This window comes from Hyperolius riggenbachi, chromosome 1, assembly GCF_040937935.1.
Source record: "Hyperolius riggenbachi isolate aHypRig1 chromosome 1, aHypRig1.pri, whole genome shotgun sequence".
NCBI lineage: Eukaryota > Metazoa > Chordata > Amphibia > Anura > Hyperoliidae > Hyperolius > Hyperolius riggenbachi.
This window is the reverse complement of record NC_090646.1, coordinates 376,619,445-376,691,533: the sequence shown is the minus strand read 5'-3', so window position 1 is coordinate 376,691,533 and position 72,089 is coordinate 376,619,445. Positions and strand designations below refer to the sequence as shown.

The following is a 72,089-nucleotide window of genomic DNA, read 5'->3' as shown; positions in this document are numbered from 1 at the left end:
AATGCCTACATTATTCTTTTATCTCTGAATGCAGGAAACAATGGTTTGAGAGGCGCTCTGAGTGAAAGACAGAGAGATAGGAAGCTGTACAGTAGTTGTGCAGTATATAGATACTTACAGATTGATCAAGACATAACATTACTATGCAAGATGACAGCTTCCATTATGTGTATTGTGACCAGGTAGGTAATTAAGCTTTGATGACATTACATTTTTAGGCAGCTTGTACTTGAAAGAGTTAAACAAAGTTGTAATTTTGCCATGGTTGCAAATGTAACTCCCCCCTTTCACCCATGTACCACATCTCAATAAACTAACCTTACTCCAACATCAATTAATTGTAAACACACTTTACTTATGCCTACCTTATAGTCTTCTCTTTATTATTCACCAGGGGCTGGGAAATCAAGAGTTCCATATCCAAGCAATTTTTTGAGGGGACAACCCCTGTTATAATGACTTGTTTTACACTAGGGCAGTATCTGGTTAATTCCTTAACCTCTCTGGCTTTCAATTTCCCAGGATTTCTGTGCAAAAAGTGATCCAATTATTTTTTTTTAATTATAATTGTCGTAACCTTTTTTTTTCTGTAACTTGCCAAAATGTGTCACGCAAGGGTCTAGTACACAGTGCAGGAGAGTATTGACATGTATGCATGTCAATACAGCTCAAAGCAAATTTTGTATGGACGTTAAATGCCGGTGGTTATCTTGGAGTGCTTTGGAAAAATCCATTTACAAGCAGTTTTTTTCTACCATAAAATAAATCATGCCTTAAAGCGGTTTAAAACTCTGACAACATTTTCAATAAAAATGTGTTTTTTACTACTTTTTATAACCCATACAATTATCATATTTGCTTTTGTGCACAAGTATTATTATTCATTTAGACATTATAACTTACCAAAGTTCAGTTAATGTATTTTTTAAAGCTGCTGGTGCATTTTATTCATAACTGTTGTAATTCTGTTGTGAATGCAACCACCAGTTATTTCTGACCTGTGTTTCACCCCAGGACTCATCAGCTGAAGTCCTGCCCAGCCAAAGAATGTTTACATAAATGTATCAAGTAAAGAATGTGTACACAAGATAAGCTTAACAGCAGTTCAGATGCGGGTTCTCCCTGTTGAAGAAAGAATCAGCCCTGTGATGTAACCCTTTGAATGCTGTTTTACAAAAAAAAAAAAAAAAAAACATTGTGTTAGTATATTATATGCTGTAAATAATCTTTTACAGCAAAGAAGAAATTGTGGGTTATATTCCGCTTTAAGTAAGTTTATTTATACTTTATAGCCATCTTGCTGTTTATAACAGTGAGCCGTTTCTGCCCAAACTGATAAACCTTGTCACACTTACATTTAGGGTATGTGACACTTAACTTACTTTTTTAGTGTAATTGGAGTAATAAAATGTTTGGTGAATAAAATTGGGTTGAATTACTGTTTTTGTTCTCTGACTGACAACTGATTAAGATGCTTAAATCATACCTGAAGTGACATGATGAGATGAGCTTATTTGCATCTAGTACCAATTCTACCTAGAACTAGTGTTATATCGTGTATTTCTTTTTATTGTTTCTGCCAAAGAATGCATAAGGATGTATATCATCAAAATTCAATAGGCATTTCTGATAATATTTATCTGTGCAGGAACTGAATGATTCAGACTTACTGACATGGCTGCTGTTTTCAGTTCAGACTTAGATTTCCAGCACTTTTCTTAACCTGAAGTGGCATGTGACATGATGAGATAAACATAGATACATTTAAAACTTGTCCTAGTAAGAGAATCTCTGAAATACGTTTCGGTTTTTAAGTACAGCAAGAGTTAAAAAACTTGAGTTGTTATCTATGCAAAGGAGTTTGTCAACAGCTTGTCAAATTCAGTCCAGTTTCCTGAAAAGTAAAGCTGAAACTGCTGAGAAACAGTGAAAAACAGGCTTTCAATATGGCTTAAGTGCAGGAAAGTTCAAAGGGTTGTTACTTCTCGTTCTCTTCAGTTTAACAAAGCAGAGTGTGCATTCTAAACAGGAACTGGAATCTGATGCAATCTTTAAAATTAAGCCAATAAACTCCAAATAAAAGACTCATTTCCATGTTACTAATGTTCTATTTAACATCTGTACTAAGCATAGAATTAATCTCATAAGTTTATTTTCACTTTAGTTTCAATGTAAAATAAGGAATAAGAATGTAAGACTCCAGGAAAGATCTACTTGCTTCTAGAACTACAGATACACGTATTTATCTCCTAAGCTTAATTTTACTTCAGGCTTAGTTTAAAGAAAAACCTGAGATGAGTAAAATCAATACATTTATACTTACCTGGTGCTTTCTTTGAGTGCCCTCTCTGTCTCCCCAGGCTGCTCCGATCATCCACTTGTGGTCACACTTAACTTATCCAGATGCTCTCTGTCATGCATGCATGGCAATGCTCCCCCTCCATGCTGTGTCTAGGAGCATTCTGTGCCTGTGTCATAAGATGCGCACACAGTAGTAGACTTGAAATAACAGCATTATGCAACCTTCTGCGTGAACAGCGAATAGAGTGTAACTGAAAGGAAGCTCTGCAGCACCATAAAAAGTTTGAAAGGGCAGCCCTCCCTGACTATTGAGCCTTGTAGTTGCTCTAAAGTGATACAAGGATTATTTTTCTCTACCTAGTCAAAGACAATAGTCCTTATTTAATTCCTTTTTTCTCCTAAATGTAATTCCAGGAGACGAAAGGGTCCGATCTAATTCACTTTTTCTCCTAAGTGATAATTTTAATCTTCTGTTTAAAATAACTTTTTATCACTCTGCAATTGAAAATGTACCAAAAAGTAGATGAAAGCGCACTATCAAAATTATTCTGAGTATTTTCTTGCTAGCTGATGGGTAGAAGGCATTTTATTGGTAAGGTGTGAAATAGCAACTAGGAGACAATTCAGAAAAACAAGTAAATTGGATCAGGCCCATCATTTCACCTTATTTTTAAAATATGTTGTCAACACAACAATTAAAAAAGTACCAAAAAGAAGGTGATCTCAAAAGTGCTATCAACATTATTCTAAGTATTTTCTTGCTTGCTGATGGGTTAAAGGGCATTTTATTGATATGGTGTGAAAACATTACCTAGGAGAAAACGTGAATTGAATAAGCATTCAGATTCTGCTGGATTTCTATGCAAAAAGTAATCCAATTAACCGGTTCACCCCCAAATGGTTTTTTCCCTAACGGACCAGAGCTCCTCCCTTTAATTACCTAATAACTTTATTACTATTTATCACAAAAAAATTATCTATACCTTGTTTTTTTCACCCCCAATTAGGCTTTCTGTGGGTAGTACATTTTGCTAAGAATTTTTTTATTCTAAATGCGTAAAAACAGGAAAAATAGGAAAATAATGGAAACAATTCATTATTTCTCAGTTTTCAGCCATTATAGTTTGAAAATTAAACGTTCTCCTGTGGTTAAAACCAGCACATTTTGTTTTCCCAGTTGTCCAGATTATTAAACCATTTAAATTATGTCCCTGTTAGTGTTGGGCGAACACCTACACCGAACAGGCCGAACATGGCCGCGATGTTCGGGTGTTCGAGCCGAACTCCGAACATAATGGAAGTCAATGGGGACCCGAACTTTTGTGCTTTGTAAAGCCTCCTTACATGCTACATACCCCAAATTTACAGGGTATGTGCACCGTGGGAGTGGGTACAAGAGGAAAAAAAAATTACCAAAAAGAGCTTATAGTTTTTGAGAAAATCGATTTTAAAGTTTCAAAGGGAAAACTGTCTTTTAAATGCGGGAAATGTCTGTTTTCTTTGCACAGGTAACATGCTTTTTGTCGGCATGCAGTCATAAATGTAATACATATAAGAGGTTCCAGGAAAAGGGACCGGTAACGCTAACCCAGCAGCAGCACACGTGATGGAACAGGAGGAGGGTGGCGCAGGAGGAGAAGGCCACGCTTTGAGACACAACAACCCAGGCCTTGCATGAGGACAAGAAGCGTGCGGATAGCAATTTGCGTTTTGTCGGCATGCAGTCATAAATTTAATACAGATGAGAGGTTCAATAAACAGGGACCGGAAACGCTAACCCATCACAGATGTTCATTGTTCATGTTACTTGGTTGGGGTCCGGGAGTGTTGCGTAGTCGTTTCCAATCCAGGATTGATTCATTTTAATTTGAGTCAGACGGTCTGCATTTTCTGTGGAAAGGGCGGATACGCCGATCTGTGACGATGCCTCCGGCAGCACTAAAACAGCGTTCCGACATAACGCTGGCTGCCGGGCAAGCCAGCACCTCTATTGCGTACATTGCTAGTTTGTGCCAGGTGTCTAGCTTCGATACCCAATAGTTGAAGGGTGCAGATGGATTGTTCAACACAGCTATGCCATCTGACATGTAGTCCTTGACCATCTTCTCCAGGCGATCGGTGTTGGAGGTGGATCTGCACGCTTGCTGTTCTGTGTGCTGCTGCATGGGTGTCAGAAAATTTTCCCACTCCAAGGACACTGCCGATACCATTCCCTTTTAGGTACTAGCTGCGGCTTGTGTTGTTTGCTGCCCTCCTGGTCGTCCTGGGTTTGCGGAAGTCAGTCTGTCAGCGTACAACTGGCTAGAGGAGGGGGAGGATGTCAATCTCCTCTTTAAAGTCTCCACAAGGGCCTGCTGGTATTCTTCCATTTTGACCTGTCGGACTCTTTCTTCAAGCAGTTTTGGAACATTGTGTTTGTACCGTGGATCCAGAAGGGTATAAACCCAGTAATTGGTGTTGTCCAGAATGCGCACAATGCCTGGGTCGCGTTCAATGCAGTCCTAGGCCGAAGAGGTCATAGCCTAGGGTCACAAAAACCTGTTTATTTGGGCTATTTCAATGGTAGTGATGGTGACGTACATAAATCTCAGCCATGGCCGTTAGCAACGTCTGAATTTCACGAAATGTCTCATGCAGGTAGAAGACATATTGTTAGACTTGGATTCCAAAGATGGGGTCCCTACATCTCTGCAAACCAGAGTTACAGGGGTCCAAAATCGGTAAAATCCCCCATAGACTTTCATTGCCTCCCTATTTCACTTTCCAAAATCTCACATCTTTTCAAAGGGCAATGGCTCAGCAGTACCAAATTTTCTAGCATTGTAGGGACCCTTAGGGGGAACATGACTGGTGAGTTTCGGGCCCCTAGGCCAAAGAGGTCATAGCCTATGGTCACAAAAACCTGTTTATTTGGGCTATTTCAATGGTAGTGATGGTGACGTACATAAATCTCAGCTATGGCCGTTAGCAACGTCTGAATTTCACGAAATGTCTCATGCAGGTAGAAGACATATTGTTAGACTTGGATTCCAAAGATGGGGTCCCTACATCTCTGCAAACTAGAGTTACAGGGGTCCAAAATTGGTAAAATCCCCCATAGACTTTCATTGCCTCCCTATTTCACTTTCCAAAATCTCACATCTTTTCAAAGGGCAATGGCTCAGCAGTACCAAATTTTCTAGCATTGTAGGGACCCTTAGGGGGAACATGACTGGTGAGTTTCGGGCCCCTAGGCCAAAGAGGTCATAGCCTAGGGTCACAAAAACCTGTTTATTTGGGCTATTTCAATGGTAGTGATGGTGACGTACATAAATCTCAGCTATGGCCGTTAGCAACGTCTGAATTTCAAGAAATGTCTCATGCAGGTAGAAGACATATTGTTAGACTTGGATTCCAAAGATGGGGTCCCTACATCTCTGCAAACCAGAGTTACAGGGATCCAAAATTGGTAAAATCCCCCATAGGCTTTCATTGGGCCTACTATTTACCGTTCCAAAATCTCACACCATTTCAAAGGGCAATGGCTCAGCAGTGGCAAAACTCACCAGTCATGATCCCCCTAAGGGTCCCTACAATGCTAGAAAATTTGGTACTGCTGAGCCATTGCCCTTTGAAAAGATGTGAGATTTTGGAAAGTGAAATAGGGAGGCAATGAAAGTCTATGGGGGATTTTACCAATTTTGGACCCCTGTAACTCTGGTTTGCAGAGATGTAGGGACCCCATCTTTGGAATCCAAGTCTAACAATATGTCTTCTACCTGCATGAGACATTTCTTGAAATTCAGACGTTGCTAACGGCCATAGCTGAGATTTATGTACGTCACCATCACTACCATTGAAATAGCCCAAATAAAAAGGTTTTTGTGACCCTAGGCTATGACCTCTTTGGCCTAGGGGCCCGAAACTCACCAGTCATGTTCCCCCTAAGGGTCCCTACAATGCTAGAAAATTTGGTACTGCTGAGCCATTGCCCTTTGAAAAGATGTGAGATTTTGGAAAGTGAAATAGGGAGGCAATGAAAGTCTATGGGGGATTTTACCAATTTTGGACCCCTGTAACTCTGGTTTGCAGAGATGTAGGGACCCCATCTTTGGAATCCAAGTCTAACAATATGTCTTCTACCTGCATGAGACATTTCGTGAAATTCAGACGTTGCTAACGGCCATAGCTGAGATTTATGTACGTCACCATCACTACCATTGAAATAGCCCAAATAAACAGGTTTTTGTGACCCTAGGCTATGACCTCTTTGGCCTAGGGGCCCGAAACTCACCAGTCATATTCCCCCTAAGGGTCCCTACAATGCTAGAAAATTTGGTATTGCTGAGCCATTGCCCTTTGAAATGATGTGAGATTTTGGAAAGTGAAATAGGGAGGCAATGAAAGTCTGGGGGGATTTTACCAATTTTGGACCCCTGTAACTCTGGTTTGCAGAGATGTAGGGACCCCATCTTTGGAATCCAAGTCTAACAATATGTCTTCTACCTGCATGAGACATTTCGTGAAATTCAGACGTTGCTAACGGCCATAGCTGAGATTTATGTACGTCACCATCACTACCATTGAAATAGCCCAAATAAACAGGTTTTTGTGACCCTAGGCTATGACCTCTTTGGCCTAGGGGCCCGAAACTCACCAGTCATGTTCCCCCTAAGGGTCCCTACAATGCTAGAAAATTTGGTACTGCTGAGCCATTGCCCTTTGAAAAGATGTGAGATTTTGGAAAGTGAAATAGGGAGGCAATGAAAGTCTATGGGGGATTATACCGATTTTGGACCCCTGTAACTCTGGTTTGCAGAGATGTAGGGACCCCATCTTTGGAATCCAAGTCTAACAATATGTCTTCTACCTGCATGAGACATTTCGTGAAATTCAGACGTTGCTAACGGCCATGGCTGAGATTTATGTACGTCACCATCACTACCATTGAAATAACCCAAATAAACAGGTTTTTGGGACCCTAGGCTATGACCTCTTTGGCCTAGGGGCCCGAAACTCACCAGTCATGTTCCCCCTTAAGGGTCCCTACAATGCTAGAAAATTTGCCACTGCTGATCAATTGCCCTTTGAAAAGATGTGAGATTTTGGAACTGTAAATAGGAGGCCCAATGAAAGCCTATGGGGGATTTTACCAATTTTGGACCCCTGTAACTCTGGTTTGCAGAGATGTAGGGACCCCATCTTTGGAATCCAAGTCTAACAATATGTCTTCTACCTGCATGAGACATTTCGTGAAATTCAGACGTTGCTAACGGCCATGGCTGAGATTTATGTACGTCACCATCACTACCATTGAAATAGCCCAAATAAACAGGTTTTTGTGACCCTAGGCTATGACCTCTTCGGCCTAGGACTGCATTGAACGCGACCCAGGCATTGTGCGCATTCTGGACAACACCAATTACTGGGTTTATACCCTTCTGGATCCACGGTACAAACACAATGTTCCAAAACTGCTTGAAGAAAGAGTCCGACAGGTCAAAATGGAAGAATACCAGCAGGCCCTTGTTGAGACTTTAAAGAGGAGATTGACATCCTCCCCCTCCTCTAGCCAGTTGTTCGCCGACAGACTGACTTCCGCAAACCCAGGACGACCAGGAGGGCAGCAAACAACACAAGCCGCAGCTAGTGCCCAAAAGGGAATGGTATCGGCAGTGTCCTTGGAGTGGGAAAATTTTCTGACACCCATGCAGCAGCACACAGAACAGCAAGCGTGCAGATCCACCTCCAACACCGATCGCCTGGAGAAGATGGTCAAGGACTACATGTCAGATGGCATAGCTGTGTTGAACAATCCATCTGCACCCTTCAACTATTGGGTATCGAAGCTAGACACCTGGCACAAACTGGCAATGTACGCAATAGAGGTGCTGGCTTGCCCGGCAGCCAGCGTTATGTCGGAACGCTGTTTCAGTGCTGCCGGAGGCATTGTCACAGATCAGCGTATCCGCCTCTCCACAGAAAATGCAGACCGTCTGACTCAAATTAAAATGAATCAATCCTGGATTGGAAACGAATACGCAACACTCCCGGACCCCAACCAAGTAACATGAACAATGAACATCTGTGATGGGTTAGCGTTTCTGGTCCCTGTTTATTGAACCTCTCATCTGTATTACATTTATGACTGCATGGCGACAAAATGCAAATTGCTATCCGCACGCTTCTTGTCCTCATGCAAGGCCTGGGTTGTTGTGTCTCAAAGCGTGGCCTTCTCCTCCTGCGCCACCCTCCTCCTGTTCCATCACGTGTGCTGCTGCTGGGTTAGCGTTACCGGTCCCTTTTCCTGGAACCTCTTATATGTATTACATTTATGACTGCATGCCGACAAAAAGCATGTTACCTGTGCAAAGAAAACAGACATTTCCCGCATTTAAAAGACAGTTTTCCCTTTGAAACTTTAAAATCGATTTTCTCAAAAACTATAAGCTCTTTTTGCTAATTTTTTTTACTCTTGTACCCACTCCCAAGGTGCATATACCCTGTAAATTTGGGGTATGTAGCATATAAGGAGGCTTTACAAAGCACGAAAGTTCGGGTCCCCATTGACTTCCATTATGTTCGGAGTTCGGCTCGAACACCCGAACATCGCGGCCATGTTCGGCCCGAACCCGAACATCTAGATGTTCGCCCAACACTACACGTGACCCGTTCGGCCAATCACAGCGCTAGCCGAACGTTCGGGTAACGTTCGGCCATGCGCTCTTAGTTCGGCCATATGGCCGAACAGTTTGGCCGAACACCATCAGGTGTTCGGCTGAACCCGAACATCACCCGAACAGGGTGATGTTCTGCAGAACCCGAACAGTGGCGAACACTGTTCGCCCAACACTAGTCCCTGTCACAATGTATGACGACAATATATTATTTAGAAATATAGGTGTCATTTTTCTGTTTTTGTCCGGTCCATAATTACAAGCCCCTATGTAGGAAAGTAAAAGTAATTTTCCCTCATAAAATATAAAAGCTGAGACCCTAAAGCAACTATTTATGTATTTTTTTTAAACTGATTTTTTTTAACAAACTTTTTTTTTTGGGGGGGGGGCGGGGGTTGGAAGTGTAAGTTATTAATTTTATCAATATTGTGTATAAGTGTATGTGTATGTATGTGCCTGTATGTGTACTTTTACTTTTTGGCTACAAGATGGTGCTAGTGAACACTCTCCTGTTTAGGGAGTGTTCACTTTTTTTTTTACATTTTACTGAACAGTGACAGCTTCCTGTTTTATGAATGGACGCGGCCGCTGATCGCAGTCACGCCCATTCATTCCAGGCATTGCAATTGGGTAGAGGACTGCTTGGTCCTCTTCCCCAATCAAGGAAAACGGAGACCCGATGGGTAACTGCGGAGGGAGTGGCGCGCACACGTGCGGAGCGGCGGCGGGAGCGAGCGACTTATTAAAACGTCCTGTTGCCGTTAACAGGGTGAAACAGGACATTTTAATAAGTCAGATTGCCGTTAATAGGTTAATTTTCATTACCTTTTTTATCCTGTAACCTAACAAAATGTGTCAAGCAGCGGTCTAGGGTACATTTTTAGTCCAATAAGAGCTTCAAACACCAAATCTAAACTAAATTTCAACATTATTCCCCAAAATCTCTGATCATTTATACTTCCAAGCTGCAGCTGCTCAACCTGCACTAATACAAAATGTAAAGGTGGCCATACATCTAGAGATGATGGACAGATTCAACCAAAAGACAAATCTTTCTCTAATCAAATCTGATTAGAGAGAGATTGGTCGGCTACCCATACTCTGCAGGTCAATTCCCGATTAATTTCAACATGAAATCACTCGGGAATCGGCCGCACCTGTTGCTTCATCGCTGCCTCCTCAATGAAAAAATTTACTCCCGTGTGTGCATTTATACATTACCTGTCCTGTGTTGCCCACCGCTTGGTGCCCATCTGTCTTTGGAATCCCCCGCAGATTATTGTAGGTAGGTAGCCAGGTCTAGGTGCCCACAGTACAGGATAGCTAGGTACAGGTGTCCCCCCAGTACAGACTAAGCAAATACAGGTGTCGCTCAGTATAGGCTAGGTAGGTACAAGTGTCCCCTAGTATAGGCATATGTACATACAGGTGTCACTCAGTATAGGCTAAGTAGGTGCAGGTATCCCCCAGGATAGGCTAGGAAGGTGGAAGTGTCCCCCAGGATAGGTTAGGTAAGTGTCGACACTGTGTTGGGCATACCACTTTCAGCAAAAATTCCTTGCCCGACACAGTGTCGGGCTTACCGCTCAGGAGGTTAAAGTGGAACTAAGCATGATAACCTTTATGGAAACAAAAAATCTTCAATACAGCTTGTGGAATTCTTAAAAGAAAACTGAAGTTAACTTGGATTCCCAGTTCCTGGCAGAGCTAGTTCACAGCTAAGACAGTTTGATCTGGCTAAACTAACACAGAACACAGTGCAGCAATTTTTTTAGAGTAACTCTAAGTGGAATAAAGACTTTTCATTGTGTTATCTGCAAGCATTTGGGCCTTTTTTAAATTAAGCATCCACTGTACAATCTATGAGTAGTTCAAAGTGAATAGCTGGCACACCATTAAATTAGTGTTACATGGTGCATGACAAGGCAATTGGCAAATCACCAAGCCATCCAAAAGACCAAGGGCTTGATTCACAAAAGAGTGCTAACTGTTAGCACGGCCGTCTTTGTGCAAAAATTCGTGTTTGCATGCGAAAACTATATCGATTTCATGCGAAAATTAGCATTAGCGCACAAAACCATTTAATTGCGCATGAAAATTCGTGAGCGCGCGCAAACGCGAAAATTCACGCAAAAACGGCCGTGCTAACAGTTAGCACTCTTTTGTGAATCAAGCCCCAAGAATGTTTGCACACCAAACTTTAGAAAAAACACATGTTTATTGTGCCATTATCCGTGTGTAATCCAACAATTGTTTTTAGGGTCTCAAATGACCCCCATATAAAGGCCTGACAAAAGGGGGATCCTGTGAGGCCTCAAAAACAAATGTTGGATTACATGTGGATAATGGTACAAAAAATGTGTGGTTTCTCTTTTGGTGTGCTAACATTCTTGGACTTTTGCATTGTACAAACTAGAAAGTAAATGTTATTTTTTGGTTAAATTTCGAATATTAATTTTACTATACAGCTGCCTCACGGATAGGTGCAGGCAGGAAGAAAGACAGGTGGCAGGCACACTGAGCTGCAGGATTAATATGGCAAATATATTTGTCACTATGCCATTAGGTGGAAGGGTAGCAAATGACTCCCCTTGCGCCTACTTTCAGACAGGAATAGTGGAACAAAGCACAATCTAACTGTGCAGCAGACAATTTCATTACTTCAAACCAATGAACTCTTAACTGAAGTAGAAGTTTTGGCTGAACTGCCCCATCAAGATTTAGTTCTGTTGTCTTTTACACTTTTATTTCTGTTTGTATATTTGAAAGGTCTTCTAAAGTACAAATGCTCTTTGTCAGATGGTGCAAATAACCCTTGTATTGGAAATCCTGTGAAAAGCTTTATAGAGTCATTTACTTTTAATATCAGAAAATCTACTGTCTCAAACTTCTAAGCTTGTTTTCTCCTAGGTATAATGTTTTCAAGTTTTAACTGAAAATTCTACAGCTTTATGTTATCTGATCACAAATCACTTTGACATGTTTGCGAAATCTTTACTGCAGCCTAGCTTTGGACCTTTGTATCATTTTGTCATACAGGACAGCTTTGTGGAGTCATAAGGAGGACTTTGGGGAATCCTCCTTGCTTATGGTGTTGTAATGAACTTTAAACTGATCCCGGGCTCTCACCCATGAGATATTTCAAAATAAATAATTAAATAAATAAAAGTGAAAAGAAAGAAAGTTTCTGAAAAGAAATCATGTGATTGCTTCTGCTTAAAGAGGAATTCTGCCATTTAAAGATTGCTATGCACGTACAGTGGACTGGTTCTCTGAAGTCCTCTTATAGTTTAACGTTATGAAAATCTTCTATAGAAGATTTTTGATCTTTCCATTTCAATTTCTAAAACTAGCAGTGTACCAAAATGTCACTTTTTGCAACTGGGACAACAATTATAATCTGACTTACAGACCACACAGAAATTGAAGTCTTTCTGCATAAGTACTCTCTTTGTAGGTTCAGTGTAAACTGTCGCCAATGTGAGCATGTGTAATAGAAGCACTTTGGAATAGTTGTGTTTCATGAACATAGAAAGTTTAAGTAGTGTTTGCTATTAACCTTTGAAGAGCTGCTGATAGAGAATCACAGGGGGAGACTTGTATGGAGCCCCAGGGATTCTGGGGCCCAGCCAGGGGGACCTTACCATGAAACAAAGTGAAGCACATGAAGACACTTATCAGACATTCTGCCAGAACTGCAAGTTCTTAGTGGGATGCTTGCTGGTATAATGAAGAACACAGACCTTTTCCTGCTGTGCTGTCTCTCACAAAGACCCCCTAACCCCCAAGCAAGGTGATGCTTGTTCTTTATTCCCCCTAACATTTCTAGTAAATGCCCACCCTGTGACCAGGGCCAGGGCTTCCAATTGGACAATCCATAGGATGCATCCTCACTTTGAATCTGCCTGGGCACAGCAATTGTAGTATGTTTGCTAAATACCCCTTAAAGGGATCAGTGCTTACTCATATTGCAGTGCATCACAATTTTTCTTTCTTGACATATTTTTTGCATGGTTGTTTTTATGCTTAAAACAAAATGAATACAACAATCCCTCACTCAGATATAAGGGATACAGAACATCCTACAGAAAAATAGGTCTTCGAAAGGCCTTGATGACCATATAATAAGAGTGAAAGTAGATTGTAATTGTTACAAGACTTGTAGGTCAGATGCACTGTCCTCCAGTCAAAATCTAATAGATTGTCTCCAAATAATTTAAATTCAATATATGCATATCAAATAGCAGCAGAGAGCACCCTATACCAAAACTTTAGGCTTTATTATATCTTCTTTACAAATAATTCAGAATAACACCCTGGTCCTTATTCAATTCACAATTTCTGTTAGGATATTATTCCTCATTTTCTGTTTAAAATATTTTTTCAGTACTCTCCAACTGAAAAAAGTAGCAAAATATAAATGAAAAAGTATTGGTAAAATTGTTCCGCGTATTTCCCTGCTTGTTGGTGGATTAACCCCATTAACCCCTTGGATATCACAGGATACTCACATCCTGAGCAGCTTTCAGTAAAGCCGCATGTACGTGAGCATTACGTCCTTGTAGTTTTCCAGACTCTGTAAGAGATTAAACGTGTCCTGCAGGTCCTCGCATGCATGCATGCGCACTTGTGTTGGTGCATGCTCCCCTTACCGCTAAAGTGAGCAAGATTGGTGCATGTGTCCCCTGAGCTAATCTTATTTTTTTTGTAAATTATTACTTTTACAACCGGTAACATTGATCATTCTCTACTTCGGCAGAGAACCCACTTGCAGGGGTGCTTTTTCCCACGATTCTCGGGTCTACATCGTATTGTGTTCGCGATTGCGGTTTCCAGCCATATTTTTTTTTTACATTCATTCAGCAATTTATTGGATGGGGTGAAATACATTGCAATTGCGATCGCGATCGCACATGTCCTGCATAAAAATCAGAAAGCTATGCAATTTAAAAATGCCCTAAAAATGCGACTGCAAAACGCAAACGAGCTGTAACAATGTTTGTTTCCTGAGGTTGAATGGCCAGTGCAGCTGTGCATGTTCTGCATACCATTCTAACAAGTGTGTACCTATCCTAAGGCCTCATGATGTTTTTTGACTTTCGGATGTCCCTGCAGATGGCAGTGTGTTGTGTTTCCTAAAACGCATCTGGAATTGCATGGATGAAATAGAGGCCTAAAGGTTGCCACACACCATACGATTTTTTAAATATCTGTTCAATTTAAGAATTGCAATTAATTTTTCTGACTGATTGTAACATTTCAAAAATCTGACCAATGTACCACACACCTATGTTCAATCTTTCCCCAATTATGATAAAAATGATTGGAAACTCTGAGAAAATTGCTAGGGTGAGTATATTAATAAACTGACACTCTAACACACACCATACAATCTTTAAAAAAATTGAAAAGAAATATCTGGCATTCCGGATCGATTTAAATTGAAAAAAACGGGAAATCCGATCGTATTTTTCAGTCGAATGAAAAAAAAGCTTTCGATATTTTCGGGAGATACTATAGTTTTTATCGAATTGCTGTAAAATCTGATCATTTTATTGTATGGTGTGTGGCCACCTTAAGGCAGGGAACACACTTGCCAGCATGTGTGTTTCTCCATGTGATTCCCAGGTGTCTATTCTGTGTTCACATTTGGGAATCACAATCGCAAAGAAAGAAAGCTGTACCGCAAAAAATTCAACCAACACTACTAATTATATAGAAGCAAAAATGTACATATATGGTCACATAATTAATATGCAAATATTTTATTATCAAGACATGAAATATGAAGACTCAGATTCAGCTTCTACAGAAAAATATTCTTCAGGTAAAAGTTCACTTCAGACCAAATTCAAACAAAAGCACAATTTAAAGAGAAACTGTAACCAAGGATTGAACTTCATCCCAATCAGTAGCTGATACCCCCTTTCCCATGAGAAATCTATTCCTTTTCTCAAAAGGATCATCAGGGGGCTCTGTATGGCTGATATTGTGGTGAAACCCCTCCCACAGTGTGATGTCAGCGCCTCACAGCTCTGAGGTCCTTGCATCACACTGTGGGAGCATTGTTGCACTGACAAAAAAGCAAGGCACATCTCCTTCTATTGACATCACCTGCCAGCAGTAGAAATGTCACCATGTGATAAATGTCAGAATTAGTGTTGGGCGAACATCTAGATGTTCGGGTTCGGGCCGAACAGGCCGAACATGGCCGCGATGTTCGGGTGTTCGACCCGAACTCCGAACATAATGGAAGTCAATGGGGACCCGAACTTTTGTGGTTTGTAAAGCCTCCTTACATGCTACATACCCCAAATTTACAGGGTATGTGCACCTTGGGAGTGGGTACAAGAGGAAAAAAAATTAGCAAAAAGAGCTTATAGTTTTTGAGAAAATCGATTTTAAAGTTTCAAAGGGAAAACTGTCTTTTAAATGCGGGAAATGTCTGTTTTCTTTGCACAGGTAACATGTTTTTTGTCGGCATGCAGTCATAAATGTAATACATATAAGAGGTTCCAGGAAAAGGGACCGGTAACGCTAACCCAGCAGCAGCACACGTGATGGAACAGGAGGAGGCGCAGGAGGAGAAGGCCACGCTTTGTGAGACACAACAACCCAGGCCTTGCATGAGGGCAAGAAGCGTGCGGATAGCATGCTTTGTACCGCCATGCAGTCATAAATGTAATAAAGATAAGTGGTTCAATAAACAGGGACCACGCGGCAACGCTAACCCAGCAGCAGCAGACGTGATGGAACAGGAGCAGGCGCAGGAGGAGAAGGCCACGCTTTGTGAGACACAACAACCCAGGCCTTGCATGAGGGCAAGAAGCGTGCGGATAGCATGCTTTGTACCGCCATGCAGTCATAAATGTAATAAAGATAAGTGGTTCAATAAACAGGGACCACGCGGCAACGCTAACCCAGCAGCAGCAGACGTGATGGAACAGGAGCAGGCGCAGGAGGAGAAGGCCACGGTTTTTGAGACACAACAACCTAGGCCTTGCATGAGGACAAAAAGCGTGCGGATATAGCAGCAATGCTTTTTGCCGCCATGCAGTCATAAATGTAATACAGATGAGAGGTTCAATAAACAGGGACCGGAAATGCTACACCATCCCAGATGTTCATTGGTCATGTTACTTGGTTGGGGTCCTGGAGTGTTGCGTAGTCATTTCCAATCCAGGATTGATTCATTTTAATTTGAGTCAGACGGTCTGCATTTTCTGTGGAGAGGCGGATACGCCGATCTGTGATGATGCCTCCGGCAGCACTGAAACAACGTTCCGACATAACGCTGGCTGCCGGGCAAGCCAGCACCTCTATTGCGTACATTGCCAGTTCGTGCCAGGTGTCTAGCTTCGATACCCAATAGTTGAAGGGTGCAGATGGATTGTTCGACACAGCTACGTCATCTGACATGTAGTCCTTGACCATCTTCTCCAGGCGATTGGTGTTGGAGGTGGATCTGCACGCTTGCTGTTCAGTGGGCTGCTGCTGCATGGGTGTCAGAAAATTTTCCCACTCCAAGGACACTGCCGATACCATTCCCTTTTGGGCACTAGCTGCGGCTTGCGTTGTTTGCTGCCCTCCTGGTCGTCCTGGGTTTGCGGAAGTCAGTCTGTCTGCGTACAACTGGCTAGAGGAGGGGGAGGATGTCAATCTCCTCTCTAAAGTCTCCACAAGGGCCTGCTGGTATTCTTCCATTTTGACCTGTCTGACTCTTTCTTCAAGCAGTTTTGGAACATTGTGTTTGTACCGTGGATCCAGAAGGGTATAAACCCAGTAATTGGTGTTGTCCAGAATGCGCACAATGCGTGGGTCACGTTCAATGCAGTCTAGCATGAATTGAGCCATGTGTGCCAGAGTCCTACCAGAATCCTCATCATCCTCTTGTGAGCGTTGTGATAGTTGTTGTGATGCATCATAGTCGTCACCTTCCTCCTGGTCTGCTTCTGCTGACCATTCGCGTTGAATTGTGGAAGTCCAACGTGCACCGCTCTGGCCCTCGTCAGTGGTGGCATGAAATTCCTGCTCCAACTCCAGCTGTTCCTCCTCCTCTTCTTCGTCATAGCTGCTGGGGCCAGCGTTCCCTGAGGCGGATGGCCTGATGTTGGTACCATCACGCTGATCGTTTTCTCCTTCAGATTCCCCCAGTTGCATCATGACAGCTGTTTCCTTGATTTTCAACATTGACCTCTTCAGTAAACACAGCAGTGGTATGGTAATGCTGACTGAAGAGTTATCACTGCTCACAAGCAACGTGGATTGCTCAAAATTTTGGAGGACTTGGCAGAGGTCCAACATGTTGGCCCAATCGGATCCACAGAAGCTTGGCAGCTGTCCGGATGCGCCTCGGTACTGCGCTGTCATGTACTGGACCACTGCACTCTTCTGCTCACAAAAGCGTGCTAGCATGTGCAGCGTAGAATTCCAGCGCGTAGGGACATCACACAGCAAGCAATGGTGGGGGAGATTGAAGCGCTCCTGCATCTTGGCGAGTGCCCCCGAAGCAGTACTGGAATTTCTACAATGTTTGGCCACTCGACGCACCTTCAACAGAAGATCGGCCACGCCTGGGTATGTCCTCAGGAACCGCTGAACTACTAGGTTCATCACGTGCGCCAGGCAAGGGATGTGTGTCAGCTTAGCCAACCTTAAAGCGCGAATGAGATTACTCCCATTATCACACACAATCATGCCCGGTTTCAAGTCCAGCGGTGCCAGCCACAAATCCGTCTGTTCCTTTATTCCCTTCCAAATTTCCTCCCCTGTGTGCTGCTTATCCCCAAGGCAGATCAGCTTCAGCAACGCTTGCTGACGCATGCCAACAGCTGTGCTGCACTGCTTCCACGATCCTACTGCTGCTGGGTTAGCGTTTCCGGATGAGGTACAGCTTTGAGATGCGTTGGAGGAGAAGGAGTCAGAGAGGTAGGTGCTGCTGTTGTTATCCAGTGGGAGGGACGGCGGTGCAGCTGTTTGCGGCGTGGGCAACACCCGCGCCGTAGCAGGTGAGGAATCGCTGCCAGGCTCCACAAGGTTCACCCAGTGCGCGGTAAGGGAGATGTATCGACCCTGGCCGAACGCACTCGTCCAAGTGTCAGTGGTGAGGTGAACCTTGCAGGCAACGGCATTCTTCAAGCTTCGGGTTATTTTGCTGACCACGTGCTCATGCAACCCAGGCACTGCAGAGCGCGCAAAGTGGTAGCGGCTGGGAACCACGTAACGTGGGATGGCCACTGACATCATGCCCTTGAAGCTGTTTGTCTCCACCACTCGATATGGCAGCATTTCGCAGGCCAGAAGCTTGGCTATGCTGGCTGTTACTGCCACGGCCCGGGGGTCATTTGCTGGCAATTTCCTCTTGCGCTCAAACATCTCCGACACAGACAACTGAATCGTAGCGCTGCACACGGAAGGGCTGTTGGTTGTTGTGTTTGATGAACACTGGGAGACCTCAAGAGCACTACTCCGGAAAGTGACAGTGTCAGCGTCGTCTGATGTTTGTGAATGTTGTGAACCACGCAATGGCTGGGCTACTGCTGCTGCTGAGGCGGGTCTGGTGGTGAGTCTGGTGAACCCAAGGGAGGCAGTGTTGCTGGTACCCTGTCCTGCCGCGTTTGCCCACAGAGTGGGATGTTTGGATAGCATGTGGCGGCTCATGCTGGTGGTGGAGAGGTTGTTAATACTTTTCCCCCTGCTCAGGCGAGTCTTGCACACCTTGCAAATCGCCATGGTAACATCCTCAGTGCAGTCTTCAAAGAAAGCCCAGACTTTGGAGCACCTGCCTCCTTGCTGGCGATTTCTGTTTCCTCCTCTTTTGCCTCTCACTCTAACTTCCACGCTTGTGGTGCCTGAAATTGCGCGCCGCCTACCTTGTGGCACAAGGCGAACTCGTGCAGCAGTGGGTTCTTCAACAGACTCATCTGTGCTGCTGCTACGACGGCGATGTTCTCGTTCACAAATAAAATCTGGGTCTCTGTCCACATTGTCCATACCCTCCTCTTCCATCTCCTCAAACTCGTCATATGTCATTGTGGGGGGCCGCCGCCGTGGAGTAGAGCTCCCCAGAACAACCTCTGCGCAGCTCACTCCAACGTCGTCTTCTAGATCTTGTCGGCCGACCTCCTGCAATTGCAACCCCTCCTGCCCAACTTGCTCTGGGATTTGGGTTTCCGAGTCCTCCTCGGACTCGCCTTGTATTTCAGTGCGCGGTGCATTTCCCACAGTTAATGGTTGTGAATCCGGGCACAACATTTCTGGCTGTTCCTCCATTGACCTTTCATAGGTGGAAGTTTGTTGGGCTGGGAATAGCTCCTGCGAATACCCCATTGTGTCCTGAGGTAATTCATAGGACTGGTTATCTGGCAGTTGTGTGCGTGGTGTCGCTGCCGGTTGTGTCAGCTTTGTGCCCACTGGCTCCTTGTAACTGGCTGAGGACTCGGACCTCGTGCGTGATGTGCTGGTGCTGCTTAACCCACTGCTGGACGCTTGAGAGGTCATCCAAGTAATTATCTGGTCCTGTTCTTTTGGATTTGTGAGGGTTGTTGTCCTGGACAACATGGGCGGTATTGAGTGGGTTTTCTTGGGTGCTCCCCTGTGGCCTGTACGTGAACCGTCAGGGGAAACACCTCTTCCCTTGCCCCTTCCACTTTCACCGGATTTCTTCCTCATTTCACTTATCCTTACAGTACACGCTGACTGGCAGCAGTACAGTGGCAGTACAGAAATGCTATACAGTACCACTATTCCCAGCAGCGACACAGAGCACAATGCTATACAGTGGCGGGTGAGCGGTGTACTACTGTTCCCAGGCCCAGCAGACACAGAGTGGAAGTAAACACAATGCTATATAGTCTGGCTGAGCGGTGTACACAGAGTGGCAGTACACACAATGCTATATAGTCTGGCTAAGCCGTGTACACAGAGTGTCAGAAAACACAATGCTATATATAGCGTGGCTGAGCGAGGTGCACAGTGGCAGTACACACAATGCTATATTAGTCAGGCTAAGCCGTGTACACAGAGTGTCAGTAAACAATGGTATATAGTCTGGCTGAGCGGTGTACACAGAGTGTCAGTAAACAACGGTATATATTCTGGCTGAGCGGTGTACACAGAGTGGCAGTAAACACAATGCTATATATAGCGTGGCTGAGCGAGGTGCACAGTGGCAGTACACACAATGCTGTAGAGCCAGGCTAAGCCGTGTACACAGAGTGTCAGAAAACACAATGCTATATATAGCGTGGCTGAGCGAGGTGCACAGTGGCAGTACACACAATGCTATATTAGTCAGGCTAAGCCGTGTACACAGAGTGTCAGAAAACACAATGCTATATATAGCGTGGCTGAGCGAGGTGCACAGTGGCAGTACACACAATGCTATATATAGCGTGGCTGAGCGAGGTGCACAGTGGCAGTACACACAATGCTATATATAGCGTGGCTGAGCGAGGTGCACAGTGGCAGTACACACAATGCTATATTAGTCAGGCTAAGCCGTGTACACAGAGTGTCAGAAAACACAATGCTATATATATAGCGTGGCTGAGCGAGGTGCACAGCGGCAGTACACACAATGCTATATATAGCGTGGCTGAGCGAGGTGCACAGTGGCAGTACACACAATGCTATATATAGCGTGGCTGAGCGAGGTGCACAGTGGCAGTACACACAATGCTATATTAGTCAGGCTAAGCCGTGTACACAGAGTGTCAGAAAACACAATGCTATATATATAGCGTGGCTGAGCGAGGTACACAGTGGCAGTAAACAATGCTATATATAGTGTGGCTGAGCGAGCGGTGTACTACTGTTCCCAGCAGCGACACACAATGACTGGGGGGGACCCTGGCTAGCGAATTACCCTGCCTGCCTACCCAAAGCTAAACCCACAGACAAATGGCGGAGATATGACATGGTTCGGGTATTTATTTACCCGAACCACGTAACCGTTCGGCCAATCAGAGCGCGTTCGGGCCCGAACCACGTGACCCGTTCGGCCAATCACAGCGCTAGCCGAACGTTCGGGGAACGTTCGGCCATGCGCTCTTAGTTCGGCCATGTGGCCGAACGGTTTGGCCGAGCACCGTCAGGTGTTCGGCCGAACTCGAACATCACCCGAACAGGGTGATGTTCTGCAGAACCCGAAAAGTGGCGAACACTGTTCGCCCAACACTAGTCAGAATGTAAATCAGGAATTTACAAATTTTTGCAATGAGCAATTTAAACACTGACTTAATCATTTATACATAATTATTGTAAAAATTAAGCACTTTTTTATTACATTATTTTCACTGGAGTTCCTCTTTAAGTGGGCCAGGTACTGGCCACTGGGACCTTCATTGTGCTGTCACTTATACTTATTACTAGCTACTACTTGCAGTGCTGATTGGTGTGATGTTCTGGCAAAAGGGCAACTTCCCGAATTGAACTGGAGGTATTGATATATGGTGCATACATGATTGTGATGCCTTCATGTAGTGGAAATTGTTACTTCAGTAATAAGAATTTCAGCTATATGAAACTTCACCCAATTTTAAAGGAGTTATCCGGGCTTTCAAAAGAAACTAAAGGCTACTTACCGGGAGCTTCCTCCAGCCCCAAGCTCCCAGGACCTCCCTCGCCGCACCTCTGCGCGCAGCCGTTCGCCGGAGCTCCGTCCCGGTCCCCGACGATGATGTCAGAGCAACCTCCAGGTCGCTCTGTACTGCTCCTGCACGAGCGGCGCTGTCAATCACCGCCACGTGGGCCGGAGCGGACTGCGCAGGTGCAGAACTGGAGGTCGCTCTGACGTCATCGGCGGGGACCGGGACGGACCTCCGGCGAACGGCTGCGCGCAGAGGTGCGGTGAGGGAGGTCCTGGGAGCTTGGGGCTGGAGGAAGCTCCCGGTAAGTAGCCTTTAGTTTCTTTTGAAAGCCCGGATAACTCCTTTAAGTTTTGTTTGTGTCTGGTAAAGATTTAGAGACTACAAGTTCCTTTACGCTGATACACAGATATTCAAGGATGTTCATAAATGCATAATAAACACAGAAACAAAACATATACATAGGAAGAGTATAAATAAAACATCCATGTCGCCTTCCACTAATCTAGCACCCAAATGTAATTATAATGACTTTCTGAAGAAACATACAGTAGGTGCAACAATGTTCTGGCAATGCATTACTTTTCCATAGATTTGCATTTGTGTCCTTTTCATATACCTGTTGTAAAAAAATTCACAGTGTTGCATTGTAGTGCAACTCACAGAACCACAGTGGACAGGTTTAAAAAGGTCAATGAAAAATCATTTATCTGTGCCCTTGTCTATTGCATGTCCGTTGTCTGCAACCCTACGCTTACATCTGAAAATGGCGCCTGAGAATAATGGCGCACGGTATTGCCGCTAATCCATTTGCCGCTTATCGCTATTTAACATTAAAGCCTTATTGTTATTTAACGTTAAAGCCTTATCGTTATTTAGCGTTAACACACAGAACCCTCTCTGTACCTACCCCTAACCCATAAACCCCCCTGGTGGTGCCTAACCCTAACCACCCCCCTGGTGGTGCCTAACCCTAACCACTCCACTGGTGGTGCCTAACCCTAACCACCCCCCTGGTGGTGCCTAACCCTAACCACCCCCCTTGGTGGTGCCTAACCCTAACCACCTCCCTGGTGGTGCCTAACCCTAACCACCTCCCTGGTGAAGCCTAATCCTAACCACCCCCCTGGTGGTGCCTAACCCTAACCACCCACCTTGGTGGTGCCTAACCCTAACCACCCCCCTGGTGGTGCCTAACCCTAACCACCCCCCTGGTGGTGTCTAACTCTAACCACCCATCTTGGTGGTGCCTAACCCTAACCACCCCCCTGGTGGTGCCTAACCCTACCCACCCCCCTGGTGGTGTATAGTGTACTGTAACTATACCTAACCCTACTCTCACACAGAACCCTCCCTTTACCTATCCCCAACCCTAAGACCCCCCTTGTGGTGCCTAACCCTAAGACCCCCCTGGTGGTGCCTAACCCTAAGACCCCCCTGGTGGTGCCTAAGCCTAAGACCCCCCTGGTGGTGTCTAACCCTAACCACCCCCCTGATGATGCCGAACCCTAAGACCCCCCCCTGGTGGTGCCTAACCCTAACCTTGACAGTGTTACATTAAATCCATTCACCGTTTTGCAGTTAAATACGGTCTGCAGTTTGGCTTATGTAGGGGGCTATTGATAAATAACGTTAGTGTGTGCCACTATTGATAAATAACGTTAGTGTGTGCCACTATTGATAAATAACGTTAGTGTGTGCCGTTTTTCTTCTTTTTTCCCCGTATGCCATTATTATGCAGTACTAACGATAAATAGAGATAAGCGTATCTTTTTAATGTGGTGCCATTTTTATGCATAGGCGCTGTGCGCAGGGCCGGGCCAAGGCAGAGGCTGAAGAGGCTCCAGCCTCAGGGCGCAGTGTAGGAGGGGCGCACAATTCATTCAGCTGTCATTCCCAATTGTGTTTGAAGCACAAATAAATAAGAAAAGGGCATATATAGCAGTGACTGCAAGCCAGATAACTAGAGATGAAGGTGGTGGGGATGTTTGGGCCCTGGGGCGCCTTTTAGTGTAATAGCAATCAGTGTGTGACGGCTGGGGTGGGAGGGATGGAGGGGCGCACTTTGCTGTCTTAGCCTTGGGTGCTGAAGGACCTTGTCCCGGCTCTGGCTGTGCGCCATTATTTACTGATCCGAACCCTACAGTGAAATTGATGCTGACAGAATCAAACCTTTTCATACATTCTGGTTCTTTTCAATACTCATTACAGTGGCATATTTGGGACCAGAGAAGAGCTTTCATAAACTGTAGCTCATCTCAAAATAGAGAAAATGTAATTTCCCTTCTGCTACTGCAGAAACAGGTTTTGTTTTTGTTTGTTTTGGGTTTTTTTTTTTGTTTCTGGACAGTCTTAAATATTTTCCTAGCAAAATTATAATTGTATTTTAGATTTTTTTTTTCTCATTATAAGCTTAATTGAAGCAAAAAAGACATGAACAACAATTGTATGTTAGAGTTAACATTTGACTACAGGTCTGCTTGACGGACAAAGTTTAATTGATCAACAGGTATAATTACAAATTGTCATATAATAAAATTCTTAGAGAACCTCTAGCCCTGGGCTTACTCTCCCCTTCCCATCCCCAATACAAAGGAGAAGATATAGCTTTTATAGTACCCTGTACTAGTACCCTGGCAATGTATAATTACCACCACTACAAAAAATGTAATACATGAAAAGGGATGTGAATACTATGTTAGGTGAAAACTGCCCATCTACCCTTGAGCCTCATTGTAGCTGTCATGGTTACTATGACTGTCACTGCAGCCTTGTATTGATCCTAGACAGTACATTTAATTAAAATGAGAAACTTTATCAGATTGGATTTATACTTCTTGACTTCCTCAGTCTATTATCCTTCCACCCTTTAATGTGGAGAATACCTCATCTTTTAGATGTGGTGGTTTCCAATCCTATATAATAAAAACCCCTGTGTCTCTGCGTCCTGTCCCTGTGTATGACCCTGCTTCCAGACCTGACAGTTTGCGGTCTGTGAACCTCATTGCATTGTGGGAAACAACAGCTTTTTCCAACTGCCAAGCAAGTAACATCTGCCTGTGTGCATATACTGCAGACAGCGGTGGAGGACGGGCGAGCATCTGTGCTCACGTTGCTGGGGGGAAGGGGGTGCGCCCATAGCCTAGAGCCCATTTTTAAATGGATGTGCTTTTTTACTAGTTCTTATTATAATTTCCATTTGATCTGCATCTTTCATCTTTCATTCATGCACAGCAGCAAATAACACCCACCACCACCATGTCATGTATGTTATATTATACCTGCAGCTGCTATTTATGAACTGCAACCCCCTTATTTCACCTCCCATGTGCAGCATCTTGTCCAAGTCACAATCTATGTGCCCTTTGCAGAAATGCATTTCAACTAATGGTGTAGTGATAGGGGATGCAGAGGTTGCAACCATCCTGGGACCCTGGACCAGAGGGGCCCTCCTTCATCCATCTTATTAGCTTTTCATTGGTGCTGTGCTGGTAATGAACACCTTTAGGTGCATTGAATAGTGGTAATCCTTAAAGGGGCACTACAGAGAAAAACTGTAAAATTTTAAATATGTACAAACATATAAAAATAAGAAGTACATCTTTTCCAGAGTAAAATGAGCCATACATTACTTTTCTCCTATGTTTCTGTCACTTACAGTAGGTAGTAGAAATGACAGAAGTGACAGGTTTTGGACTAGTCCTTGGGCTCGATTCACAAAGCGGTGCTAACCCAGTTAGAGACTTTAGGCATGATAATCATTGCACCATGCTGGTGAAAAGCCAGTTTAGGCGTGATAAGTTTAGGTGTGATAAGTTTAGGTGTGATAAGGGGAGCTCAGCAGGCCATCAACTCAGGATTCAGGAAATTAGAGTGATTATATGAACGCAAATCTAGATTATGGTGCAACATTAAATATAACAATATTTATAAGGACGATCACTTGGCACCAGCGTGGCTAAGAACTCAAATTTTTCCTCATCGCAAAAATATAACCTCTGATTTTAAGAAACGATGGGAGGCGAATTTTGATAATTGCGCCCAAGTCTGTCTGTCTTTACTCAGTGAGTTGGACGAGTCCGAACTAGCGGAGGTAGAGGTGGAGATCAAAAAGATCACAGCCGAACTGAATGAGTTTTCAAGTGATCCTCTTTATAAGAAAAGAAATGAGTCCTTGACTGTTCATATTAAGAAATACAACCGCAATTTGATTTTTGTGAAAGATCGCAAGATCGCAAGCGACAAATTGACATATAAAATTGGTACAGCATATCGTTGGGAAAATAAACCTAAACAACCTTGCCCTAGAGGTAGACCACCAAAACCTATACCCAGACAAGGACCCACCAGTGGTGAGTCTGATTCGGTGGGCGCGAGTGAGGACTCGCAACCACCGTCAGCAGGTGAAACCTCTAAGACAAGTGGGCAGAAAAAAATCCCGTTATCCACTGAGAACGTTAAATCCCAATAATAAAGATACGAAAAATAATAAAAAGCCCAGTAGGAGAGAGAAATCTGACACCGAGGACTCCGATACAGGAAGCATATCAGGAGCAGGATGTGCATCGGCCAACAATACAGGAGGCAATGCCTCCTGTTCACCCTCAGCCTGTGGTGGTTTTTTAGACCACAGGGGCTTCTGAATTGTGATGTGGTGAACCCGGAGGAGGCCGGTAATTCCGCCATGGACGGTCTACAGGTAATTAACCTCACAGGGTGTCATATACCCCCAGCAGTTGAATCCTTGCTGAGCAAGGGTCTGGGATTCTGCCCTGTACAGAATCTTGACAAATTTGAGTTTATTGTCGATTTACAGTTGTTTTGTCGCAGACTATTGTTTGCGTCTTTCCATGGCGGTTTACGACCAACCCCCTGAAGAAACCACTCCCTCAGAGTTTACTGAGGAAGATTTGGTCGCACTTAGAGATCTAGAGGAGCTATATACGGAGGGTTGCACATCCGATCCACCTACACAAGAGGCAGATATGTGTGTATTGCCTTTTGTACCTCCGTATACTTACCTTAATTCACAATTTAGAAATAAGTCCCAAAAATTTCCACCACTAACCATGAATGTCGGTCTGAGATCGTTCATTAGAGCAGTGGAGCGTGACATTGTGCAGTTTGGCGCGTGTGGGGAGACTCATTCCAATCTAACCAGTGAGGAGAGCGAAGCCCTTGGATGGCTACAGGACCATACTGAATGGATCATTAAGCCATCAGATAAGGGTGGGAATGTGGTCCTTATGACCACATTCAATTAGCGCAAAATGTGCCTTGATCTCCTCGGTCGCCCGGGGTGCTATCGGAGGGTCTCCCTGTCCGGGCTCACACGTGCCATGGCCGAACTGGGGGTGCTTGTTGATGGAGCTCTGAGAGCCGGTGTGATTGATGAGAAGGTTGGTCTGTTCCTGTTCCGGCCTACCGGGTGGATCAGGGCAGTAGCGACTTTTTTGCGCGAACGAGCCTGTAACGAGATTTTGCATAATACCTTTTTGCTGGACCTTTTGAGACTACTGCTCACTAACAACATCTTCGTATTCGATGGGGCCCACTACCTCCAGGTGCAGGGGGCGGCGATGGGCACAACTTGTGCCCCGTCGTACGCTAACCTGTACCTGGGGGAGTGGGAGCGGTCCATCTTCGCAGACGAGGGACTTGCGATGTACCTGTGCCACGTATTATCGTGGCACAGGTACATTGATGACATCCTCGTACTGTGGACGGGTACTTACCAGGAATTATTGACATTTGTCACAAGGCTCAACGATAATGGTTGGAATTTAATCTTTACGATGTCGTGCGACTATCGATCGACCCCTTTTCTGGTCATTAAAGTTTTGATTGATACGAATGGTCAGATTTCTACTGACTTATATAGAAAAGAGACAGCCACGAACGCTCTATTACACGCAACTAGCTTTCATCCCTTTCATACCATAAGAGGCATCCCTACGGGACAGTATATGAGAGTCAGAAGGAATTGTTCCTCTGAGACTGACTTCCGTATACAGGCCGATATTTTACGTACACGTTTTTTGAAGAGGGGCTATCCCGATGTTGTTCTTCGACGTGCGTTCAATAGGGTCAGGAAAAGGGACCGGTCGAGTCTTCTGAGACAGCGACATCATAATCAGAACACTTCTGAGTTGCGCTTCGTGACTAAATATTGTGCTGAACATTCCTTTTTGAAACACACTTTACAAAAGCACTGGTACTTACTTCAAAATGACCCAGCTATTGGACATGTGGTTCCAGAACAACCACGTGTTACATTTAAAAGGACCAAGTCGTTGCGTGACAGTTTAGTGCATAGTCACTTTAATCGGGTCAACCCAAGGCGCCACTGCATAGTGTTTGGCACCTACACATGTGGGGGCTGCCCCTACTGTAGATACATACATGTAGGTAGATCCGTCCTTCTCCCCAATGGTAATACCTTTCAATTAAAACATTACGCAAATTGTCAGACCGAATTAGTGGTTTATTTGTTATTATGTCCCTGCGGGTCTTTTTATATAGGGAAAACTAAGAGACCGTTATGGAGGCGAATATCTGAACATATACAAAATGTGAACAATGATGAGTCCCTCACTCCTATAGCTCGACATGTAAGACAATGCCCGAAATGCACTACCAATAGATTGCGGTTTGTAGGTCTTGATAGAATTCATGGAACGATACGGGGGGGGGGGGTAACTTTGATCGTCTACTCCTACAAAGAGAAACCAGATGGATCTATAATCTAAAAGCATGCCAATCCCCGGGTTTGAATGAGACCTTCAGTTTTGTTCATTTTCTACCTCACTGAGTCCGTGTTGATGGTCTGCTGACTTCACCAGTCTCCTCCCCTTTTACCTACAATTGGCCCCCCGTGGGCTGCTTGAGCTTTTTTACAGTGGACAGTGACGTTTCCTACTGTACAGCATATGATGGGCTTTCTCTATGCTAATTCACATGCAGGTCTGGAGGCTATGGTGCCTTGGACAGGCATGGATTCCTCTTCCAGTCCCACCAGTTATTGGTTGGGCTGGTTAAAGAGTTTATAACGTGTGCCCATTTAGACCTCAAGTTACTAGTTAAGCATATATACGTATATACATAATTTTTGATGCTTCTTGAGCCTTTTGTAGATAATTAATATGTACACTAGTCGCTGTGGGTGACTGGTATGTTTGTATGGTGTTGGTGTACCTGTCCGTGTGGAGCCATCGGGGCGCTGCTGAGTGACGTCAGTGGGAGCTGGGACGCGGCGTTGAGAGGTATTCCACACTTCCTCCCTTTTGGTCTGCACGCGTAACTTCCGCCCATGACGCGTACTTCCGCCGGGCTCCGATTGGCTGCCACAAGGGATTTGAATGGCCGCGCAGTACGGCAAGACACGCCTTCTGATGACGCCGTGAGAACGGCGAAACATGTAAAGGACGTGCTTGCATGAGACGCCATCCCCTCCCGCAGCACCTGCCGCTACCTTCCTGTTTGGGACGTGCATGCCCTGCTTTCAGCCTGGCCACGCAGTGACGCCTGCCTCTACAGGCCATCTACACCTTCTTGAGCCAGTTCTTTTTCCATATGGACTCACAACGTCATCTTCCATATAGCCAGCCAATGGTGGACCGAGAGACTGTTGTTCCGATCGGTCAGTTGTGACAGCGGTACACAGCACAGCGTACCCAGGGTGATTCTTCACTACAAGTGACCCACTCAAGCTCCTATCCCAAGACGGTGGAGTGGTGAGATAATACTGTTGCAAGTTTTGATCATGACGGGAAGCACTGTCTAGTTACTGCATCTAACCTGAACCCTGCTTGTGCTGCTTTGCTTTCTAACCCATACCCATTGCGGCTGCTGGATTGAACTGTACACTGCATTTAATATACAGAATTGGAGTAGGACGTAGCAAGACACTCCATGCCGTTACCTACTTTACCCACACTATCCTATCCTGGCCAGGAATATGTTTGTTGGTATGCGTCACAGTGTTAGCGTGAGGGGATGGCCATCTCATGGGGTTTTAACATATTTTTCTAATATTCATGGTTTTCAATAAATGTTACTATTTTTATAAACTACTTTGAGGTTTTTTTCAGATTATTTTGTAGATTGGTGAGCACCTGTAGTCCAATTATCGCCCTATTTACGTGTATATTGTATGTGATAAGTTTAGGCATGCTAAGTTTAGATAAGTGTAGATAGCGTGCAAAGTCCTGCACGCAAAGCAGCACCATTAAACTCTATGCAAAGTGCACCAGACTTTGCTAGCGCAAAACTTTTGATCAGCTGTGCACTGCGGTGCTAACCCAGTTGGTGCTTAAACTTATCATGCCTAAACTTATCACACCTAAACTTATCATGCCTAAACTTATCACACCTAAACTTATCACACTTAAACTTATCATGCCTAAACTAAGTTTAGGCGTGATAAAGGGCTTTTCACCAGCGTGCTAACTGTTAGCACCGCTTTGTGAATCAGGCCCCATGTCATCATAGGGGATTCTCAGGGATTTATTTACTTTCAAAAGCACTTAGTGAATGGCAGTTGCTCTGTCCAACTGCCAAACAACTGTGTAGCGAGCAGGGAAGCTGGCCAGCATCATTGTTTAAATCCTCTTTAGAGAATATCTTTATAAAGAATAAAAGCCTTGCTGAGTATCCCCTATGAAGAGATGGACTAGTCCAAAACCTGTCACTTCTGTCAGATTTCTACTGCCTACTGTAAGTGGTAGCAACATAGGAGAAAAGTAATTTATGGCTCATTTTACTCTGGAAAAAACGTACTTCTTATTTGTTTAGGTTTGAACATATTTAAATTTTAAAAACTTTCACCACAGTGCCCCTTTAACAAACTGTTTCCTTGCTCTGTTTACACTTTTTAGCACTGCAACTGTCCTTGGTTGGTTTTGGGGCGCCATATCAATACAATGTTTAGGGCTACATGTAAAACTCAAATTGCGGCCCCAAGCTCCATAGTTATGCCACTGCATTTCAAAACACAATTCTATCTCTCTTTTAATCGCAAAGTTTCCTCTAAATTTTTGAAATGTGTTACTTTTTTAAGTGAACTGTATACTCCATTAGTGCTGGAAGATGGAATAGTGCAACCCTAAATAACTGTGGTAACATTTGCTTGAGTTTCCTTTTAGCTGGAGGTACACAAAGCTAATGTGTAGCCTTAAATGTTTAAAAACGGAAACTTTGTAGAACATATATATTTATAAATGTCTTGCTGTGGCAGGATAAATGGACTTAATTATAGTTGCTTTAATAGTTTAATCAGTGGAAATGTACCAGTTACTGCTATTTCCTATAAGCGTCCGTAGATAAGGTAAATGCATTAGCATGTGCTTCATTTTGTGTTTTTTGTTCAGCAGAGAGGCATTTAATTATGATTAATACTGTCAATTACAGTCATCTATCTATTTAAATGAAATATTAAATAAATAACGCAAGCCATAATATATGTACCCATCTCATTTTACAGGAAGAGTCTAAGGTTTGCCTTAAATCATTTTTTTATCTGCAGTTATGTCAGATGTGAATTTCAATTGTATGCCCAGCTTCTGAATCATCTATTTTTCATTTTACCTCAGCATGCATATAAATGGTAAAAGTTATTTTATTTTTTAATAACATGCAAGTGCTGCTAAGGGTCTGCTGTATGAAATACAATATTACACTAATACCATTGCTTTTCTAGTAAAAAAAAAAAATACATTTAGAAGTTTTTATGCTATGTTATTTATTTAATCACTGACAAATGGGTTTCACTAATTGTAATTCTCTTCCGAATTTTAAATCCATGGTTTTAAATCACCTAATATAGATTTTCTTGCATTTGTTTCTCTGTTTTTGAAACAGCAATGTTCTTAGCTTACCTTAGTGTCAAGAGTTATTTTTCAAGATAAATGATCTAAAATGCAAAGCATATTGAACTGAAAGAGATTATAGCGGGTTTCATAGATTATTTATTTATTCACTTTGACAATAGATTTTTTTTTTAATTTAAGTTATGGGCAACATAGTGGTATAGAGGCTGGCTAGCCATCTTACCTTGGAGCACTATGATTTCAGGTCCAAATACTTGCTGGCATGCTATTTGCATCAATACATTACATAAACCTTATAGTAATATAACCAATCCACAACTCTGAATACCAACAAAGGATCCACAACTATCCCAGAACAAGCAAGAAGAGACAAAGGGGATTTTCTTCAAAGCAGGTAGAAAGGGTGCTGGAGGTACCCTGTTAACCACTTCCCGACCGCCTAACGCACAGCAGCGGCCGGGAAGTGGAGCCCGCAAGGACCAGCTCACCCACAGAGGCGGCGGTCCTTGTAAGGGTATGGGCGGAGTGATCGCGTCATCCGTGACGCGATCCTCCGCCGGCGCTTGTCTCCGCTCACCCGCCGCAACATCCCGCCGGCCATACGGAAGCGCCGGCGGGATGTTAACCCAACGATCGCCACATACAAAGTGTATAATACACTTTGTAATGTTTACAAAGTGTATTATACAGGCTGCCTCCTGCCCTGGTCGTCCCAGTGTCCAAGGGACCACCAGGGCAGGCTGCAGCCACCCTAGTCTGCACCAAGCACACTGATTTCCCCCCCCTGCCCCCTGATCGCCCACAGCACCCCTCAGACCCCCCCTGCCCACCCCCCAGACCCCTATTTACACCCAATCACCCCCCTAATCACCCATCAATCACTCCCTGTCACTATCTGTCAACGCTATTTTTTTCTATCCCCCCTGATCACCTGTCAATCACCTGTCAATCACCCATCAATCACCCCCTGTCACTGCCACCCATCAATCAGCCCCTAACATGCCCCTTGCGGGCAATCTGATCACCCACCCACACCAATAGATTGCCCGCAGATCCGACAACAGATCACCACCCAAGCGCAGTGTTTACATCTATTCTCTCCTCTAAACACCCACTAATTACCCATCAATCACCCATCAATCACCCCCTATCACCACCTGTCACTGTTGCCCATCAGATCAGACCCTAATCTGCCCCTGGCAGGCACCCAATCACCCGCCTACACACTCAGATTGTCCTCAGACCCCCCCTTATCAATTCGCCAGGGCATTATTTACATCTGTCCTTCCCTGTAATAACCCACTGATCACCTGTCAATCACCTGTCAATCACCCATCAATCACCCCCTGTCACTGCCACCCATCAATCAGCCCCTAACCTGCCCCTTGCGGGCAATCTGATCACCCACCCACACCAATAGATCGCCCGCAGATCCGACATCAGATCACCACCCAAGCGCAGTGTTTACATCTATTCTCTCCTCTAAACACGCACTAATTACCCATCAATCACCCATCAATCACCCCCTATCACCACCTGTCACTGTTACCCATCAGATCAGACCCTAATCTGCCCCTTGCGGGCACCCAATCACCCGCCTACACGCTCAGATTGCCCTCAGACCCCCCCTTATCAATTCACCAGGGCATTATTTACATCTGTCCTTCCCTGTAATAACCCACTGATCACCTGTCAATCACCTGTCAATCACCCATCAATCACCCCCTGTCACTGCCACCCATCAATCACCCCCTGTCACTGCCACCCATCAATCAGCCCCTAACTTGCCCCTTGCGGGCAATCTGATCAGCCACCCACACCAATAGGTCGCCCGCAGATCCGACATCAGATCACCTCCCAAGTGCAGTGTTTACATCTGTTCTCTCCTCCAAACACCCACTAATTACCCATCAATCACCGCCTGACACTGCTACCCATCAGATTAGACCCCTATCTGCCCCTAGGGCACTCAATCACCCGCTCATACCCTCAGAACGCCCTCAGACCCCAGCCCTGATCACCTCGCCAGTGCATTGCTTGCATCTATTCCCCCCTCTAATCACACCTTGAGACACCCATCAATCACCTCCTGTCACCCCCTAGCACACCTTCCCATCAGATCAGGCCCTAATTTGCCCCGTGTGGGCTCCTGATCACTCGACCAAACCCCTTAGATCCCCCTCAGACCCCCTTCCGATCACCTCCCCAGTGCATTGATTGCATCTATTTTCCCTTCTAACCACCCCCTGAGACACCCATCAATCACCTCTTGTCACCCCCTAGCAGTGATGCTCGGATACCCCTTTTTATTATTCGAGTTAGGTCGAATTCGAATAGTAAATTATTCGAGTTCGGTCGAATATTCGAGTCGAATATTTTTTACTATTCTATTCGACCTCGAAATAATTCGAGCTTACTATTCGAGTCGGTATTCGAGCTCATTATTCGAGCTGACTATTCAAATTGGCCTTAAATAGCTTCCAACACTTGTTTTGGGGGTGAATGATGCAAGAAACATCTTTTTTTCCAAGTAACAGCAGCAAGTGATTATGTGGGGATGTTCCTTAAAAAAAAAAAAAGGTGGAAAGAGAAGTTGTGTCCAAAATTCTGTTCAGTACTGTATATACTTCTTCTTCTTATTCAATATCTTCTTCTTCTTCTTCTATATCTTCTTCTTCTTCTTCTTCTATATCTTCTTCTTCTATATCTTCTTCTTCTTCTTCTTCTATATCTTCTTCTTCTTCTATATCTTCTTCTTCTTCTTCTTCTTCTTCTTCTTCTTCTTCTTCTTCATCTTCTTCTTCATCTTCTTTTTCTATATCTTCTTCTTATTATTATTTTTCTATTTCTTCTTCTTCTTTTTCTATATCTTCTTATTATTATTATTTTTCTATTTCTTCTTCTTCTTCTTCTTCTTCTTCTTTTTCTATATCTTCTTCTTCTTCTTCTCCTTCTTCTTCTTCTTCTTTTTCTATATCTTCTTCTTCTTCTATATCGTCTTCTTTTTCTTCACTTATTTCTCTTCTATATTTTTTTTTGTAAAGAAATGCAGCTATTTTTGAGCGTAATAAATAGCTGGTGGCGCATGGTGGAAGCGCCATTGTATGTGCTCCCTGGCAGTGGAAACACACAGACAGCAGGAGGTAAATTCAGCAGCAGCAGCAGCAGCAGGAAGAGGATGATTGTGTGGCAGCAGGCAGTCAATGAGGCAGGCAGCGAGACATAATAGGCTGTGGTACCTAGTGGTGGTACCAGGCCGTAAATACACAGCATGAGGTTCCAGACAGTGGTCGTGAAGCCCACATCGTGTCCAATACACAACTGGGACAACACAGTTTTCAACCCGGACACCTCTAAAAATAATATCACAAAGTATTAAAAAGTATATATATTTTTTTCGTTTTTTTTAAAGAGATGCAGCTATTTTTGAGCGTAATAAATAGCTAGTGGCGCATGGTGGAAGCGCCATTGTATGTGCTCCCTGGCAGTGGAAACACACAGACAGCAGGAGGTAAATTCAGCAGCAGCAGGAGGAGGATGATTGTGTGACAGCAGGCAGTCAATGAGGCAGGCAGCGAGACATAATAGGCTGTGGTACCTAGCGGTGGTACCAGGCCATAAATACACAGCATGAGGTTCCAGACAGCGGTCGTGAAGCCCACATCGTGTCCAATACACAACTGGGACAACACAGTTTTCAACCCGGGCACCAGCAGCAGCAGCAGCAGCAGCAGGAGGAGGATGATTGTGTGGCAGCAGGCAGTCAATGAGGCAGGCAGCGAGACATAATAGGCTGTGGTACCTAGTGGTGGTACCAGGCCGTAAATACACAGCATGAGGTTCCAGACAGTGGTTGTGAAGCCCACATCGTGTCCAATACACAACTGGGACAACACAGTTTTCAACCCGGACACCTCTAAAAATAATATCACAAAGTATTAAAAAGTATATATATTTTTTTCGTTTTTTTAAAGAAATGCAGCTATTTTTGAGCGTAATAAATAGCTGGTGGCGCATGGTGGAAGCGTCATTGTATGTGCTCCCTGGCAGTGGAAACACACAGACAGCAGGAGGTAAATTCAGCAGCAGCAGCAGCAGGAGGAGGATGATTGTGTGGCAGCAGGCAGTCAATGAGGCAGGCAGCGAGACATAATAGGCTGTGGTACCTAGCGGTGGTACCAGGCCGTAAATACACAGCATGAGGTTCCAGACAGCGGTCGTGAAGCCCACATCGTGTCCAATACACAACTGGGACAACACAGTTTTCAACCCGGGCACCTCTGAAAAATTAAACCTTTTTTTTTTTATTGTTTTTTTTTTTTTTTTTTTTTTTTTTACGCCAAATTTAACAGATAGCTATTGTTGGACGTAATAGCTGGTGGCAGAGTGGCAGCAGAAGGTAAATCTGTGTACCCTGGCAGTGGGAAACACAGACCGACAGCAGCAGCAGCAGGAGGAATGGAGGAGTAGTGTGAGTGTGGCAGCAGGTAGGCAGCGTGACATAATAGCCCTGGTACCTAGCGGTGATACCAGGGCTGTAAATAAACACAACAGGAGGTCCCAGACAGCGGTCGTGCAGCCCACATCGTGTCCAATACACAACTGGGACAACACAGTTTTCAACCCGGGCACCTCAGAAAAATTAAACCTTTTTTTTTAATGTTTTTTTTTTTTTTTTACAGCAAATTACACATATAGCTATTGTTGGACGTAATAGCTGGTGGCAGAGGGGCAGCAGAAGGTAAATCTGTGTACCCTGGCAGTGGGAAACACAGACAGACAGCAGAAGGGCAGTACACAGCAGCCCACTGTAGGTGTAAAATGTGTGGCTACAGGCGACGTAATAGAACCAGGCTGGCTTAGTAGTGAGCAGGAGCCAGGAGGTGGTAAAGGGTGGTAAGGCATATTAACGATGGTTCCGGCAGCCAGTTCATGTCCCCCTCTCGCCGACAACAGGGGCCAGGAACTCGCCTTCCACCCACGCCTGGTTCATCTTGAGAAACGTCAGTCTGTCCACAGACTTGTGAGACAGACGTGAGCGTTTCTCGGTGACCACGCCACCAGCTGCACTGAAGCAGCGCTCAGACAGCACGCTGGAAGGGGGACAGGACAGCACTTCCAGGGCGTACTGCGCCAGCTCGCTCCAGATCTCCAGGCGCTTGACCCAATATTCCATGGGATCAACAGGGGCATCGCTGTCAAGCCCGCTGTAGGACCCCATGTAGTCAGCCACCATGCGGGTCAGGCGCTGGCTGGGACCAGAGGAGGATGCTGCTGCATGCACCTCCTCTCTAGTCACTGCTGGAGCCTCTACAGTCCTGTAGAGCTCGTTGCTGAGAGACAGCAGGTCTGTGGGGCACTTGCTGCTGGATGCAGGAACCTGCTGCTGCCTCTGTGCTGGCTGGACAGTGGGGGTGGAAGGCTGGGGGAAGGCTTCCTCCAAGCGCTCAACAAGGGCCTGCTGCAAGCTCCTTATTTGTTGCGCTGGGTCTCCTCCTGTAGGAGGCAGGAACTGGCTCAACTTCCCCTTGAGGCGCGGGTCCAACATCATGCTGATCCAGATGTCCTCCCTCTGCTTCATCTGGATCACCCTGGGGTCCCAGTGCAGGCACGTCAGCATGTGCGCTGCCATTGGGAAGAGGCGGGCCACGTGTGCTGGCACATCGACGGCAGTGCTGTCCTCATCCTCCTCCTCTGCCGCCTCATCCTCTCTCCACCCCCGCACCAACTCAGCTGCACTGTGCTGATCCCCCTCATCAGCAGCGAGGTCAGGGACCTCCACCAAGTCCTCCTCCTCCTCCCCCTCAGAGGTGGACTGTGCAGCTGCATGCCGCTCCTGCTGGGCCAAGGCTGCCGCTCCCTGTTCCAGCAAAGCATCGAGGGCCCTGTTCAGCAGACAAACCAGGGGCACCCACTCGCACACCATAGCATGGTCCCTGCTCACCATGTTGGTGGCCTGCAGAATGGGAGCCAGCACTAAGCACACCTGCTGCATGTGCCCCCAGTCATCATCGGGGACGATGGACGGGATGTCGCTGGTCTTGTCCCTTTTCTGAGCGGCGGACACAGTGGCCAGGGCAAGGTACTGGTTGACAGCGTGCTTCTGTTCAACCAGACGCTCCAACATTGCCAGGGTGGAGTTCCAGCGAGTTGGAATGTCAAGGATCAGCCGATGGCGTGGCAGCTCCAGCTCCTTTTGCACGTCTTCCAGGCTCGCAGAGGCTGCAGGCGAGCGCCGGAAGTGACGCAACACATTCCTTGCCGTTTCCAGCAGTTCGCCCATCCCCTGGTAGGTGCGCAAGAACTTCTGCACCACCAGGTTCAACACGTGGGCAAGACAGGGGATGTAGGTCAGGTTTCCCCTGTCCATTGCGGCAACCAGATTGGCCCCATTGTCGGCCACCACCTCTCAGACTCTGAGGCCTCTGGGGGTCAGCCAAATCCTCTCCTGCTCCTGGAGTTTGGCCAACACATGGGTTGCCGTCAGTTTGGTCTTCCCAAGGCTGACCAACTGCAGCAGCGCTTGGCAGTGGCGGGCCTTCACGCTGCTGCTGAGGCGGGGGGTTTGGCCAGGTGTGCCAGAGGATGGCAGAGGATCGGAGGAACCTGCTGCAGTTCCCCTGACCCTGCGGGGTGGCACCACCCACTTGTGTTGCTGCTGCTGCTGTGCCCGCTGCTGCTCTCCCATCCTCACCCCCTTCCACCAAGCTGACCCAGTGGACAGTGAAGGACAGGTAGCGGCCTGTCCCGAAGTGGCTGCTCCAGGAGTCCATGGTGACGTGGACCCTTTCACCAACCGCGTGCTCCAGCCCTCGCTCCACATTGGCCATGACAAAGCGGTGCAGTGCAGGCATGACCTGGCGGGCGAAGAAGTGTCTGCTGGGGAGCTGCCAGCCTGGGGCTGCACAAGCAAGCAGCGCAGCAAGCAGCGCACGCATGTCGCTCCCCTCCTGCACGAGCGTGTACGGCAGGAGTTGGGAGCACATGGCCCGTGCCAGCAAGCTGTTCAGCTGCCGCACGCGACGGCTGCTGGGAGGCAGAGCCCTAACCACCCCCTGGAAGGACTCGCTCAAAATGCTCTGGCGTCGCCTTTTGCTAGCACGGGAATCAGCGGAGACAGCAGAGGAGGCCACTGAGGACTGGCTGCCAGAACAGGCCTCAGTGTCGGCGGCAGGAGTTGCAGAGGGGGGAGGAGCAGTGCGTTTCCGCACTCCTGCTGGTGGTGCTGGAGGAGCAGGAGGGCGGGTGGCTGCTGTTGCTGCTGCTGCTGCTGAAGGCTGTGCAGTGATGGGTGTGGTGCCACTGCCAGCACCAGATGCCTTCAGCCTCTGGAACTCCTCATGCTGGTGGTAATGTTTAGCAGCAAGATGGTTGATGAGAGAGCTGGTGCTGAACTTTAAGGGGTCTGCACCTCTGCTCAACTTCCGCTGACAGTGGTTGCAAGTGGCGTACTTGCTGTAAACTGTGGGCATGGTGAAAAATTGCCAGATTGGTGACAAGAAAAACCCCCTACGACCTGGAGCCGCTGCTGCCTGTCTCCCTGTGGTGGTTGGGGGAGGGGGGCTTGGGTGCGGCTGGTGGTGGTACTGGCAGATGCTGCTGCTGCTGCTGCTGCTGAGCCTGAGACACCAGCAGGCTGTGGGACCTGCCTACTGCTGCCAATGCTTGCAATGATGCGCCTCCTTGCAAGGCCCACAAGCGCATCCTCCTCCTCCTCCTCAGAGCTGCTGATGATGACATCCCCAGGTGCTGGTGGTGGCACCCAGTCTTTGTCCGTCACCCTGTCATCATCATCATCATCATCCTCCCCCTCCTGAAACATGTCCTGCTGGGATGATGACCCCCCAAACTCCTCTCCTGATGCATGGATGGGCTTCTTGACTGTCGCCACAGTCTTGCTGTCCAATCCCTCCTCCCCCAAAGTGCCCATCAGCATCTCCTCCTCAAAATCGCCAACAACAGCAGACAATTGACTCATGATGCCTGGGGTCAAAAGACTGCTGAATGACAGGTCGCCAACTGACGGTGAACTGGCCTCCTCCCCAGGCCCTGCTGGGCGGCTGCTGCGAACAGGGGTGGTGGTGGTGGTGAGGGTGGAGGCCTCAGATGCAGAGCTGATGGCGGGCTGCTCATCCTCCGTCATCAGTTGCACCACAGTGGCTGCATCCTTTTCCTCAATGGGACGTTTCCAACCCGGCTGGAGGAAAATAGGAGCAGGTACTACACGCTGCTGCTGCTGTGTCTCTGCAGCGTGAGTTGCAGATGCTCCTGCTGGGCGCCCAAGGCGTCCACGGCCAGTGGCTATAGGCGGAATGTTAGCCACTGACGCAGCTGCTGCTGCTGCGGAACTGTGCATGGTGGCACGGCTTGCCACAATGCTGCTCCCTCTCCTCCTGATTCCCTTGCTGCCCTTCCCCTTGCCCAAACCACGCTGGCTGCCACTTCCAGACATCTTAGATGTTTTGGGCATAAACAAAAAAGTTTTTTAAAAGGGCGGGTGAAAAAGTAGGGTACTTTAATGGAGTGGGTTGGTGGGTGAGGTGACACTAATCACTAAGTGATTAGATCGCTAAGTGATTACTAGTACAGTACAAATACAAAATACAATAATCAGTAATCAGTAAGTGTGAACAGTGAACAGTGAGTGTGTCTTAGGCTGAAAAAAAGTGTCAAACATGTGGTATCGCCGTACTCAGGAGAAGTAGTATAATGTGTTTTGGGGTGTATTTTTACACATACTCATGCTGGGTGGGAGAAATCTCTCTGTAAATGGACAATTGTGTGTAAAAAAAAATCAAAAGATTGCCATTTACAGAGATATTTCTCCCACCCAGCATGGGTATGTGTAAAAATACACCACAAAACACATTATACTACTTCTCCTGAGTACGGCGGTACCACATGTGTGGCACTTTTTTACACCCTAAGTGCACTAAGGGGCCCAAAGTCCAATAAGTACCTTTAGGATTTCACAGGTCATTTTGCGACATTGTTGGTTTCAAGACTACTCCTCACGGTTTAGGGCCCCTAAAATGCCAGGGCAGTATAGGAACCCCACAAATGACCCCATTCTAGAAAGAAGACACCCAAAGGTATTCCGTTAGGAGTATGGTGAGTTCATAGAAGATTTTATTTTTTGTCACAAATTAGCGGAAAATGACACTTTGTGAAAAAAGCCAATTAAAATCAATTTCTGCTAACTTGTGACAAAAATAAAATCTTCTATGAACTCACCATACTCCTAACGGAATACCTTAGGGTGTCTTCTTTCTAAAATGGGGTCATTAGTGGGGTTCCTATACTGCCCTGGCATTTTAGGGGCCCTAAACCGTGAGGAGTAGTCTTGAAACAAAAATGACCTGTGAAATCCTAAAGGTACTCATTGGACTTTGGGCCCATTAGCGCAGTTAGGGTGCAAAAAAGTGCCACACATGTGGTATCGCCGTACTCGGGAGAAGTAGTACAATGTGTTTTGTGGTGTATTTTTACACATACCCATGCTGGGTGGGAGAAATATCTCTGTAAATGGACAATTGTGTGTAAAAAAAATCAAAAAATTGTCATTTACAGAGATATTTCTCCCACCCAGCATGGGTATGTGAAAAAATACACCTCAAAACACATTGTACTACTTCTCCTGAGTATGGCAATACCACATGTGTGGCACTTTTTTGCAGCCTAACTGCGCTAAGGGGTTCAAAGTCCAATGAGCACCTTTAGGCTTTACAGGGGTGCTTACAATTAGGCACCCCCCAAAATGCCAGGACAGCAAACACACCCCACAAATGACCCCATTTTGGAAAGTAGACACTTCAAGGTATTCAGAGAGGGGCATGGTGAGTCCGTGGCAGATTTCATTTTTTTTTGTCGCAAGTTAGAAGAAATGGAAACTTTTTTTTTTGTCACAAAGTGTCATTTTCCGCTTACTTGTGACAAAAAATAATATCTTCTATGAACTCACTATGCCTCTCAGTGAATACTTTGGGATGTCTTCTTTCCAAAATGGGGTCATTTGGGGGGTATTTATACTATCCTGGAATTCTAGCCCCTCATGAAACATGACAGGGGGTCAGAAAAGTCATAGATGCTTGAAAATGGGAAAATTCACTTTTTGCACCATAGTTTGTAAATGCTATAACTTTTACCCAAACCAATAAATATAGGCTGAATGGGTTTTTTTTCATCAAAAACATGTTTTTCCACATTTTTCGCGCTGCATGTATACAGAAATTTTACTTTATTTGAAAAATGTCAGCACAGAAAGTTAAAAAAATCATTTTTTTGCCAAAATTCATGTCTTTTTTTGATGAATATAATAAAAAGTAAAAATCACAGCAGCAATCAAATAGCACCAAAAGAAAGCTTTATTAGTGACAAGAAAAGGAGCCAAAATTCATTTAGGTGGTAGGTTGTATGAGCGAGCAATAAACCGTAAAAGCTGCAGTGGTCTGAATGGAAAAAAAGTGCCTGGTCCTTAAGGGGGTTAAAGCCCAGGGTCCTCAAGTGGTTAAAATGGTACTGAAATAGGTAGAAATGTTAAAAGCCGCAATTAGTGGCTATGAACAGTAATTTTGTTTCTCTGAGGCACCTAATTAAATAGTGGATTTTAGCCACTCATAGCCACTATTTACCATTTATAGCCACTCATATTTAAATCCCATTCCTTTAGATTGTAATCTTGCAAGGCCAGGGCTAAGTCACCCTTGTGAGTCTTGGAATTTGTGATTAATTTTGTATCTTGCACTCTGTGATACATTTTATTCATCATGTTTCATTTTTGTCACTCTAAATACCAATAGAGATGGGCCGAACGGTTCGCCGGCGAACGGTTCCACGCGAACTTCGGTGGTTCGCGTTCGCGTCCCGCTGGCGAACCTTTGCGGAAGTTCGGTTCGCCCCATAATGCACCTTGAGGGTCAACTTTGACCCTCTACATCACAGTCAGCAGGCCCAGTGTAGCCAATTAGGCTACACTAGCCCCTGGAGCCCCCCCCCCCCCCCCTTATATAAGGCAGGCAGCGGCGGCCATTACGGTCACTCGTGTGCTGCCTGCGTTAGTGAGAGTAGGGCGAGCTGCTGCAGACTGTCTCTCAGGGAAAGATTAGTTAGGCTTAACTTGTTCCTGGCTGGCTGCATACCTGTTCTGTGAACCCACCACTGCATACCTGTACTGTGAACCCACCACTGCATACCTGTTCAGTGAACCTGCCACTGCATACCTGTTCTGTGAACCCATCACTGCATACCTGTTTAGTGAACCTGCCACTGCATACCTGTGCTGTGAACCCACCACTGCATACCTGTTCTGTGAACCCATCACTGCATACCTGTTCAGTGAACCTGCCACTGCATACCTGTGCTGTGAACCCATCACTGCATACCTGTTCAGTGAACCTGCCACTGCATACCTGTGCTGTGAACCCACCACTGCATACCTGTTCTGCGAACCCGCCACTGTATACCTGTTCTGTTCAGTGAACCCGCCACTGTATACCTGTTCAGTGAACCCGCCACTGCATACCTGTTGTGTTCAGTGAACCCGCCACTGTATACCTGTACTGTTCAGTGAACCCGCCACTGCATACCTGTTTAGTGAACCCGCCACTGCATACCTGTTGTGTTCAGTGAACCCGCCACTGCATACCTGTTGTGTTCAGTGAACCCGCCACTGCATACCTGTTGTGTTCAGTGAACCTGCCACTGTATACCTGTACTGTTCAGTGAACCCGCCACTGCATACCTGTTCAGTGAACCCGCCACTGCATACCTGTTGTGTTCAGTGAACCCGCCACTGTATACCTGTACTGTTCAGTGAACCCGCCACTGCATACCTGTTCAGTGAACCCGCCACTGCATATCTGTTGTGTTCAGTGAACCTGCCACTGCATACCTGTTGTGTTCAGTGAACCCGCCACTGCATACCTGTTCTGTTCAGTGGACCCGCCACTGTATACCTGTTTAGTGAACCCGCCACTGCATACCTGTTGTGTTCAGTGAACCTGCCACTGCATACCTGTTCTGTGAACCCGCCACTGTATACCTGTTCTGTTCAGTGAACCCGCCACTGTATACCTGTTCAGTGAACCCGCTACTGCATACCTGTTGTGTTCAGTGAACCCGCCACTGTATACCTGTACTGTTCAGTGAACCCGCCACTGCATACCTGTTCAGTGAACCCGCCACTGCATACCTGTTGTGTTCAGTGAACCCGCCACTGTATACCTGTTCTGTTCAGTGAACCCACCACTGTATACCTGTTCAGTGAACCCGCCACTGCATACCTGTTGTGTTCAGTGAACCCGCCACTGTATACCTGTACTGTTCAGTGAACCCGCCACTGCATACCTGTTCAGTGAACCCACCACTGCATACCTGTTGTGTTCAGTGAACCCGCCACTGCATACCTGTTGTGTTCAGTGAACCCGCCACTGCATACCTGTTCTGTTCAGTGGACCCGCCACTGTATACCTGTTCAGTGAACCCGCCACTGCATACCTGTTGTGTTCAGTGAACCTGCCACTGCATACCTGTTCTGTGAACCCGCCACTGTATACCTGTTCTGTTCAGTGAACCCGCCACTGTATACCTGTTCAGTGAACCCGCCACTGCATACCTGTTGTGTTCAGTGAACCCGCCACTGTATACCTGTACTGTTCAGTGAACCCGCCACTGCATACCTGATCAGTGAACCCGCCACTGCATACCTGTTGTGTTCAATGAACCCGCCACTGTATACCTGTTCTGTTCAGTGAACCCGCCACTGTATACCTGTTCAGTGAACCCGCCACTGCATACCTGTTGTGTTCAGTGAACCCGCCACTGTATACCTGTACTGTTCAGTGAACCCGCCACTGCATACCTGTTCAGTGAACCCGCCACTGCATACCTGTTGTGTTCAGTGAACCCGCCACTGCATACTTGTTGTGTTCAGTGAACCCGCCACTGCATACCTGTTGTGTCCAGTGAACCCGACACTGCATACTTGTTGTGTTCAGTGAACCCACCGCATCAGTGCGCATACCTGTGCAGTTAAGTGAACCCACCTACCTACGTGAGTGCACGCAGTGTGATATACCACTCCGTGCATACCCGATATGGACAAAACAGGTAGAGGAAGAGGTAGTGCCAGAGCCAGAGGAAGGCCACCCGGCAGGTCTGCGCGAGGTCGTGTAAATGTAATTTCGTGTGGACCTGGCCCACAGTACAGTGCTCGGAAGAAGGCACGTCCCATCACCTCCCAAGATTGTCAGGACGTGGTTGAGTATTTAGCGACACAGAACACCTCATCTTGCTCAGCCACCAGCGCTACTACTAGCACCACTTCCGCTGCATTTGACACTTCGCAAGAATTATTTAGTGTTGAAATCACTGATGCACAGCCATTGTTGTTACAGCCAGATGAATTTTCACCAGCTCATATATTTGAGTTACCCGGCAACACTATGGATGTAACGTGTAAGGAGGATGAAGGACCTACTGATGGTGCATGTTTGGCTTTGTCTGAGGCAAGCGAAGCTGGGCAGGATGATTACGATGATGACGATGATAGGGATCCTCTGTATGTTCCCAATAGAGGAGATGAAGAGGGGGACAGTTCAGAGGGGGAGTCAGAGAGTAGTAGGAGGAGAGAAGTTGCTGAAAGAAGCTGGGGCAGCTCTTCGTCAGAAACAGCTGGTGGCAGTGTCCGGCACCATGTATCGCCACCTATGTACAGCCAGCCAACTTGCCCTTCAGCATCAGCTGCTGAGGTCCCCATAGTGCCCACATCCCAGGGTGGCTCAGCGGTGTGGAAATTTTTTAATGTGTGTGCCTCAGATCGGACTAAAGCCATCTGTTCGCTCTGCCAACAAAAATTGAGCCGTGGAAAGGCCAACACTCACGTAGGGACAAGTGCCTTACGAAGGCACCTGGAGAAAAGGCACAAACAGCAATGGGATGGCCACCTGAGCAAAAGCAGCAGCAGCACACAAAAGAAAAGTCACCCTCCTTCTCCTCTTCCTCCTTCAGGTGCATCATCTGCTTCTGCCGCTTTCTCCCTTGCACCTTCACAGGCACCCTCCTCCACTCCGCCTCTGCCCTTGAGCGGTTCCTGCTCCTCTGCCCACAGCAGCAGTCAGGTGTCCGTGAAGGAAATGTTTGAGCGGAAGAAGCCAATTTCGGCCAGTCACCCCCTTGCCCGGCGTCTGACAGCTGGCGTGGCGGAACTGTTAGCTCGGCAGCTGTTACCATACCAGCTGGTGGACTCTGAGGCCTTCCGTAAATTTGTGGCCATCGGAACACCGCAGTGGAAGATGCCAGGCCACACTTATTTTTCGAGAAAGGCCATACCCCAACTGCACCGTGAAGTTGAGCGGTAAGTGGTGTCATCTCTTGCGAAGAGCGTTGGGTCAAGGGTACACCTGACCACGGATGCCTGGTCTGCCAAGCACGGGCAGGGCCGCTACATTACGTACACAGCCCATTGGGTGAACCTGGTGGTGAACGATGGCAAGCAGGGCGCAGCGGACCAAATTGTGACACCTCCACGGCTTGCAGGCAGGCCTCCTGCCACCTCCTCTCCTCCTGCTACATGCTCTTCGGTGTCCTCCTCCTCCTTGGCTGAGTGGCAGTTCTCCTCTCCAGCTGCACAGCCCCAGCTCCGCAGGGCCTATGCTGCATGCCAGGTACGACGCTGTCACGCCATCTTAGACATGTCTTGTCTCAAAGCGGAGAGTCACACTGGAGCAGCTCTCCTGGCTGCTCTTAAGAAACAGGTGGATGAGTGGCTGACCCCGCACCACCTGGAGATAGGCAACGTGGTGTGCGACAACGGCAGCAATCTGCTTGCCGCTTTGCATATGGGGAAGCTGACACACATACCCTGCATGGCACATGTCATGAATCTAGTTGTTCAAAGATTTGTGGCAAAGTACCCTGGCTTAGCGGATGTCCTGAAGCAGGCCAGGAAGTTCTGTGGGCATTTGAGGCGGTTTTACACAGCCATGGCACGATTTGCAGAAATTCAGCGGAAAAACAACATGCCGGTGAGACGCCTCATTTGCGATAGCCCGACTCGCTGGAATTCGACCCTGCTCATGTTCTCCCGCCTGCTAGAACAGAAGAAAGCCGTCACCCACTACCTCTACAACTACAGTAGAATGAAACAGTCTGGGAAGATGGGGATGTTCTGGCCCGACAACTGGACACTGATGAAAAATGCATGCAGGCTCATGCGGCCGTTTGAGGAGGTGACCAACCTGGTGAGCCGTAGTGAGGGCACCATCAGCGACTTAATTCCCTACGCTTACTTCTTGGAGCGTGCTGTGCGTAGAGTGGCGGATGAAGCTGTGTATGAGCGTGACCAGGAACCGTTACGGCAGGAACAGGCATGGGACCAATTTTCATCAGACCCAGCTGTTTCCTCAACACCTGCGGCAGCACAGAGGGGGGAGGAGGAGGAAGAAGAGAAGTCGTGTGCAGAAGACGAGTCAGACTCAGAGGATGATGAGCAAGGTGTTTCTTTGGGGGAGGAGGAGGAGGAGGAGGAGGGGACGGCGGCAGGAGAACACCTGCAGCAGGCGTCGCAGGGGGCTTGTGCTGCTCAACCTTCCCGTGGTATTGTTCGCGGCTGGGGGGAGGAGGTTGACTTACGTGACGTCACTGAGGAAGAGCAAGAGGAGATGGAGGGTACTGGATCCGACTTTGTGCAGATGTCGTCTTTTATGCTGTCCTGCCTGTTGAGGGACCCCCGTATGAAAAACCTCAAGGGGAATGAGCTGTACTGGGTGGCCACACTACCAGACCCTCGGTACAGGCACAAAGTGGCGGACCTGTTACCAACTCACCGGAAGGTGGAAAGGATGCAGCACATGCAGAACCAGCTGTCAACTATGCTTTACAATGCCTTTAAGGGTGATGTGACAGCACAACGCCAGCAAGGTACCACTGCCACTAATCCTCCTCCCATGTCCACGCAGTCAAAGACAGGACGCTCCAGCGATCTCATGGTGATATCGGACATGCGGACATTCTTTAGTCCAACGCCTCGCCGTAGCCCTTCCGGATCCACCCTCCACCAACGCCTGGAACGGCAGGTAGCCGACTACCTGGCCTTAAGTGTGGATGTAGACACTGCTGTGAACAGCGATGAGGAACCCTTGAACTACTGGGTGCGCAGGCTTGACCTGTGGCCAGAGCTGTCCCAATTTCCCATCCAACTTCTCTCCTGCCCTGCCGCAAGCGTCCTGTCAGAAAGGACCTTCAGCGCAGCTGGAGGCATTGTCACAGAGAAGAGAAGTCGCCTAAATCACAAAAGTGTTAAGTACCTCACCTTTATCAAAATGAATGAGGCATGGATCCCGGAGGGCTGCTGCCCGCTCCAAGACTAAGTCAGTCCCCGCACACACAGCATCTCTGCCTGCACGCTGTGTGACTGGCTGCCTGGGCTGCCCCAAGAAGACTAAGTCGCTCCCAGTCCCTCCACACAGCATGTCTGCCTGCAGGCCGCTTGACTACCTTCTCCGCCACCACCAACAGGGTCCGGGACTCCAGGCGGATTGCTGAATTTTTTAGGCCGCTGCTAGCAGCGGCCGCTGTAATAATTTTTCTGGTGCGTGTACATGACTGCCTAATTTTTCTGGCTGCACTGCGGGCAGCTGCAACAACAAAAGAAAAGGCAAGGGGCTTGCGTATCACAATGAAGCAATGACCGGCACCTAGATGAGTGTCTCGGGGGGCACACAAAAGATAATAAGGTCGTTGCTTCATTGTGGTCAGACCAAATTTGATCAGCTGGACAGTCACTGTTCTGTCATTCAGCTACATCAGCCAGGCGACCATATGGGCTGTAAAGCCACCAAAACCTGCACTCTCGCCATGGTGCGCACCAGTCCAGCATGGCCATCACTACACAAACAGCTGTTTGCGGTGCGTTACACGGTGAGTTTGGTGTGTCAGTGTGAAGCAGTACCTTAATTACACTACCTGATTGATGTATACACATGCAAGATGTTTTAAAGCACTTTAGGCCTGTCATTTAGCATTCAATGTGATTTCTGCACTTAAAACGCTGCTTTGCGTCAAATCCAGATTTTTCCCCGGGACTTTTGGCATGTATCCCACTCTGCCATGCCCCCCTCCAGGTGTTAGACCCCTTGAAACATCTTTTCCATCAGTTTTGTGGCCAGCATAATTATTTTTTTTTTCAAAGTTCGCATCCCCATTGAAGTCTATTGCGGTTCGCGAACTTTAACGCGAACCGAACGTTACGTGAAAGTTCGCGAACCCGGTTCGCGAACCTAAAATCGGAGGTTTGGCCCATCTCTAAATACCAATTCTGTACTTTGTACCAGTGTCTATATTTGGTGTATACCATTGCCTGTATTATTATGCATCCTATGTTTGTCTTTCTTACTCTGTACAGCGCCATGTTGGCACCATATACAGTATATCAATAAGAATAATTTTATTGTATAGCCGCTAATTGGGGCTTTTAATGTAGGCTGAAAAATACTGGGGGTTGGGGTTGAGGTTAGGAGGAGGGGGTCTTTAGAATTAGGAGTGTGGTGGGGGTCCATAGAAGTTATGGCTAAGCACCACCAAGTGGTGGATTAAGGTTAGGCACTACCAGTGGGTTAAGGTTAGGCACCATGGGTATTTAAGGTTAGGCATAATGGGGGGGGGGGTCTTAGGGTCAGGCACCGGTAGAGGGAGGGTTCTGTGTGAGAGTTGGGTTAGGCTAGGTCATAGTAGAATATTGTAATTTTGCAGATACCCTACTAGCCCTTTTTACCAGGGAAACTTTCTTACATGTGTGCGGTTTTCCTGGTATATATATATATATATATACATATATATTTTAGGCCATCAATAGTTAACACATTTCCTAATATCTACTGTCCAGTATCATATCCATACAGAAATATATAAAGCATAATAATTTCTCAAAAATACTTCACTCATATTTGTATCCAATCAGTTAGGCTGTCATATCATAAATTATTTTGTGCCTGATGTACATTTTTATGAGCTTCAGAGGCAATATTCATACATTTTAATTTTGTGCTATATGACTGATGATGTTATCTGAGTGTTCAAGTCATCCAAGAGTCATGCTGTTATATCTTAAAAATTAAATATGCCTGATTATTTGTGCATATGCAGTATCATTAACTTTGATGCAGGCTGGTCTCCAGCATTTTGTCATAGATCTAGTGCTTGCAACATTCCTCACTTATCCTTTATCATTTGCTGTGGATTGTTTGTTCTCTCATGCATGGGTGGTTTTCCTACAGGTATTTTGGTTTTGTACCATATCTCAAAAGGATACTGATAAGTTAATTGGTTTGCTCCCTAAATTGGCCTAATGCTGGGAATACATGGTTCGTTTCTGCCGCTCGATTCTACACTCGATCATTTTTGCCGCTCGATTCTGCAGTCGATTCTCTTATCTTCCACTCGTTTTTCGTATCTTTTTCCATTCACTTCTATCAGAAATCGAGCAGTGAAACGATGGAACGGGGGATCGGACATGTCGGAAATTATCTATCAAGCCATCTAGGTATCTGCAGCAGAAACGAACCGTGTATTTCCAGCATTAGACTATAGTAAAGACATATGACTGTGGTAGCTCCTCTGAAATGGTGGTAATTTTATTATGTAATTTATAAAGTGCTGCAGCAGATGTCAGTACCATATAAATGTATAATAATAATAATAATAATCCAAGGAGAAACACCCATTGAGCACCATATGAACATGTTTATATGTATGGGTTTGTTTACACTGTATGTTTTCTTTTGTATTTCTATGCAAAAAAATTAATGCACAGCGGCTAAGTACCCATAGCTTTCATTAGAGTATATTCATTTAACCTTACTGTGCACTTAATGCTTACTAAGTGACCAGGTTTTACAAGAAACATGTACATTGTGTAGTTTGTGTAACAACCGCTATACTTTACATGTGCTGTCTGTGCACAATATACAGTAATTCACGGATGTCCGCACAGTATGCTAAACACTACTTCGGAACATCTATTGTTCAGGTAAGTTAAATTCCAAATGTTCTGAACGGCAAGATGGCAGCCCACATACATTTAAGACAACCCATTCTGCAGCTCTGGGAAGTGAGATAGAAAGACTATGGATCATATGCAATTAACTTTTTCTCCTGGGTTTTCTCCTAGGAGATAATTTTTCAAAGTCTTATAAACATAGCTTTTCAGTACTTTGCAACTGAAAAAGTACCAAAAAGTAGATGAAAAAAAATACTATTAAAATAATTTTGAGTATTTTCTCACTTTATGGCGTTTTAAAAGGCATTTTATTAACAAAGTGTGAAAATATCACATAGGAAAAAGCTCAGGAGAAAAAGTTAATTGCGTATAGGCATCTGTGTACTTTTAAAACAATATTTTTGGCAATGTAGAACATTGTGATGTTTCTAGGAATGTAGAACATAGCAAAGATGATACACAATGCTACAGAACATAACTCAAACTTAGGTATCGAGTACATATGTACCTAGAGATTCTTATATATTGTTTAGTTTTTCTTTTGGGTTATTCAAAACTTATATACCCTAATGTGCAAACAGATTATGTAGTTGGAAGGCATGGTTCATCTTGTTGCCTCCTCTTTCAATCCTCAAAACATGCCACTGTGACCTCTCATTCCAGTAATAGACAAAAGCAAAGCTTGGAAGGTAAGATGAACTCTCATTTAGCTTTTCTCTAGATATTTATCACAGAAAATATTTTCATACCGTAAAAAAATACCTTTTATGCCCCTAGCAAGAAATAAAATGTTCAAAATATGTTTGATATTACTTCTTACCTACTTTCCTGTACTTGTTCAGATCCCAGGTGCTGAAAAATCATTTTATAGATAAGAATCACAGTTCTGCATATACCATTTAAATCATGGACAAGCTGGAATTACTAATATGTTTCTTGCACCGCAGGTGTGGCACATGACCGCTATTTCACAAAACGTTTAGCCATTCTCACTAGGATCTGTTACACAGGTAAGATTTGCAAATGTTTCTCACCGATTAGCAGACAATTTAAAATAATCCAGGTTTGGTGGATCACACCGAATCGCTAGTGCTCTCCTGTGTTCTTCTAATAAAATGATTGTTTCTACAATTTGGCTTTAAAATAACTTTTGGGTGGCGATTCCAGAAATGACCCCAGTTTTTTGCTATTACATCCAGTTTTTATGATACAGGGTACCCTCTATATAGTGTCAAAAGACATACAGTTTACATTAACAAATAATGGAATAATAACTTGAATTTACTGTTTATTTAAATTGATTTTGTTCATACAAAGTATGGATTGTTACCCTATGGCTTCTTTTTACAGTAAAACATTTAAAAAGTAAAAAATGAAATAAACAGTTAAGGTAAAACCTTACATTTATAGTTTCTCCTAGAGTGTTCAGTGTTAGGACAATCACACCTGATAGTCTAACAATGGTCAACCAGTATATGTGCATGCTATCTACCCTGATATTGTCCTTCCACAACCTCCAGATTTTGGTGAAATCATTAATCCTGCTCATCACTGACTGCACCAAGGTTTTATGGGAAGTTAGAAAGATGATTATGCAGAAAATGCACCTTGGTGATCATAATGTAACCATACCGTTTCCTTTTGTAGCTCTTCTTGAGTTTCTGGACAATTTCATGTGTAATCATTGTGTGTTTCCAAGAAATTCCTTGGCAATAGTATTGAATGATGGCCAAGCATTCTTTTCCACTTCTGACACTGACGATGTTCATCTTTGATAAGCTGCCGAATCTGAGAACCATCAAACACAACAGCTTTTATAGTCTCAAATTATATTCTAGGAGATGCCAAAATGAGGTACTTGAAATACTCCTTCAGTCGGAAAAGCTTTAATGAACTGCTTTATTAAATTCATTTTCTAAAATCACACAAGTAATGACAGCAGGACTCAACAGAAGAATAAAGATCAAGGATGGGCAGCCAAGAGTCACTGAGCTGCCCAAACAACCACCCTGAGTTGGTTTTCACTGTGCTTTCCTGAAGCTAAATTAAAAAGCAGAAAAAAAGTCAATTATATTAAACACGCCAAAAGTCCCAGGGTAAAATCTGTATTTGCCGCAAAGCAGCGTTTTAAGGGCAGAAATCACATTGAATGCTAATTTTCAGCCTAAAGTGCTTTAAAACATCTTGCATGTGTATACATCAATCAGGGAGTGTAATTAGAGTACTGCTTCACACTGACACACCAAACGCACTGTGTAACGCACCGCAAACAGCTGTTTGCATAGTGACAGCTGTGCTGGACTGGTGCGCACCATGGTGAGAGTGCAGGCCATGGCGGTTTTCAAGCCCATATGGTCACCGGGCTGTGGTAGCTCAGTGATAGAACAACAGTGACTGTCCAGCTGATCAAATTTGGTCTGTCCACAATGAAGCAACAACCTTATTATCTTCTTTTATGTAGGTAGGCATAGGTAGGAGTCCCAGTATAGGTAGATAGGCATAGGTAGGTGTCCCAGTATAGGTATATAGGCATAGGTAGGTGCCCCAGTAGTTAGCTAGGCATAGGTAGGAGTCCCAGTATAGGTAGGTAGGCATAGGTAGGTGTCCCAGTATAGGTAGATAGGCATACGTAGGTGCCCCAGTATAGGTAGATAGGCATAGGTAGGTGCCCCAGTAGTTAGCTAGGCATAGGTAGGAGTCCCAGTATAGGTAGGTAGGCATAGGTAGGTGTCCCAGTATAGGTAGATAGGCATGCGTAGGTGCCCCAGTAGTTAGGTAGGCATAGGTAGGAGTCCCAATATAGGTAGATAGGCATATGTAGGTGCCCCAGTAGTTAGCTAGGCATAGGTAGGAGTTCCAGTATAGGTGGGTAGGCATAAGTAGGTGTCCCAGTATAGGTAGATAGGCATAGGTAGGTGCCCCAGTAGTTAGCTAGGCACAGGTAGGAGTCCCAGTATAGGTAGGTAGGCATAGGTAGGTGTCCCAGTATAGGTATTTAGGTAGGCAGGCATAGGTAGGTGCCCCTGTATAGGTAAGTAGGTGCCCCAGTAGTTAGGTAGGCATAGGTAGGTGTCCCAGTATAGATAGTTAGGCAGGGCCTGGCTGGCACAGTAATAGCAATTACCAAGGTCCAGCTGCAACAGATAGGGCTCTATAATGCAGTGTCAGTGGGCAACACAAAAAAAACACATCAGGAGAACATTAGCTCTCAAAAGAGCTGTTGAGGGGTGCTATTTTAGCAATAACAATCAGCCAGGAACAAGCTAACAAGCCTACAAGAGCCTAACTAATCTTTCCCTATGAGAGTCTGCCAGCAGCTGTCCCTACACTAATTAATGCAGGTACACAAGTGAGTGTAATGGCCAGCGCTGCCTGCCTTTTATAAGGGGAGGAGTGGCTCCAGGAGAGAGTGTAGCCTAATTGGCTACAATGTGCCTTCTGACTGTGATGTAGAGGGTCAAAGTTGACCCTAATGGCGCACTATGGGGGCGAATCGAACTTCCGGAAAAGTTTGCGTTACATGGCGAACGCGAACCACTGGAAGTTCGCCTGGAACCGTTCGGGCCATCTCTACCGGTGAGTGTCTCCTCTTTACAGAATAGACGTGGGTATGCTTATATGTATACCCACGCGTCTGCTCAGGGTCCCTTTAACCACTGTGGGACCGCCTCACGCCTAGGGGCGTGGCCGCGGCGGCAGCCCCAGGTCCGCCTAACACCGATTGGTGTCAAGTCCTGGGGCTGGGATTTGCAGGAGATCATGCGCTGGCTGCGTGCGCATTTCCTGCGCAGGTGACTGCTAGATGGCAAAACCGCCATCTTTTCACTAAGTACAGCGCTGCGATCAGCCGTGTGTCACAGCTGTCCCCCTGGGGGACAAGAGAGCGATCGGCTCTCATAGGCAGAAGCCTATGACAACCAATCGCCAGGATTGGCCGGCTGGGAGGAGGGAGGGGTTTGTTAAAAAAAAAAAGGACAAAGAGTAAAAAAAAGCACAAAAACACACAAATAAATATTTATTTAAAAATAAATAAACAATTAGGGGGCGATCAGACTTCACCAACAGAGAGCTCTGTTGGTGGGAGGAAAAGAGGGGAGGGAATCACTCGTGTGCTGTGCTGTGCAGCCCTGCAGCTTGGCCTTAAAGCTGCAGTGGCCATTTTAGTGAAAATGAGCCTGGTCTTTAGGGGGGTTTACCACTGTGGTCCTCAAGTGTTTAAACAACACCAACTAAGCATTTATGACACATGTTTGTTGGAGGATACATTTATGGATTCCTACCCATATATCTGCTAAAGGCTCACTTTAAGTACTTTTCATTTTATTTGCTATTTAGCTAACTAAATGTCTTGATCTCTAGCATTACTAGTGATGTATGTATGTAGCAAGAGTGAGAAATGTCTATTCAATGACAAAAGCGGAGACACTACAAAGTTTCTTTAGTTTTTTTTTGTTTTTTTAGTCATTGTAATGCAACTGTGCAAATTACTCTCCACACTGCAGAGGGCAGCACTTTTGTCTCCTGTACAAATCACTGAGAAATGTAGTACTTCCTTTATCAAGCAGTTATGATTGAAGTGATTGTAAAATGCATGGCTTTTGGCAAGGTAAAGGATATGTATGATTAAAACGCTCACTGGGATAAATGTTATGTATAAAGAATGTTTAAATCATGAGCACACGCATGTGTTCAGTAATATGCTAATGTCAGTCTGGAGTAGATATATAAGATTGCATAAATGAAGACATCCAATGTAGCTCCACTGAGAGAATATACATTAAAGATGACATATGTATCAATATAAATAATGTATTGTTTATGTATATTTAGCAAGCAGAGCTAGATTGAGTATAAAAAAAATATCTGCTATAACTAAATGTTAAAGAGACTCTGTAACAAAATTTTGAGCCTTATTTCTTCTATCCTATAAGTTCCTATACCTGTTCTAATGTGGTCTGTCTTACTGCAGCCTTTTCTAGTTGCACTGTTTCTGTAATATATCTAATCTTCTTTTCTCTGTCGGCTGAGGCTGGAATGTGTGGAATGTGCAGCACTGCTGGTCATTGGCAGAAGCTTTACACACCCTCTCCATGCTCTGCATGAGTCACACAGGAAGATAGTTCTCAGTCTATGATACTCTGGTTAGAAGCCAGTCTTTTGTTTGTAAACACTGCCTAAAACTGTTAATTACAAGCCAGGTTTGCAGCAGGGATTAGCAGAAACAGCACATAGGGGCCCAGAAGAATATAATGAATAGAATGGTATGCTTTTTATCGTAAGAATTTTAGAGTACAGATTCTCTTTAAAATCATCTTTGGCATAAAAGGCTATTCTGTTCACATTTACACTTGGCTACATAAAACTCAGTACAGGGGTACAACCAAATTAAATGAAGTCCTCCTGGCAAAGTGGATCCACTAGCGAAAGCTGAAACAGGCTCATCCATGACTGTTCAGTAGGAACATGCATGGAATATGAAAAGAGATAAATTTGGGGAAAAAATACAGGAATTCAGGAGCTGTAAACTGTATTTTTTTGTGTGTGGCCCACTGACACTGCATATACAGCACCTGTGTGACTGCACACTGTATTATACCAGTCACTGCATACCTTTCACTGCATCTGTGTGACTGCACATTGTATTATACCAGCTGTCTGTGTATACCTTTCACTGCATCTGTGTGACTGCACATTTTATTATAACAGCAGTCAGTGTATACCTTTCACTGCATCTGTGTGACTGCATATTGTATTATACCAGCAGTCAGAACCTTTAACTGCATCTCTGTGACTGCACATTGTATTATACCTGTCAGTGCATACCTTTCACTTGAATGGATGGCAGACTTGCCGTCTCATCATTATACAGCAGTCAGTGCATAACTTTTACTGCATCTGTGTGACTGCACATTGTATTAGTCAAGTCAGTGCATACCTTTCACTTCATACCCCCCCATATGGACAAAACAACAGGCAGAGGCAGAGGCAGGCCACCCGGCAGGTCTGTTCGAGGTTGTGCTGACATGATTTGGTGTGGCCCTGGACCTAAGTACAGTGTTCAGAAGGCACGTGCCATCAACTCCCAAGACGTAGTTGACCATTTAACACAGAACACCTCATCTTCCTCAGCTTCCGCGCGGAACCGTGACATATCTTCATCCTCCTGCTCTGATTCTGGCACCCCACTTAACACTCAGTCAGCAGCCACCACCAAAGTGCCATCATCGCAGGGCACAGCGGTGTGAAATTTTTTGTGTGTGTCTGCCTCAGATGAGAGCGATGTCATCTGTACTCTCTGCCACCAAAAACTGAGCCATGGAAAGACCAAGACCTGCATAGGGACAACTGCCTTACGAAGGCACATGATGAAAAAGCACAAACTGTGATGGGATGACCACCTGAGGAAAAGCAGCACACAAAAGCAAAGCCACACACCGTAGTGGTAGATACTAGGCCACAATTATTTCTCCAAAAAGGTGATACCCAAACTGTACCGTGATGTTGAAAGGCAAGTGGTGTCTTCTCTGGCACACAGCTTTGGGTCAAGGGTCCATCTGACCACAGATGTCTGATCTGCAAAGCACAGTCAGGCCTGCCCGAATACTAAGGCAGTCCTCACACACAACATCTCTGCCTGCACGCCATGTGACTGGCTCCCCCAAGACTAAGTCAGTCCCCACCAGAGTTGGGCCGAACGGTTCGCCTGCGAACGGTTCCATGCGAACTTCCGTGGTTCGCGTTCCGCAGGCGAACCTTTGCGGAAGTTCGGTTCGCCCCATAATGCACATGGAGGGTCAACTTTGACCCTCTACATCACAGTCAGCAGGCCCAGTGTAGCCAATTAGGCTACACTAGCCCCTGGAGCCCCACCCCCCTTATATAAGGCAGGCAGCGGCGGCCATTACGGTCACTCGTGTGCCTGCATTAGTGAGAGTAGGGCGAGCTGCTGCAGACTGTCTCTCATAGGGAAAGATTAGTTAGGCTTAGCTTGTTCCTGGCTGCATACCTGTTCTGTGAACCCACCACTGCATACCTGTACTGTGAACCCACCACTGCATACCTGTTCAGTGAACCCACCACTGCATACCTGTTCAGTGAACCCACCACTGCATACCTGTTCAGTGAACCTGCCACTGCATACCTGTTCAGTGAACCCGCCACTGCATACGTGTTCTGTGAACCCACCACTGCATACCTGTTCAGTGAACCCACCACTGCATACCTTTTGTGTTCAGTGAACCTGCCACTGCATACCTGTTCTGTTCAGTGGACCCGCCACTGTATACCTGTTCAGTGAACCCGCCACTGCATACCTGTTGTGTTCAGTGAACCTGCCACTGCATACCTGTTCTATGAACCCGCCACTGCATACCTGTTCTGTTCAATGAACCTGCCACTGCATACCTGTTCTGTGAACCCGCCACTGTATACCTGTACTGTTCAGTGAACCCGCCACTGCATACCTGTTCTGTTCAGTGGACCCGCTACTGTATACCTGTTCTGTTCAGTGAACCCACCACTGTATACCTGTACTGTTCAGTGAACCCGCCACTGCATACCTGTTCTGTTCAGTGGACCCGCTACTGTATACCTGTTCTGTTCAGTGAACCCGCCACTGCATACCTGTTCTGTTCAGTGAACCTACCACTGTATACCTGTTCTGTTCAGTGAACCCGCCACTGTATACCTGTACTGTTCAGTGAACCCGCCACTGCATACCTGTTCTGTTCAGTGAACCTGCCACTGCATACCTGTTCTGTGAACCCGCCACTGTATACCTGTTCTGTTCAGTGAACCCGCCACTGCATACCTGTTCTGTTCAGTGAACCTGCCACTGCATACCTGTTCTGTGAACCCGCCACTGTATACCTGTTCTGTTCAGTGAACCCGCCACTGCATACCTGTTGTGTTCAGTGAACCCGCCACTGCATACCTGTTCTGTTCAGTGAACCTGCCACTGCATACCTGTTCTGTGAACCCGCCACTGTATACCTGTACTGTTCAGTGAACCCACCACTGCATACCTGTTCTGGTAAGTGGACCCGCTACTGTATACCTGTTCTGTTCAGTGAACCCGCCACTGTATACCTGTACTGTTCAGTGAACCCGCCACTGCATACCTGTTCTGTTCAGTGGACCAGCTACTGTATACCTGTACTGTTCAGTGAACCCGCCACTGCATACCTGTTGTGTTCAGTGAACCTGCCACTGTATACCTGTTCTGTTCAGTGAACCCGCCACTGTATACCTCTTGTGTTCAGTGAACCCGCCACTGTATACCTGTTCTGTTCAGTGAACCCGCCACTGTATACCTGTTCAGTGAACCCGCCACTGCATACCTGTTGTGTTCAGTGAACCCGCCACTGTATACCTGTTCTGCTCAGTGAACCCGCCACTGTATACCTGTACTGTTCAGTAAACCCGCCACTGCATACCTGTTCTGTTCAGTGGACCCGCTACTGTATACCTGTTCTGTTCAGTGAACCCGCCACTGCATACCTGTTCTGTTCAGTGAACCTGCCACTGCATACCTGTTCTGTGAACCCGCCACTGTATACCTGTTCTGTTCAGTGAACCCGCCACTGCATACCTGTTGTGTTCAGTGAACCCGCCACTGTATACCTGTACTGTTCAGTAAACCCGCCACTGCATACCTGTTCTGTTCAGTGGACCCGCTACTGTATACCTGTACTGTTCAGTGAACCCGCCACTGCATACCTGTTCTGTTCAGTGAATACCTGTTCACTGCATACCTGTTCTGTGAACCCGCCACTGTATACCTGTTCTGTTCAGTGAACCAACCGCATCAGTGCGCATACCTGTGCAGTTAAGTGAACCCACCTACCTACGTGAGTGCACGCAGTGTGATATACCACTCCGTGCATACCCGACAAAACAGGTAGAGGAAGAGGTAGTGCCAGAGCCAGAGGAAGGCCACCCGGCAGGTCTGCGCGAGGTCGTGTAAATGTAATTTCATGTGGACCTGGCCCACAGTACAGTGCTCGGAAGAAGGCACGTCCCATCACCTCCCAAGATTGTCAGGACGTGGTTGAGTATTTAGCGACACAGAACACCTCATCTTGCTCAGCCACCAGCGCTACTACTAGCACCACTTCCGCTGCATTTGACACTTCGCAAGAATTATTTAGTGTTGAAATCACTGATGCACAGCCATTGTTGTTACAGCCAGATGAATTTTCACCAGCTCATATGTCTGAGTTACGCAGCAACACTATGGACGTAACGTGTAAGGAGGATGAAGGACCTACTGATGGTGCATGTTTGGATTTGTCTGAGGCAAGCGAAGCTGGGCAGGATGATTACGATGATAGGGATCCTCTGTATGTTCCCAATAGAGGAGATGAAGAGGGGGACAGTTCAGAGGGGGAGTCAGAGAGTAGTAGGAGGAGAGAAGTTGCTGAAAGAAGCTGGGGCAGCTCTTCGTCAGAAACAGCTGGTGGCAGTGTCCGGCACCATGTATCGCCACATATGTACAGCCAGCCAACTTGCCCTTCAGCATCAGCTGCAGAGGTCCCCATAGTGCCCACATCCCAGGGTGGCTCAGCGGTGTGGAAATTTTTTAATGTGTGTGCCTCAGATCGGACCAAAGCCATCTGTTTGCTCTGCCAACAAAAATTGAGCCGTGGAAAGGCCAACACTCACATAGGGACAAGTGCCTTACAAAGGCACCTGGAGAAAAGGCACAAACAGCAATGGGATGGCCACCTGAGCAAAAGCAGCAGCAGCACACAAAAGAAAAGTCACCCTCCTTCTCCTCTTCCTCCTTCAGGTGCATCATCTGCTTCTGCCGCTTTCTCCCTTCCACCTTCACAGGCACCCTCCTCCACACCGCCTCTGCCCTTGAGCGCTTCCTGCTCCTCTGCCCACAGCAGCAGTCAGGTGTCCGTGAAGGAAATGTTTGAGCGGAAGAAGCCAATTTCGGCCAGTCACCCCCTTGCCCGGCGTCTGACAGCTGGCGTGGCGGAACTGTTAGCTCGCCAGCTGTTACCATACCGGCTGGTGGACTCTGAGGCCTTCCGTAAATTTGTGGCCATCGGAACACCGCAGTGGAAGATCCCGGGCCGCACTTATTTTTCGAGAAAGGCCATACCCCAACTGCACCGTGAAGTTGAGAGGCAAGTGGTGTAATCTCTTGTGAAGAGCGTTGGGTCAAGGGTCCACCTGACCACGGATGCCTGGTCTGCCAAGCACGGGCAGGGCCGCTACATTACGTACACAGCCCATTGGGTCAACCTGGTGGTGAACGATGGCAAGCAGGGTGCAGCGGACCAAATTGTGACACCTCCACGGCTTGCAGGCAGGCCTCCTGCCACCTCCTCTCCTCCTGCTACATGCTCTTCGCTGTCCTCCTCCTCCTTGGCTGAGTGGCAGTTCTCCTCTCCAGCTACACAGCCCCAGCTCCGCAGGGCCTATGCTGCATGCCAGGTACGACGCTGTCACGCCATCTTAGACATGTCTTGTCTCAAAGCGGAGAGTCACACTGGAGCAGCTCTCCTGGCTGCTCTTAAGAAACAGGTGGATGAGTGGCTGACCCCGCACCACCTGGAGATAGGCAATGTGGTGTGCGACAACGGCAGCAATCTGCTTGCCGCTTTGCATATGGGGAAGCTGACACACATACCCTGCATGGCACATGTCATGAATATAGTTGTTCAAAGATTTGTGGCAAAGTACCCTGGCTTAGCGGATGTCCTGAAGCAGGCCAGGAAGTTCTGTGGGCATTTGAGGCAGTCTTACACAGCCATGGCACGCTTTGCGGAAATTCAGCGGAAAAACAACATGCCGGTGAGACGCCTCATTTGCGATAGCCCGACTCGCTGGAATTCGACCCTGCTCATGTTCTCCCGCCTGCTAGAACAGAAGAAAGCCGTCACCCAGTACCTCTACAACTACAGTAGAATGAAACAGTCTGGGAAGATGGGGATGTTCTGGCCCGACAACTGGACACTGATGAAAAATGCATGCAGGCTCATGTGGCCGTTTGAGGAGGTGACCAACCTGGTGAGCCGCAGTGAGGGCACCATCAGCGACTTAATTCCCTACGCTTACTTCTTGGAGCGTGCTGTGCGTAGAGTGGTGGATGAAGCTGCGAATGAGCGTGACCAGGAACCGTTACGGCAGGAACAGACATGGGACCAATTTTCATCAGACCCAGCTGTTTCCTCAACACCTGCGGCAGCACAGAGGGAGGAGGAGGAGGAAGAAGAGAAGTCGTGTGCAGAAGATGAGTCAGACTCAGAGGATGATGAGCAAGGTGTTTCTTTGGGGGAGGAGGAGGAGGAGGGGACGGCGGCAGGAGAACACCCGCAGCAGGCATCGCAGGGGGCTTGTGCTGCTCAACCTTCCCGTGGTATTGTTCGCGGCTGGGGGGAGGAGGTTGACTTACGTGACGTCACTGAGGAAGAGCAAGAGGAGATGGAGGGTACTGGATCCGACTTTGTGCAGATGTCGTCTTTTATGCTGTCCTGCCTGTTGAGGGACCCCCGTATAAAAAACCTCAAGGGGAATGAGCTGTACTGGGTGGCCACACTACTAGACCCTCGGTACAGGCACAAAGTGGCGGACCTGTTACCAACTCACCTGAAGGTGGAAAGGATGCAGCACATGCAGAACCAGCTGTCAACTTTGCTTTACAATGCCGTTAAGGGTGATGTGACAGCACAACGCCAGCAAGGTACCACTGCCACTAATCCTCCTCCCGTGTCCACGCAGTCAAAGACAGGACGCTCCAGCGATCTCATGGTGATGTCGGACATGCGGACGTTCTTTAGTCCAACGCCTCGCTGTAGCCCTTCCGGATCCACCCTCCACCAACGCCTGGAACGGCAGGTAGCCGACTACCTGGCCTTAAGTGTGGATGTAGACACTGCTGTGAACAGCGATGAGGAACCCTTGAACTACTGGGTGCGCAGGCTTGACCTGTGGCCAGAGCTGTCCCAATTTGCCATCCAACTTCTCTCCTGCCCTGCCGCAAGCGTCCTGTCAGAAAGGACCTTCAGCGCAGCTGGAGGCATTGTCACTGAGAAGAGAAGTCGCCTAAGTCACAAAAGTGTTAAGTACCTCACCTTTATCAAAATGAATGAGGCATGGATCCCGGAGGGCTGCTGCTCTCCCCAAGACTAAGTCAGTCCCCGCACACACAGCATCTCTGCCTGCACGCCGTGTGGCTGGCTGCCTGGCCTGTCCCTCCACACAGCATGTCTGCCTGCAGGCCGCTTGACTACCTTCTCCGCCACCACCAACAGGGTCCGGGACTCCAGGCGGATTGCTGAATTTTTTAGGCTGCTGCTAGCAGCGGCCGTTGTAATAATTTTTCTGGTGCGTGTACATGACTGCCTAATTTTTTTGGCTGATCTTCGGGCAGCTGCAACAACAAAAGAAAAGGCATGTACATGCGCCCATTCCCCTTCGTGATCATTACCTTGCCGTGGTGAAGGGGCTTGCGTATCACAATGAAGCAATGACCGGCGCCTAGATGAGTGTCTCGGGGGGGCACACAAAAGATAATAAGGTCGTTGCTTCATTGTGGTCAGACCAAATTTGATCAGCTGGACAGTCACTGTTCTGTCATTCAGCTACATCAGCCAGGCGACCATATGGGCTGTAAAGCCACCAAAACCTGCACTCTCGCCATGGTGCGCACCAGTCCAGCACGGCCGTCACTACACAAACAGCTGTTTGCGGTGCGTTACACGGTGAGTTTGGTGTGTCAGTGTGAAGCAGTACCTTAATTACACTACCTGATTGATGTATACGCATGCAAGATGTTTTAAAGCACTTTAGGCCTGTCATTTAGCATTCAATGTGATTTCTGCCCTTAAAATGCTGCTTTGCGTCAAATCCAGATTTTTCCCAGGGGCTTTTGGCATGTATCCCACTCTGCCATGCCCCCCTCCAGGTGTTAGACCCCTTGAAACATCTTTTCCATCACTTTTGTGGCCAGCATAATTTTTTTTTTTTCAAAGTTCGCATCCCCATTGAAGTCTATTGCGGTTCGCGAACTTTAACGCGAACTGAACGTTCCGCGAAAGTTCGCAAACCCGGTTCGCGAACCTAAAATCGGAGGTTCGGCCCAACTCTAGTTCCCACACAGGATCTCTGCCTGCAGGCCGCTTGACTGCCTTCTCCGCCACCACCAACAGGGTCCAGGACTCCAGGTGGATTCCTGAATTTTTATGTGTTTTAGAGTAGTATGTGTAACAGTAGCAACAATATTAAATGTAAATATTTTCCAAATACTAATTAATTTATTTTCCTTCAAAATTGAAGAAACCCTAAAATGATAACTAATGGAGATATTATTTTTTTTCCCACCTCTGAGTTAAGTTGGTTATCTAAAGTTATAGTGAGGTCACCTCCTGTGATCAATTTGGTTTTTTGTACTCTTCTAATTTTAACATTACTTAAAAAAATGTACCTGCCCTTTATTAGGGCTATACATATTTACAAGTGTAACCAATAATTTTGGACTTTACCTGTTACTATCAAAAAATGGTTGTGGTCATCTCCATAAATTATTACTTAGTTCAAAGTTTAGTCTTTTATTAATGACACTCACCACCCCACATGATCTGCTGCTGCTGCCGGCATTATCTATCAGACTACTAAACTTTTGGTCAAGGAATCTAGATACTGTATTTTTGTTAAAATTAGTCTCCTGTAGAAATGCTATATAACAATTTTGTTATGTTGTAATTCCTCTACAATGTGATTTCTTTTACCACCTGAATTAGCCCCACAAATGTTTATTGGTTAAATTCTTATTAATTTTATTTTTATTACTTAGCAAAGAAAAAACAAAGAAAAGGAAATAAAGAAATGGCAGAAAAAAGTAGAAAAGAAAGAAAAAGAGTATAAAAAGAGAGACTTTGTCCATCCAAAAACACCTCCCCTGCTGAACGCATCCCTCCCTGGAAGTTCTGGAACCTTTCTGATGAATCTAGCCTTTTTGAAGGGGTCCTTTGAAATAAAACGGTGCACATTGATATGATTTGTGTCAAGACACTGGTCCATGTGACGTTCTCTGACCTCTGAAGTTACTGCCACTTCCACAAAATGTTTGGGTCATTCTACAGCTAGTAATGAATTAAAAGAGAGGCATGATACTCCAGATCTGCCCCCTCTTCCCAAGTCTCCACTCAGTAAGTGTACCAATCTCCAAGGTTGCAGAGCCACTAGCCCATCCCTGGATTTCCAGTGATGGCAAACCTAAATCTTGCAGAAACTTAGATAATGGCTCCCTATCTTTCAAATAGAAGGAACCATGCTTCTGTTTTCACTGTGAGTGATTAAAGGAAACCCCAGCAAAAAACACAAGGGGTACGGGATATCACCCCAAATCGGCTCGTCTCACCCATAAAAATGAATATAGCTTAAAAAAGGAAAGTATAGGGAGCACAGAGCTGGTGTAATAATATGAAATATTTATTGCAACTTCTTATAGCCTATAAACGTCCAAAAAAATAAGGGAGGGTATATGTTTGTCCGTTTTTTGTACGTTTATAGGCTATAAGAAGTTGCAATAAATATTTCATATTAGTACACCAGCTCTGTGCTCCCTATACTTTCCTTTTTTAAATTAAAGGAAACCCCGCCATATTTCCAATTTGTTTCTTTAAATTGATCCAGTGTAATGGATTGCAGAGATGCCGCCGCAGCGGGGTTCAGACCGACGGTTTCCGCACAGCAGCATACGTCTGGTTTGTCTGAGCCTTCTAGTGCACACAGATGGAGAGCTACGCGCGCGTGCGCTGGGAGGCAGGACCTTTATGCCAGTAGGAGAGGGATCAGCTGATCAGGTCAATCAGCTGATCCCAGCGCAGCGCGTGATTGGCTGAGTGGCGCTGGGTGGCTCTGAGGAGCGCTGCACTACATATAGATCTTCCTGGTCAGTCTCAGGTTGTCTGCCATTGCAAATACTTACGTGTGAGCACTCAGACCAGTCAGATCCCACAGTGTGTTAGAACCAGGAGAACCTGGGAATTCAAACTTAGCCAGATTACGCTTGTGTTATACTTTAGACCAGTTCCGGGGTGTTGAGACCAAGGACCTCACACCCAAGCTTAGGATTACTGTGTCATTGTTGTGTTATACTTTAGACCAGTTCCGGGGTGTTGAGACCAAGGACCTCACACCCAAGCTTAGGAATACTGTGTCATTGCTGTATTATACTTTAGACTAGTTCCGGGGTGTCGAGACCAAGGATCTCACACCTCAGACTAGGACTCTGCTCTATTATTGTTATGACTATTTGCTCTGTCGACCTCTCTGTTGCTTTCTGATTTGGTACCTCTGCATATCTGCCTACCTGTTGCCAGACCCTGCCTGTACCCGGTTACCGAATCAGCCTTCTGTCTCTGTACCTCATCTGCTCGTGTGTTGCCGAGCTGGCCTGCCCGACCTTCCAGGCTGTCACTCACCCTTGAGTGCTCAGTCTATCTGTACTATCAGTGACACCATCCCACCAAGTGTCAGTTGCAACTAGGACTCCTGCTCCTCAGAGAGTCCGGCCTGTTAGCAGCCAGTGGTCTCTTCTCCTGGGGTCCCCTGGCTGCAGTACAGTCTATTACCTGATCTCTAGATATCACTGGTTGCCAGGTTCTCACTACTCTCTCTCTCAAGGAGATAGTCCCTGCACTTTCCAGGGCCACCTTCCCCTCAGGTAGTTCTTGGCCGAGCTGCCTGTGTCTCTCGCCTCACGGGAGATAGCCTACAGTTACACCAAACACTTACTCTTTATTAGGTGTCCAGAGGTTAGTCATACTTGTATTATTGGTGATTCTGCAGATCATCCATAATCAAGTATACATCTGTATTATTGATGATTCTGAAGATCATCAATAATCAGATTCTCTCTGTGTGCTGACACCGATCGTTACAGAACGGCAGACCTGAAAAACAAAGTGGACGCACGCAACAGCCGTCTTGATGCACTCACCACCTCGGTGGAGAATTTCATCAGGGTGCTGGACGGTCATCAGACTCAGATCACTGCTTTGTCCGGGTCCATACAGGTCCTTCAGACGGCTGTAAATGCAGTGCGATCTCCTCCAGTTACAGACTTGCGTATGTCTGTACCCGAAAGGTTTTCTGGTCATATATCTGACTTTCAGAATTTTAAGAATAGAGTAATGTCGTATTTTGAGTTAAGACCCAATTTATCAGGAACTGAGGCACAGAGAATTATGTTTATTAAGACCCTTTTGTCAGGGGATTCTCAAACATGGGCATATAGCCTTCAGGTAGGGCATGAGGCTTTAACGTCAGTTGAGGAATTTTTTAGGGCCATGGCCATAATTTATGATGATCCGGACATTGCCTCCACTGCTGAGCAGAAGCTTAAGACTTTGCGCCAAGACAAGGATCCGGTAGAAGTCTACGCAGCTGAGTTCAGGAAGTGGTCTGTGTCAGCTAGGTGGGGGACATTTGCGTTGTTAGACTGTTTTTTTATCAGGGTTATCAGACGCAGTCTCTGATTTGATGTTGGGACACCCTGAACAAAAATCTGTTGATGAGGCAATCGCTTTAGCAGTACGGTTTGGTTGCCGTTTACGCTATCAGAAACAAACCCGGGGTAAGAACACTGTAAGGTATGTCTCCTACGCCTCTCCTCCACCCGTCTCACCTCCACCAGAGCCAATGCAAATTGGACAGTCAAAATTGACACGGGTGGAAAAGAATCGCAGGAAAACAGAACAGCTCTGTTTATAATGTACAGAAGTGGGTCATAAGGTGCAGAATAGTCCAAAAAAGTCAGGAAATGCTGCCGCCTAGGTGTATTCAGAGGTAATACCCTAGGCGCGCAGTCATTACCTCTAAACAATAATCGTTTGCTCTTTCCCTGTTCTGTCACATGGGAGGGCCAGACTGTTACCACTGAAGCCTTCATAGACTCTGGTTCACTCGTTCAGATTACGAGTTTGCAAAAAAATTGGGGGTTCCTATACTCCCCTTAGACCAACAGGTTTTGGTCACTGCAGTAGATGATCCTCCTCTGCAAAGTAGACATCCCCTGTCTCGGACCCCGGAGTTGAGGTTCAGGGTTGGGGTGCTACATAAAAAGAGTATACAATTTCTGGTCCTGCGTATGGCAACCTCCACTGTTATTCTTGGCATGCCATGGTTACAACTTCACTCCCCGCAGATAGATTGGGTTTTAGGTCAGCTAACGAGCTAGTCTACCCATTGTCATCATCACTGTTTAGCGAAAGTAACCGTGGGTAACACCAAGATTCAGGTTAAAGGTGTGCCAACCCAATACGCAGAATTTGCTGACGTATTCTGCCCCAAATCAGCAGATAAACTTCCCCCCACCGTTCCTTCGACTGTCCCATCGATTTAAGATCTGGTTGTATGCCTCCCAGGGGCCACCTCTATAATCTATCTGGGCCTGAGAAACTGGCAATGCAGGAATACATCAAAGAAAAATTGGCTAAGGGTTTCATCCATCCCTCTCGTTCACCAGCAGGGGCAGGATTCTTTTTTGTAAAAAAAAAAGATGGAGGCCTTCGTCCCTGCATTGATTATCGAGGCTTAAACAAGATTACAGTGAAAAATCGTTATCCTTTACCCTTGATTGACGATTTGTTCACTCAGGTCACCAACGCCAAGATTTTTTCAAAACTAGATTTGAGGGGCGCATAGAACCTAGTTCGAATTAGGGATGGTGACAAATGGAAGACGGCCTTTAACACACCCGACGGGCACTACGAGTACCTGATGATGCCCTTCGTGTTGTGTAACGCCCCGGCCGTCTTCCAGGAGTTGATTAATGAGGTATTCAGGGAGGTGTTGGGGAAGTTCGTCTTAGTATATCTGGACGATATACTGATCTTCTCTTCCAATCTCTCAGAACATCGAAAGCATGTTAACTTTGTCCTAGGGAAGTTAAGACAGAATTTGCTTTATGCTAAACTAGAGGAATGTCTTTTCGAAGTAACCTCTGTTGCCTTCTTGGGGTACATTATCTCTACGTCTGGCCTCTCTATGGATCCTGGAAAGGTTACTGCTGTGTTGGAGTGGCCTCAGCCTGTGGGACTGAAGGCGCTCCAAAGATTTTTGGGCTTTGCCAACAGGAGGTTTATAAAGGGGTACTCTACAGTGGTCTCGCCCTTCACCAGTCTCACCAAGAAGGGGGCTGATACTTACCACTGGTCAGCAGAGGCACATTCTGCCTTTTCTACACTAAAAAAACTGTTCTGTTCTGCACCCATATTAAGACATGTGGATGTCACCTTCCCCTTTATCGTGGAGGTTGATGCCTCAGAGGTGGGGGTGGGGGATGTATTGTCTCAGTGATCGGGCTTGCAGGGCAAACTCCACCCATGCGCCTACTTCTCTCATAGGTTTTCACTCGCAGAGAAAAACTACGATATAGGCAACAGGGAGCTTTTAGCTATCAAGTTTTGCTTTTGAGGAATGGTGACATTGGCTAGAAGGTGCAGAACATACTATCACAGTTTATACAGATCATAAAAATCTGGAGTACATAGAGGGCGCCAAGAGACTTAGCCCCCGTCAGGCCCGGTGGTCCTTGTTCTTTTCAAGATTCAGTTTTTTAATTACGTATACCCCTGGTAGTAAAAACATCAAGGCCGACGACTTGTCCAGGTGTTTCGAGCCCAAGACAGTACAGCCCTCAGCCCCTGAGACCATTCTACCTCAGAAGGTAGTTTTGGCAGCCACTGAGACCTGGAAGGATTGGACAGTCACTCTGAGTCCTTACCAACAGGATGTTCCAGAAGGGAAGCCTGATGGGTTATGTTTGTTCCACTACCTTTCCGTCTACAACTCTTACAGCTGTTTCATTCCCACAAGAATGCTGGTCATCCCGGGGCCACCAGAACCCAGGATTTACTGGCCAGATGTGATTGGTGGCCTACGTTGGCAACAGATTGTAAGGAGTTTGTAAGAGAGTGTGCAGTTTGTGCTAGGAGTAAACCTTCTTGTCAGGCTCCTGTTGGTACTTTACAACCCTTTCCAGTCCCAAGTGAGCCATGGACCCATTTGTCCATGGATTTTGTGGGAGAACTCCCCAGGTCTGAGGGCAAGACGGTCATTTGGGTGGTAGTAGACAGATTCAGTAAGATTGCTCATTTTGTTCCATTGAAAGGACTCCCCTTGGCCCAGGAATTGGCTGATCTCTTCATTCAGCACATTTTCCGGCTGCATGGCATTCCGGAAAATGTAGTGTCAGATCGGGGAGTCCAATTTGTATCTAAGTTTTGGAAAGCTTTTTGCCATCAGCTGGATATGGACCTTGCATTCTCATCAGGCTACCACCCACAGACCAATGGCCAGACCGAGAGAGTTAACCAGTCCTTAGAACAATTTCTCAGATGTTATGTTGCAGATGCGCAATCCAATTGGGTAACATTTTTGCCATTTGCAGAATTTGCGCACAACAACCTGAAAAGTTCCTCTTCAGGATTTTCCCCATTCCAGGTAGTATCGGGAAGATCACATAAGTTTGCCCCATTGCCGGTAGTGTCTACACCATTCCCGGCCCTGGAGGATTGGCAGAGGGCTTTGAAGGAGATTTGGGGAATGGTTAAGAGGAACCTGGGAAAAGCTTTCCAGACCCAGAAAAAACAGGCAGAAAAAAGGCGGTCCGTAGAGTGGAAGTTCTCCCCGGGAGACCAGGTGTGGGTGTCCCCTCGGCATTTGGCCTTGAAGCAACTGTCACCCAAACTGGGTCCTAGATTCATAGGACCATTTCCAGTGAACAGAAAAATTAATAATGTCACTTATGCGATTGATCTCCCAGCCAGCATGCGAGGTGTAAGATTATTCCATGTGTCTCTGTTGAAGCTGGCAGTGCACATCTATTCATCTCCCCCACCCCCCCACCCCGTGATGGTTGATGATCAACCTGAATATGAGATTGAAAAGATTCTGGACTCTCGGTTAGTGCAGAATTACGTGCAGTATCTGGTCCACTGGAAAAGATATGGTGTGGAGGAAAGAACTTGGGTGCCAGATTGTCGCATGCATGTGGAAGAATTAAATAAAAAATTTCATGACTCACATCCTGGGAAGCCTGGTGGGAAGTGTCCGGAGTCCACTCCTCAGGGGGGGGGGTGTACTGTAATGGATTGCGGAGATGCCGCCGCGCGGTCTGGCAGCGGGGCGGCTGTCTCCGCGTTCAGAACGGCGGTGTCCACACAGCAGCATGCGTCTGGTTTGTCTGAGCCTTCTAGTGCACACAGATGGAGAGCTACGCGCGCGCGCGCTGGGAGGCAGGACCTTTATGCCAGTAGGAGAGGGATCAGCTGATCAGGTCAATCAGCTGATCCCAGCGCAGCGCGTGATTGGCTGAGTGGCGCTGGGTGGCGCTGAGGAGCGCTGCACTATATATAGATCTTGCTGGTCAGTCTCAGGTTGTCTGCCGTTGCGAATACTTACGTGTGAGCACTCAGACCAGTCAGATCCCACAGTGTGTTAGAACCAGGAGGACCTGGGAATTCACACTTAGACAGATTACGCTTGTGTTATACGTTAGACCAATTCCGGTGTGTTGAGACCAAGGACCTCACACCCAAGCTTAGGATTACTGTGTCATTGCTGTGTTATACTATAGACCAGTTCCGGGGTGTTGAGACCAATGACCTCACACCCAAGCTTAGGATTACTGTGTCATTGCGGTGTTATACTTTAGACCAGTTCCGGGGTGTTGAGACCAAGGACCTCACACCCAAGCTTAGGAATACTGTGTCATTGCTGTGTTATACTTTAGACTAGTTCCTGGGTGTCGAGACCAAGGACCTCACACCTCAGACTAGGATTCTGCTCTATTTCTGTTATGACTATTTGCTCTGTCGACTTCTCTGTTGCTTTCTGATTCGGTACCTCTGCATATCTGCCTACCTGTTGCCAGACCCTGCCTGTACCCGGTTACCGAATCAGCCTTCTGTCTCTGTACCTCATCTGCTCGTGTGTTGCTGACCTGGCCTGCCCGATCTTCCAGGATATCACTCACCCTTGAGTGCTAAGTCTATCTGTACTAGCAGGGACACCATCCCACCAAGTGTCAGTTGCAACTAGGACTCCTGCTCCTCAGAGTCCGGCCTGTTAGCAGCCAGTGGTCTCTTCTCCTGGAGTCCCCTGGCTGCAGTACAGTCTATTACCTGATCTCTAGATATCCTTGGTTGCCAGGTTCTCACTACTCTCTCTATCAAGGAGATAGTCCCTGCACTTCCCAGGGCCACCTGCCCCTCAGGTGGTTCTTGGCCGAGCTGCCTGTGTCTCCCGCCTCACGGGAGATAGCCTACAGTTACACCAAACACTTACTCTTTATTAGGTGTCCAGAGGTTAGTCATACTTGTATTATTGGTGATTCTGCAGATCATCCATAATCAAGTATACATCTGTATTATTGATGATTCTGAAGATCATCAATAATCAGATTCTCTCTGTGTGCTGACACCGATCGTTACATCCAGCAAGTGTTTAAGTAGCCTCCTATGCTGGATTGTTCACTGAGCTATATCTTGGTATAAGGCAGTTACAATTTGTTTACACAATTAAGTCTTGGGCCCTGGCTCTTAACTGTATTCTTTCCCTTTGAGCGAAGAAGTGAACTCTGTCCTGTAGAGTTAAGCACTTCACGTTTCCATTATGGAAAAGAACATCTCTGAAGGAGGCAGAGTTTATATAACTGCCTGTATTTTCTAATTTATTTTGAATTTAAGCACCTTAAATATCA

At 46.3% G+C, this 72,089-nt stretch overlaps 1 long non-coding RNA gene across 2 annotated transcripts; it reads left to right on the top strand.

Annotated features, from left to right (window-relative positions):
• The first annotated feature begins 30,127 nt into the window (after window positions 1–30,127).
• LOC137551658 (uncharacterized) lies at window positions 30,128–64,373 on the top strand. 2 transcript variants are annotated; one of them, XR_011027047.1, is made up of 3 exons: window positions 30,128–30,259; window positions 51,313–51,375; window positions 64,173–64,373. It is a non-coding gene; the product is annotated as an uncharacterized lncRNA (long non-coding RNA). The 2 variants fall into 2 exon arrangements; XR_011027048.1 differs by lacking the exon at window positions 30,128–30,259 and adding an exon at window positions 50,965–51,054.
• Window positions 64,374–72,089: the final 7,716 nt, after the last annotated feature.